At 42.8% G+C, this 71,577-nt stretch overlaps 1 protein-coding gene and 2 pseudogenes across 1 annotated transcript; all 3 read left to right on the top strand.

Moving 5' to 3' along the window:
• The window catches only part of LOC119242917 (peptidyl-prolyl cis-trans isomerase A-like), a 7,024-nt pseudogene extending 2,795 nt beyond the window's left edge, over positions 1-4,229 (top strand).
• A 12,295-nt stretch (positions 4,230-16,524) lies between these two features.
• Positions 16,525-57,564, top strand: HSPA4 (heat shock protein family A (Hsp70) member 4). Its single transcript, XM_037509335.2, has 19 exons — positions 16,525-16,909; positions 29,283-29,340; positions 32,041-32,181; positions 34,551-34,673; positions 38,361-38,460; positions 39,077-39,210; positions 40,255-40,499; positions 45,508-45,584; positions 46,746-46,897; positions 47,394-47,500; positions 47,907-48,040; positions 48,975-49,156; positions 50,042-50,131; positions 51,895-52,047; positions 52,761-52,886; positions 53,431-53,538; positions 55,530-55,649; positions 56,978-57,139; positions 57,323-57,564. Exons 1-19 carry the CDS (start codon positions 16,803-16,805, stop codon positions 57,524-57,526), a joined length of 2,523 nt encoding a protein of 840 aa, XP_037365232.1. The 5' UTR covers positions 16,525-16,802; the 3' UTR covers positions 57,527-57,564.
• Positions 29,347-32,015, top strand: LOC119243476 (U1 small nuclear ribonucleoprotein C-like; annotated as a pseudogene).
• Positions 57,565-71,577: the final 14,013 nt, after the last annotated feature.

Here is a 71,577-nt window from a genome sequence, read left to right as displayed (position 1 = left end):
TTAAAAAAAAAGGCAAAGTTCAACATGTGTAAGTGCAGTACTCTAAAGAAAAAGAATTCAGGATGACATAGTAAAGAGTCATATATGATTGGTAGTTAGAGCAGAAGTTGTCTTGTGACTTTTGACAAAATTTTGTTCTTATTAAAAAAATGGAATTTTACTATCAGTTCTGTTGTTTGGCTTCATTGTTCTTTTTTTTTTTTTTAAAGATTATTTATTTAGGGCCTCCCCGGTGGTGCAGTGGTTGAGCGCTGGGCTGTGAAGCTGCCCGCAGCCTCTGCAGTGCTGTTTCCATCCTGGGCCACCGGGTGAGGGTCCCACATGGCGTGCAGACCTCTCCTGCCACCTGCTGCTCCCTTCAGCAGTGTATTTCGTCAGTCTGTCTGTTCTGCTCCATGCTCTGGCTCTGGTGAATTCTCTCACCCTCCCGTGCTTCTGACTGTACCCAGTGCTTGTATAAATAAATAAATAAATCTTAAAAAAAAATATTTATTTATACAAGAACCAGGGTACAGGCCAGATGCGCGGGAGGGTGAGAGGATTCACCAGAGCGGGGAGTAGAACAGGCAGACTGATGAAATACATTGCTGAGGGAAGCAGCGGGTGAGACAGGAGAGGTCTGCTGTGCCATGTGGTTCAGCTTCCTGGCTGGGGATTGAACTCATGCTGCAGTGGCTGGCGATAGCTTGATAGCACTGACACTTTACCCCTGCGCCACCAGGGAGGCCCTATTTCTTTCTTTATATTTTACATTCAATGGATTACATGGCTATTCCACAACTTAGCCAACCAGTAGCCTATTGTTGAACAATTACCGTATTGTTCAACAATTATTGAATTGTTGAACAAACTTAACATAAAGAAAGTATAAACATCTTTGAGCACTCATCCAAGTGATTATATTATAATAAATATGTATACCAAACTGTACATACCACTAATGTTCTTTTACCATTCACCACTATCAAATTAACTCTCTCTACCCCTTTTTACCAGCCCCTTTCCCCTTCCTCTCTGGTAACATAGGGAACACACACCACACACACACACACACACACACACACACTGCAATAATCACTGCTTTTTCAGTGACAAGACAGGCCAACATAGCTGTTTCCTGTGGAAGCCCATGGGATTGAAGGACCCTCAGCTTTTGCCCAGGGTGCCCAGGCTAAAATTTAGACATGAAGATTTTGTAAACCTTAATGGGTAGAAGTTGAAAATATTAACTCTTGAAAACTGCAAGTAGCTTCAGTCTGGCAAGCACAAACATTTTAGTAGTCTTTAATCAGATTATTCCTTTATTCTGGGAAAACCTCTCCCAAGTGTCTTCTAATTATGTAAGAGGTCTCAAAGAACTGGGGGAGGGATCACTATAAAAGCCATTCATACAGGGAGAGTTGTATGTCTCTGCATTGGGTTGTTTTTGGTCAGAATGATTTCATGTTTGTTTCCTGCCCTGAACCTGGCCTGTTTATGAGCACCTGTGGTTAGAGAACTGAACTTGAGCACAGCCCCCCACTCTTTGTGGCTAGGCATATTATGCAGTCTCACAGACTTCCTGCTTATAAAAGCCCCACACTTAATGCTATACTGTTGTAACTTGCAATTCTTAATAACTTAAGAACAAGCCCCACAATTTAATTATGTTGCTAGCCCTGTAGCAGAAGTTGGTGAAAGTGTTTTCACAATAAACTATGAGTCTGTATGCAATATGAACTAGCCCCACCAGGGTCAGAAAGGGGAGAGGATTGATCCTCCTATTTTTCTTAGAATTCAGAATCAGTGTTTTCTCTAAAGGCTGGTGGCTATTGTAAAAAGAAAAGTTTTATATCAGTGCTGTAAAATTGGACACTAGTGCAAAATCAAATGTGATTCTCTCTTCCTTTATCTTTGCTTACCATAAAAAAGAACTCTTCTCCTTCCAGGAAGATAAAAGAAGTTAACTAACTTGGTTAAATAAGGGACAGATTTGCAGGAGACCCTGTGTTGTATAAAGAGGAGTGACTAGGCCTACCTGCTAGCACAAGGGATTAAGTCTCAGTACTCTGAGGCTATTAGCAGCCCCAGCCAGGGAGCAACCCACAGCGTGCAGCAGACCTCTCCTGTCTAACCCGCTGCTCCCCTCAGCAGTGTATTTCAGTATATCCTCCTGTTTTGCTCCTCACTCTCTCTGGTGAATCCTCTCTCACACACACACCTCTGGCTTACACCCCAGTTCTTGTATGCATAAATAAATAAATCTTAAAAAAAAAAACTTATCTGCAGTAGAGAAAGAAATTGATATGCTTAGAGGAGTCAGAGATGAGACAGAGAGAAAAGACCTGCTTACACTTGTTTCTTTGGATTATCCCTATAGAAAAATCTCTTTTATATTTTATAATTAAGGTGGTTCAAGGGTTTGTTGTTTCTTGCCTTCCAAAGCTCCTTGACTTTGTCACCAGAAGTGGAGTTTGTCTCCATTTCACAAGTGAAAGGACTGACACTCAGATGTGTTAAATGAGCTTACCAAGGCCCACAGCCCTGAGATTCTTCCATTTCATACCTTCCTTCCCTTCAGCCAGTTTTGTTTACTTTGAGATAATATAAAACCACTTTCCAGGCCTCCTTGCTGGCACAGGCGGTTGAGCGCAGCGCTGTGAAGCTTTCAGTAGCCTCTGCAGCGCGGGTTAAATCCCCGCTGGCCGTGAAGATGCCCACATGGCGAGGCAGACCTCTCCTGTCTCGCCCGCTGCTCCCCTCAGCAGTGTGTTTCAGTCAGTTTGCCAGTTCTGTTCCCCACTCTGTCTCTGGTGAATCCTCTCACCTTCCCACTCATCTGGCCTGTACTCTGGTTCTTGTATAAATAAATAAATCTTAAAAAAAAAAAAAAAAACTTCCCTTGTATCATTTAGGATTCAATTACAAGAAAGACAGAACAAAACTTTGGCTAAAGAATTTATTGGAAGTTTTTTGGCAAGCTCATAGTCTAGAAGAAGGAATTATACATGTAGTTTTGAGAAGGTCTTGAACTAGAAAAGTCCAGAGTGTAGTACTCGCAACTTCCATGCTACCTTCTTAGGCTAGTGCCAGCACAAGATCAGGTTGTATCCCCGGCAGTACCTATGAGCCCCACCTCAATAGTAAAGTTACCTGCTAAGAGTTTGCTTGACTTCTTATTGTGCCAGTTCCTCTAAATCCAGAGTGAACTCCCACAGTTAGCAGTCCACTGGAGTAAGGAAAGCCAGAGGAATACCTCAAAGAATGAATCCTGAGCAGAAAATGATCCAAAAAAGATGCACATTGTAGTCTGTAATAGGATCTTTTTATAAGATCTTTCCATGTAAATTTTTCACATCTAGTTCCAGTGAGAGAGTTAAGAGCCTTTTGCAAAGGCCTACAAGTAGCCAGACATTTAGAAATACCATATAGCAAAGGCAAAGGAAACTACTTGAAGCAAAAGTCCTGGTGTCAGTGTTCTTTCTTTCTCCCTTTTCTTGTGAGGATGTTAACCTCCTGTGCTCTAAGTGCAAACATTTTAATCGTCAAAGCAAATATATGACTGTTTTATTAAGGTTCATGTGAAAGTTGGAATGAAGCTCTAATATTTCTTCCAGACATATCCTCATTTATCAAATTTTTCTGGCTGTCCACCCCCTCCACTGCAACTTCCCTGTCATGTGGGGCCTGACTTTATTCCCGTTTGTGTCCGTCTTTACTGCCAGACCTCCCGCATCACGGTCATGCAGCCCTGGTGTACCCCAGGGTGTTCTTCCATAACAGTGTTGACTGGGAGCCTTTGGGCTGGGTTTTCTTGGAACTGTTTGCAGACAAAGTTGCAAAGACAGCAGAAGGCTTTTGTGCTCTGAGCACTGGGAAGAAAGGGCTTGCTTGTAAACATTCCTGCTTTCACAGAATTATCCAAGGATTTATGTGTCAGGGTGGTGGCTTCACATGCCATCGTGGCACTGGTGGCAAGTCCATCTATGGGGGAAAATTTGATGAAGAGAACTTCGTCCTGAGGCATACAGGTCCTGGAATCTTTTCCATGGTAAATGCTGGACCCAAAACACATGGTCCCAGTTTTTCACCTGCACTGCCAAGACTTAGTAGCTGGATGGCAAGCTTATGGTCTCTAGCAACATGAGGAAGGTGTGACTATTGTGTAAGCTGTGGAGCACTTTGTGTCCAGGAATGGCAAGACAAGCAAGAAGATAAGAATATCGCGTGTTGACTGTGGACAAATCTAATACATTTGATTTGTGTTTTATCTTAACCACCAGACTGCTCCTTCTGCAGCTCAGAATGCACCCCTTTACCCCCATCTGCTTGAAGCATCCTATAATCTTTATGCTCCTATAGTTTTTTTGCTCCATATTTCCTTTCCCCTTCTAGCTGGATTGCAGAGTTAAGTTTATGATTATGAAGTCAATAATAAGCAACAACAACAGTAAGATTCAGTTTATGTGGTATATAAAACAAAAATAAAAGTAATTATGCTTTGTTTTATGAATTAGAATGGCAAGATATCCTCTTCACAGAAAGCAAATATAGCCTGAGAGCACTTCAAGATTGGGAAGCTTGCCTTTCTTGTGAGAAGGATTTTTTTTTAAATTTTATTTATTCATGCATACAAGAACTGGGGTACAGGCCAGAGGCACGGGGGGGTGAGAGGATTCACCAGAGACAGAGTGGGGAACAGAACAGGCAGATTGACTGAAATACACTGTTGAGGGGAGCAGCGGGCAAGGCAGTAGAGGTCTGCTGCGCCATGTGGGGTTCTCCCTGGCTGGTGGGGAATCGAACCAGCGCTGCAGAGGCTGCGGGCAACCTCACAGTACAGCACTCAACCGCTGCACCACCAGGGGAGGCCCCTCCCTTTTCATATAGGTAAAAATTTTAAATTGTCTAGAATATACATAATATTTATTTATCATTCAATAAATAGCCCTTATATAAAAACGGTCTTATATATAAGGGGTAGAACTATTTTTTTAAAGATTGATTTATTTATGTGTACAAGAACTGGGGTATAGGCCAGAAGCTTGGGGTGGTGAAAGGATTCACCAGAGACAGAGCGGGGAGCAAAACAGGTGGACTACTGAAGTACAATGCTGAGCAGCAGGCAAGACAGGAGAGGTCTGCTGGGCCATGTGGGCAGCTCACTGGCTAGGGATTGAACTCGTGCTGCAGAAGCTGTGGACAGCTTCAAGGTGCTTTGCTTAACCCCTTGCACCACCAGGGAGGCCTGGTAGAACTATTAGATGCCAGAACAGGGGAGCTCTAGGCACCAAGACCCAGATTCAGTGATATGTTACCCTTTGCCAAGACAAATAAATCCTACTTATCTCTTAGCAGTGGCCTCAGCCCCTGCGATTTCTCTTATAGCTGGGAATAAGAACATTGGAAAGTTGGAATACATCCTTATGATTCCACAGCCTGTCAAAGACAAAAACCAAACAATTAAGGAAATTGCTTTATTTTAAATAGCTGCAGTAGGAAGAGCATGACAAGACTGAAGATCGCAGTCTTAGCAGAGTGGTTTCATCAGTTTTGTCGGTGGAGTAGACGAGTTATAGGTGGGGTGATTTTACATAATTGTTTTTGAAATCAGAGGGATAGACAGTTCAGATAATCATTTATGAGACCGGATAGGAATTGGGAGACAGTGTGTATGGCTTTCTCACAGGTCAACAAGGAGGTTGACTACGAGTCTTATCTAAGTCACACTAGGAAGAGTAGTTCTTTGCCGTAAGCTAGTACCTACAAAGGTGGAGGGGGGATTTCCTAACCATCTCAGTTTTCCATGAACCATCTCAATTTTCCAGGTAAAGTTAACGCTGTCAAGATAGAGAAGAGAAAAGAAGATTCCCCAGTACTTGCAAGAGACACATTTCTGAGAAAAGCGCCACGTGTTTGTCATATGCTTATCTGGCCATCTCTGGTTCAATCACTGTGGCCCAGAAGGGGGAGGTGCTGCGAATGACTCAGCCTGGGGTAAGTCCACTGCTACTGTCAGAATGGTGAAGAGATGGCACACTGGGCAGATAAAGAAAATAGCTCTACAGTGGGCAGACTTTCATTTACTTCCAGTTGAACTAAATTTGAGAACTTTTCCTTGAAGCAGAAGACACACACCTTTGTTCATAATTAAATAGCAGTGCTGTGCTGATGATACTGGAAAATTGCCAGGAACCTTCATTGTAGACCTCTCCAGTTCAAGGAGTCACATGTGATAGCCCATGTTTCCTTCCTCAAAAAAATTGTCCCTCCCTCTCTTTATTCTGAATGCTAGAAGTTTGAAATGAAAAATGTTAAAAGCCTTTAGATTTCAAGTTACTCATTATGTTTTGTACAATTTTTTTCAAGGTACTTGCTGCTTTCCCGTTTTAAATCGAGGACACATTCAGCTTAAGGGGAACTAGAAGTCACAGAAGTCTCTGTTCCCATTACTCAAGAGCTGTGAAACCTCCAGGTAAATGAGTCAATATGACCAGAAAATGGCCCACTGTAATATGGGTCCAGGGAAATTTGGCTCCTTGCACTAGCTAGTAACCCAACATGCAAATGTAGACTGGAAACCTTAGTGTCTAAGGAAATTATTAAGGGTTTGGAAACTCCTCCCATTTCCATTTTACCAGCCCGATTGCAGATAGGCAGACAGCACAAAGATTCCATCCTGTGAAGGATCAGGATTCCAATTTGCAGTTAGTTGCATTTACTGTAATCACAGTTTATTTAAACAGGTTGCTATTGGTAAAATCTTGGTGGTTCCCTCCTCAACCCCTCTAAAATTGTAACCTAGATAGCTCCTAGGTGACAGGGGTGACTTCAAATCACAGAAATTTACACTCTTAGTTCTACAGTTAGAAGTCCAACACCCATCTCCCTAGACTAAGGTAAAAGTAGCAGCAGGGCAGTGTCCCCTCCAGAGGCTTTGGGGAAAAATCTGTTCTTGTCTCTTTAATCTGGTGCCTGCTGACGTTCTTTGTCTTGTGACCACATCACTCCAATTTCTGCCTCTGTCTTGTGAGTGTGTGTGCACACATGTGTGCGTGTGTAGGGTGATGGAAGGAGAGTAATGAGAAGGGAGAGGAGGGAGTAAGGGGGTAGAGGAAAAAAGGGGAGAGTAAAGCAGAGAAGAGAGCAGAGGAGAAGAGGAATATGGAATCAAATGGGAACGTTTAGTGTGTCTGGGGCCTTCTTGGGCCCCTGGACCTCATCTCATTCGGGATTAAGGTAAACATGCCAAAGAATTTCCTGACTACTTTCAATTTCCCGAGCTCTGTTCACTAGCCCTGGCTGCTGAGCTCAGTGAGGATACTCAGCTGGAATCTTTAGGGTCATTTCTCTTTCTTCAAATAGCACAAAATAGCCTCACATTGAATATGAGTATAAATAGTATAAATAGTCTTATTAAAGACTGTTCAGTCATTCAAGGGTGAGTGATGAATACCTACATTTCTATTCTCTGCATTTCAATCCTACATAAAATTCTTTCTGTGCCATTTCTTTCGCAACCTCTCCAGTGGAACTCCTTTTGGTCACCTTTTCCAGGCTTGTCTTTTTCTTGTCTATAAGAGGAACTCTGAAGTTATGAGAGAGAACTCTGAACTCAAGTCCTCTCCTCTCTGCTTTTAGCCTGCTGCTGCTGCTGCTGCTTGCTTTGGCCATTCAAGTGAATTCCTGTGCCACTGCCAGGAAAATATATTAGTCACTCTCCTCTGAACTCATGTGTCAAATTGTAATCGTCTGTGATATATTTAGATTTTGAACTCACAGTGCATTTGAACATTAACGACATGTCAACAAGAAAATAAATGGTCCTCCTCTGGTTGTGAAGCAATGAACGGGCAGAATGCCACAAGAACTTGTTCATAGTAACACTGATTCTTTATTAAATTACAAATACATATGCCCAAGATTCCTCTTTAATCAGGAAAACTGAAAAATGAATTATCGTCAGAGGCCACAGAACCTCTTAAAATGACTCTTTTTGAGCTTTAGAGCTGGAAGCAATGAACGTTCTGATCAATGAAATATATATAGTTGAAGGGAAACTGGCACAGATTACATTGAGTCCTGATGAACTTAATAGTTAAAATGAAAGATTGGGGGAAAAAAAAGTTTTGTGATTTGTAGAAAAGAAATGGATAGCTGCTCCTAAGCAGAATAATTCCCTAGGGGCGATGCTCGATACTGAGAAAAGGGACAAGTTAGAGCAGAGCTGGGCTGAACAGGTCAGAGTCACATTTCTGCTCTCTGTAGACCAGACCAACAGGCAGGACTTTGGGGTGGAGCTGGAATGTCAGCTGCCGGGAGTGGAAGAAGGCTGAGCCTGGGCTGGTGGAGGAGAGGGAGGAGTTGGCGGATAAGAACTTCATGAGTCAGACCAGGAAAATTTTCGGTGGTCAAGGGGCCCAGGGGAAAGGGCCCCTTCCATTTTCATGACCATATCAGTTTGTGTGGCCTGGAAAAGCTGCGTAAAGGTCACCCAGCATTTTGAGATTTTAAAGAGGGAATGGGCTGATACTGCTAATGATAGTGCAAATCATGTGCATAAGTGTGATCAGCCCGAATAAGGACAAAAGTGGGGCTTTAGGAAAGGACCTCAGAGTGAGATCATAGTGTGACTATGTGAGTGTTAAATAGAGTGAGAAAGAACTTCAGGATTCTAGTCAGTTTGGAGTTAGAAGTGACTTGTCATGGTATTATTTATGTCATCAGAGCATTATGATTAGAAAAATGCTGTGGGGGTGCTCTATTACTCCTTAACTGTATTTCTGATATTTGCACTTGTAATTATGATTAATCCAAATTTTTACATATAAAGCTTTCTATAAAATTTCTCAGGGCCTTTAAAAAAGTAAGATGGTAAGATGAACCAGTTAATACCTTACGAACACAGTCTGAGAAAGGCTGTTTTAACCTAATGATTAAAAAGACAAAGCTAGGGGCCTCCCCGGTGGCGCAGCAGTTGAGCACTGGGTTGCGAAGCTGCCCGCAGCCTCTGCAGTGCCGGTTCAATCCCCGGCTACTCCCCAGCCACCACCTCTCCTGCCGCCCGCTGCTCCCCTCAGCAGTGTACTTCGGTCCTTCTGCCTGCTCTGCACCCCACTCTGGCTCTGGTGAGTTCTCTCACCCTCCTGCGCTTCTGACTGTACGCAGTGTTTGTATAAATAAATACATAAATAAATCTTAAAAAAAAAAAAGACAAAGCTAAACTCAACCATCATATGTAACAAAAATACTGAAAATATTCCAAAATGTCAACAGTGAGTGACTCGAGTTGAATTATTCCGCTTTACTGTCTTCGTTTCCTAAATTTCCTCTAATGAGCCTTGGCGAGGAACAAGAGATAAAAGTGGTGTAGGGGCCTCCCTGGTGGCGCAAGGGGTTAAGCACCACTCTATGAAGCAATCCGCAGCCTCTGCAGTACGAGTTCGATCCCCTGGCTGGCCAGAGAGCAACCCACATGGCGCAACATACCTCTCCTGACTCGCCCGCAGCTCCCCTCAGCAGTGTACTTCACTCAATCTGCCTGTTCTGTTCCCAACTCTCTCTGGTGAATCCTCTCACCTCCTGCATCTCTGGCCTGTACCCCAGCTCCTGTATGCATAAATAAATAAATCTTTTTTTTTTTAAAGATTTATTTATTTATACAAGCACTGGGTACAGTCAGAAGCACGGGAGGGTGAGAGAATTCATCAGAGCCAGGGGGGAACAGAACAGGCAGACTGATGAAATACACTGCTGAGTGCTGAGGGGAGCAGCGAGCGCATCAGGAGAGGTCTGTCGCACCATGTGGAACCCTTGCCTGTGGTCGGGGATCAAACTGGCGCTGCAGAGACTGTGGGCAGCTTCGCAGCCCAGCGCTCAACCACTGCGGCACCAGGGGAGGCCCGATATATAAATCTTAAAAAAAAAAAAAAAAAGAAAGTGGTGTAGTCATAGGAGATCAGGGTTGAAGTTGGAGTTTTAAAAGCTGTGTGATCTTTTTTTTTTTTTTTTAAAGAGGCATGTTTATTTATTTGTTTGTTTGTTTGTTTTGTTTATACATGCACTGGGTAGCGCGGGAGGGTGAGAGAATTCACCAGAGCCAGAGCGGGGAGCAGAGCAGGCAGAAGGACCGAAGCACACTGCTGAGGGGAGCAGCGGGCGGCAGGAGAGGTCTGCACGCCATGTGGGACCCTCCTCTGGTGGCCGGGGAGCAGCCGGGGATCGAACCGGGGCCGCAGAGGCCGCGGGCAGCTTCGCAACCCAGCGCTCAACCGCTGCGCCACTGGGGAGGCCCAAAAAGCTGTGTGATCTTGAACACGTTATTTAACTTCATCAGGTCTCAGTTTTCTCATCTATAAAGCTGGAAAATAACACCTATGTGTAGGGTATGCTAGGAAGTTAAATGAATTATGGTATTCAAATCACTTAGCACAATGACTGGCATGTACCGTAGAACCTAGAGATGAGGTTATCTATCAATATTATTATTTTTATTTTTAAAGATTTATTTATTTTATGCATACAAGAACTGGGGTACAGGCCAGAGGTGGGGGAGGTTGAGGACTCACCAGAGAAAGAGTGGGGAGCAGAACAGGTAGAATGACTAAAAAACACCACTGAGGGGAGCAGCGGGCGAGTCAGGAGAGGTCTGCTGTGCCATGTGGGTAGCTCCCTGACCGGTTTGAACATATGCTGCAGTGGCTGGGGATGGCTTCATAGTGCTGTGCTCAACTCCTTGCACTACCAGGGAGGCCCTATCAACATTATTGATTTTTTAGAGTTTTGGAGTTTAAGGAAAGAGTATTGGTTTAACGAAAGGCACTGCTCCACTTACTGTGATATCAGGGAGGCCAGAAAAGTACTATTATCTGAACTTTCTTGTGAAGCAAAGAATTGCAGAAGCAGCTCCAGTGTAGGGCAGGACTCCACAGGACACCTGGTGGGGAAGATTATGAGTCTCCAACTGAGAACCCTTTGTCTCTGGTGGGTGGTGTATGTGTTACAGCTACACCTCTGTTAAGGGGAGAGATACTATCTTCCCTGCCCCCACTTACAGGCTGCTGCTTTGGACTAGCTGCTGGGAACTACGGGCAGAGCTGTGTGGCCAGGTGAAGCTATAAAGATTTATTTATTCATGCATACAAGAACTGGGGTACAGGCCAGAGGTGTGGGGGTGGGTCGGTGGGTGATTCACCAGAGACAGAGTGGGGAACAGAACAGGTATCCATTTTATTTTAAAGCATGCAAGTTTGGTGATTCCTGGACGCTGCTTGCTTGAGCACTAACATATGAACACTGTAAGTTCAAAAAAAAAGACATTCTGGTTGCTTAGAAGTAAATTAAAAAAAAAAATACTTATTTTTGTGTAGAAGAACTTGGGTGGAGGCCAGAGGTCAGGGGTGGGGTGGTGAGAGAATTCACCAGAGACAGAGTGGGGAGCAGAACAGATGGATCTACTAAAATACAATGCTAAGGAGAGCAGCAGTGAGACAGGAGAGGTCTGCTGTGCCATGTGGGTCAGCTCCCTGGCTGGGGATGGAACTCAGATTTTCATGGTGGGCCATTGATGTGGTAGCGCTGAGACTTAGCCCTTAGGCCACCAGGGGAGGGCCATAGAAGTAAGTTTAATCATTGTAGCAAGGAAAAGTATTTAACAACTCCCATCTTCTAAAATATTAAAGTTACTCCACTGAAGGAAAGGAACTGGCACTTCCACAATTATGATTCTTGAAAACTTGTCATTTTAGAGTCTTCAGCATTCCTAAATAACTTTTTTCTGACTTTTTTTATTTAAATATCCCAAAATAGCCTTTTAAGCTGTAAGTTTGATGATCCAGGAAACTATTTATAGTAGGATGAGTAGTTGTACTTTGAAAGGAGAAATCATTAAAAAGAATGATAGGATGAATGGTATTTTTAATTGAAAGCAGTGCCAAGGCAAAAAAGGCAGTTAGGTATTTGGAATATAAAAAGATATGGATGTAATTTTTGTCAATTTAGTTAAAGGTGGGGAGACTTCCCACAAGAAACAAGACGGAGATACTGTGTAATACAGATGATGTCATTTTTTCTGTAGATTAGACACATCAGCTAAGGACAGCCTGGACTGTTTGTCCAGTGCTTAATAACCCAGGCAGACAGCTGGAGATAGGATACTTTGTCATAGTTAAGGCAGATACTGGCCTTGTTATTATCAGTGTTCCCTTCAATAGAAAAATAAGAGATAGAGGAAGGTAGGTTGAGGTCAACCTGATTTCTCTTACATAAACTTTTTTTTTTTGTGATTAGATAATTTATCATTTTAACCATTTTTATGTGTACCAATTAATGGCATTAAGTACATCCCCACTGTTGTACAACTATCACCTCTATCCATCTCCAGTAATTTTTCATCATCTCAAACTGAATCTCTACCTATTAAACAATAACTTTCCATTCTTCCCTACCCAAAAATTCCTGGCATCCACTATTCTTCTTTCTGTCTTGAGTTTGTCCATTCTAGTTGCCACATGCAAATGAAATCACACAAAACTTCTTTTGTGTCTGGGTTCTTTCATTTAGAATAATGTTGTCAAGAGTATCCATGTTGTAGCATATGGTGGAATTCTGTTCCTTTTTAAGGATGCAATAATAATCCCTAGTTATATGTGCATATCCTATTTTAAAAATCCACTCCTGTGTCCCCTCAAAAAACTCTACTTTAAAATAAAGCAAGGGTCTCCCTGGTGGTGCAAGGGGTTAAGATGTAACCTCTGAAGCTATCCGCAGCCACTGCAGCACAAGTTCGAGCCCAGTCCAGGGGGCTACCCACATGGTGCAGCAGACCTCTCTCGTCTCCCCCGCTGCTCCCCTCAGCAGTGTATTTCTGTCAATCTGCCTGTTCTGTTCCCCACTCTGTCTCTGGTGAATCCTCTCACTCCTCACACCTGTAGCCTGTACCCTAGTTCTTGTATGCATAAATATTACTCAGCAATCAAAAAAGATAAAAAGATAATTTGCAGCAACATGAATGGAGCTGGAAGGGATCATGCTCAGTGAAATAAGCCAGAAAGAAAAAGAAAAATAGCAGATGGTCTCACTCACAGCAGGAATTTAGAAAACCTAAATAAGGGACAAGGAAAAAGACTAATTATAATAAAGTAAAAATTAAATAAATAAATCTTCAAAAAATAATAAAATAAAGCAATAGTATTTATTTGAGAACAGGGAACACAGTTTCAGGTCACAGCCCAATTTGTAGCTTGCTAGGATGGTTCTTTGTTAAAAGGTTTTTAAAAAGGACAAAAGTGGCAGGGAAAGATAGAATTGCAAAAGCTGTTTTCCAAGAATTAAGATTCTTCAGACTTCATTGGCTTTTAGTCAAGCTGGCCTTGCTTACTGTGGAGAGAAGAAAAAGAAAATAAAATTATCTTTTCACCGCTTTGGGTGAAGGCCATGCCTGCTGGAAACTGGTTCTTGTCAGGCAGTAGTCTTAAAAAGTTAAAAATCCAGTAAGGGTTTCGAGCACAAAACAGAGCTGTTTACTCTGTTCTGAACATCCTTTTTTCACACATGCATCAATGGACATTTGGGTTGTTTCTACCTATTGGCTAATGTGGTTAGTGCTGCAGTGAACTTGGGCGTCCACATTGATCTCTGCTCTCTGGGTTTTTTTTTTTTATATAGAGGCATGTTTTTATTTATTTATTTGTTTGTTTGTTTGTTTATACATGCACTGGGTACAGTCAGAAGCGCGGGAGGGTGAGAGAATTCACCAGAGCCAGAGCAGGGAGCAGAGCAGGCAGAAGGACCGAAGTACACTGCTGAGGGGAGCAGCGGGCGGCAGGAGAGGTCTCCGCGCCATGTGGGACCCTCCTCTGGTGGCCGGGGAGCAGCGGGGGATCGAACCGGCTCCGCAGAGGCTGTGGGCAGCTTCGCAACCCAGAGCTCAACCGCTGCGCCACAGGGGAGGCCCCCTGCTCTCTGTTTTTTAAAGCCATTTCTTTGCTCTGCTTTCCTCTTGACAGCATGCTCTCCCCACCTTCTCCAGCAGTACTCCAGCACTCCCTGAGTCCTAGGGCAAGTTAGGGTTAAGGAGGCAGCTACAGGGACAATGCAGGTAGGGATTTCTGGCAGTTACAGAGCCTTCTGAGATAAGGACAGAGAAATCCTGGAGGGCAAATGAGAGCAGTAAATTTTAAGAGACCTTGGATAGGAAAAGTAAAGGAGAAACTCTAAGAGCTGGGAAATTGGGCACATCTGCCCTGAGGAATATGGCCACTGGGAGAGAGAGCCAATCACAAAGTTGGATGAGATTTCAGAATGGAGAAAAAAGTTTAAATATCCCCTAGAAACCCGCCCATAAAGGCTTCTTTTTCCCTCCCAGATACAGTGCACCCGGGAGTCCTTGCTTTCTTTAAATAAACTGTTCTTTACTTTCTTGAATAAAGTTTGCTTCTCTGTACTTACTTTTTTAAAAAGTCTGTGGCTTCCTTTCTAGGGCTTTGTAGGACAAGAACCTGTGGTGGTTCAAGGGCTAAATTCCTGGTTTTCACAGCTAGACCAGGTGAAAAAAGCAGCAGCCCCAGTAGCTGCAGGAGTGGTTAACAGTGCACACCCACTCCATCACTACTAGTCCTTGCAGACAAGGACAGGTTTAGTTAAGCCAGAGTGAGAACTGTGTGGTAATTTGAGTTTAAAGACAAAAAATGTGGGCTTAAGACATTGTTCCCAGATGGAAGTAGTAATAGGAAAAGTAGATTTGGGACAATGTACTTTCTTCTTTGCTTATTCACTTTATTAAGTGCTCTGATTTAATTATTCTAGCCCTGAGTTTGATATATTGATTCCTCTTCTTTAAGTTCCCATGTAGGAAAGCTCTCTCGCTGGTTTTTCCAGCTAGGAAGGACTCTATCATTTTACTGAGTGGTCCTAGTTCCCACCATTCTGTGCATAGAATACCTGCCACTCTACTGGAATCTCGTTAACTTGTCTAGCTCTTGAAGTGGTGGATTCAGGTTTTGTGGGGTTGAAGTTTATATACTGTTGGGGGCCCTTATTAAAGAAAAAAAAACCCACAAAGCAAATACATTGAACAAGAAATCACAACAAATTACCTAAGACTTGGATTTATAGTCCCCTTTTTTCTGAGATCGCTTTGTCACTTTGAGCAGATACTTATGAGGAATTGCTTCCTGAGAGCAAGTTTGCTATTCCTTCCCACCTGAAAAACTCGGTTATTCTCATTAAGAACTCCCCATTCCTTTTTTTTTTTTTTCCCAAAGATTTATTTATTTATTTATACAAGCACTGGGTACAGTTAGAAGCGCCAGAGTGTGAGAGAGTTCACCAGAGCCAGAGCGGGGAGCAAAACAGGCCGACTGACCTAAGTACACTGCTGAGGGGAGCAGGGGGCGAGACAGGAGAGGTCTGTGCGCCATGCGGGACCCTCGCCAGCTGCCAGGGATTGAACCGGCGCTGCAGAGGCTGTGGGCAGCTTCGCAGCCCAGTGCTCAACCGATGCACCACCAGGGGAGCTCCCCCCCACTTTTTAAAAAGATGTACTTATTTATACATACAAGAGCTGGGGTACAGGCCAGAGGTGCAGGGGGTGAGAGGATTCACCAGAGACAGAGTGGGGAACAAACAGGCAGATTGACTGAAATATACTGCTGAGGGGAGCAGCGGGCAAGACAGGAGAGGTCTGCTACGCTATGTGGGTTGCTTCCTGGCCAGCCGCGGATCGAACTTGTGCTGCAGTGTCTGTGACTTTCTTCACATTGCTGTGCTTAACCCCTTGCACCACCAGGGAGGCCTTAGAACTCCCTATTCTTAATGAAGCTTAAGATTCGTTAGCTTCATAAAAGGGATCTAGGTAGCATGTAGGCTATGTCTCTTGCATCCAGCTCAGAACGGTTCCTTGATATATATCGAAAGCTGAAAGGCTTAGGTCATGCAGGCACCTCACTCTGATCTAAGGATAACTTTAGAGAACAACGAGCAAGGTGAAACGAAAATACAAGGCGTTGGGAATGAGAGGGAATGCCTCCTCTCGGCTGCAGAGGGCGCTGTCTTTGACTTTGACAGAGTCCGACCTCGGGCCTTGTTCAGGGCCGCCTTCCAATGGCGGCCATCTCGTTTGCCGTTTAACCTACCACGAAGGGAACCAGAGAGGGTCCCTTGAACTTTGGCGATGAGCTCCCATTGGGGCGGCGAGCAAAAGATGGGGCGCAGGAGGTCCCACCACCGGAAGTTTCTTTGAGATAAAGAAACAAGGAGGAAGGAGACCAAAGCCGCTTCCTAAGTGTTTCGCCTAAAGCCGACTCCCCTATTTTCCTCAGGAAGGGGAAACGCTCCGCTGCTCTTAACGGGAAGCCTCGGCGGCGGGTTCTGCGCGCAGTCGCAATCGGCCAGCTCGCCTCCCATCCAGCTTCGAGCGGCCATGACAGTTCCCAGGTTCCCGAGCCTGGACGTGACGTAAGCACGTCCCGGGGGCGAGATCTCAAAAGGAGCCGCCGCCGGGCTGAGGTCTCGCGAGGACATCCACGTCCGTCGCAGTTCTCGCGCTGCACCTTGAATCTCGTCGCAACGAGATCCTTCGAGATCTTCTCCGCCCCCGCTACCGGCGTCCCCTTTGCGGCCGCTGAGCCGGAGCCGGCCTGAGCTGAGTCGTCCGCTGCGGTTTTCCTTCCGAGGACCCGGGCGCTCGCGTAGACACCCGCGGCCCCCTACAAGCCCAGGCCCCGCGGCCCACGCGGCCTGCTCTCCGCGCGCTATCCCCGCCGGGGTCCGTGTCCTGTCTCGCCGGCCGGACCCGGGCTCGAGCCCGAGCTGTAGCCGGCGCCATGTCGGTGGTGGGCATAGACCTGGGCTTTCAGAGCTGCTACGTCGCTGTGGCCCGCGCCGGCGGCATCGAGACCATCGCCAATGAGTACAGCGACCGCTGCACGCCGTGAGTGTGGGCCTGGCCGGCCGCGTGCACAGGGGGTTGGGAGGTGGCGCCTCCCGGCTCTGCGACCCTTGCGGCTTGGGGAACGCGGGCCGGGAGTCACCTCGGTTCCGAACCGAGGGCCCAGTGGGCGGGGGAGCTCCTCTGGGTGCCATGTGTCTACTGCCACGACCCGCCGTGTGGGGTGTGCGCCAGGGGCGAGGCTCAGCGGAGGCTGTGAGCGGATTCTCAGACCCGCGGAGGGCACGGGCAGGAGCCTGGAGGGAGGGCAGGCCTGCATGTGAGATGGATCAGGGTACTCTTCAGAGGGCAAAGACTTGACCCAGTGGTGCTGGAGCCAACACTGACTTCTGAACTTTGCACACAGCAGGCGTTTAATAAAAGTTAGTTGAATCGATGGGTTTCTGGCGGCTGCCGGCGGCAGGTTGGTAGTGGAGCCCGAGTCCCACGTGAGTGGGGGCGGGGCGGCGCCCGGAAGAGAGGGAGCCCGAAGACCCGAGGCTGCGGCTCGGAACGGACCGTGGGATGCCGCGGACACGTTTCAGCAAAACATTTCATGCAAACGATGCCCTCTTGCTACCTCTGCAGTCACCTTGGCTTTTCATGTCGTTGCAGTATATTGAACTGCGTTGGGTGATTTTGTGCTATCGTTTGTGCACATCCATTCCTTACCAGGGTTCCACTTTCACTGTAATACCTTCCAACCTGGGTGTTGGCCGCAATTGTTAATGAATGACTCAGGAACTCACTTGACTTCCTATAGTAAGTTAATGGTACCGGTATAGGCACAGCTCTAAAAAAGCATGACTCAACCAGGGCCTTTCCTTGGTTAGAGTGTACTTTTTGAATATCTGGAGATACCTTTTCATCCATTGTCTTGCTCTCGGAAAACAGGTTTTAAGTTTTCTATTATTTGCGTGGCTGTTAGTGTGGCTGTTGGAGGACTTAAGATTTATCGCCCGTTTTCATTGTGAACTTCTGTCAAGATGCTTCCAGCCAGCTAGCCAAATTAGAGTGCTACGAGCCTGATCTTTGCTATCTCTAAAGCTTACAACCTTTCCCTTCATCTTGTCAAATTCTGCTCATTACTTCAGACCCAGTTCCGGTGCTTCCCCTGAGCCCAAAGCTGTAATTTCTTAAACCTGTTTTCGATTTTGTTTGAAGCTTTCAGTCTCTTTTTTGAGATTAAACGCACATGCTGTACAGTTTTAAGCACTAAAGTTTTTAAGTATTTAAGCGTAAATTTTATTTAGATATTGTTTTCCTTTTTGGATCTAGCTACCTTCATCTGTAAAAGTAGTGTTACTTAAGGAATTTACTTTGAAATATTTATTTTATTTATGCGTACAAGAACTGGGTGTAGCCCAGAAGTTGGGGGTGGAGAGGATTCACCAGAGACAGAGTGGGGAACAGAACAGGTGGATCTACTGAAATACACTGCTGAGGGGAGCAGCAGGCGAGACAGGAGAGGTCTGCCGTGCCATGTGGGTCAGCTCCCTGGCCGGGGATTGAACTCGTGCTGCAGTGGCTGGTGATAGCTTGATAGTGCTGAGACTTAACCCCTTGGGCCACCAGGGAGGCCCTTTTTAAGGAATTTTAAAAGGTTGGAGTATCATGCTGAGCATGTAACTTGGTCTTTTTCTGCCTTGAATTGAAAATACTTTAGCTCCAAAGAGGAGAGAACCAAATATTGAATGACCAGTGTTCCTGTCCTATTATTTATTTTTTGAAAAAGATTTATTTTTGGGCCTCCCCGGTGGCGCAGCGGGTTGAGCACCATGCTGCAAAGCTGTCCACAGCCTTTGCAGCACGGGTTCAATTCCTGGCTGGCCAGGGAGATAACCCACATGGTGCCCTCAGCAGTGTCCTCTGTCTTGTTCTTCTCCCAGCTCTGTCTCTGGTGAATCCTATTATTCCCCCCCCCCCGCCCCCCACTTCTGGCCTACACCCAGTTCTTGTATAAATAAATAAATCTTAAAAAAAAAATTATTTTGGGCCTCCCCTGGTGGCGCAGTGGTTGAGCGCTGGGCTGCAAGGCTGCTCGCAGCCTCTGCAGCGCCGGTTCATTCCCAGCCGCTGGTGAGGGTCCCACCCAAAAAAAAAAAAAAGATTTATATTATATATATAGATATATATATATGTGTATATATATATATATGCATACAAAAACTGGGGTATAGGCCAGAGGTGTTGGGGGTGGTGGTGAGAAGATTCACCAGAGAGAGTGGGGAGCAGAACAGGTGGATCCACTGAAATACACTGCTGAGGGGAACAGTGGGCAAGACAGGAGAGGTCTGCTGTGCCACCTGGGTTAGCTCCCTGGCCGGGGATGGAACTCATACTGCAGTGACTAGTGATATTTTGATAGTGCTGAGACTTTAACCCCAGTGCTACCAGGGAGGTCTTGTCCTATCTTTTAGACCATTATGCTTCTATAACATATTTCTTTTAGGCAAAGAGCAGCAACAACATTTTCACTGTGAATTTCATTATTTGCAACTGAGTTGTTTCTGAAAATAATTTTCTCAAATTAAAGTTCAATTTGCCTCAAAGAGGAAGTGATGGATAACCAGCTACATGATGTAACTGTGACAAGAAAATACTACTTAAATACTTTAAATGATTTCTTCTATTTTTCCTCTATAGTTTCTATTATATACTCCTCAAGAACTTAAAGAAGTGCTGTACATTCAAGTAACTCTGGTACTAGGATTTTGATTAACTTAGATTTATTTCTGTGTTGGAGTTGTGGCTAAGTAGAACATAGGTGTGGAAAAATTGATTTTTTTTTTTTTTGGTAGTGGTTCTGGGAGAATAAATTTAGATTTCAGGTACATATAGATTGTGTGATCTATGTTTTAGTGTGAGAGTGGAAATGAAGTATAGGTTCTCATGGGTTGGATAAGAACTAGAAAGTTGGAAGTACCTAATTTAAAATTGTGTAATAGACTTTGGATTCACTTTTTGTGGAGCCTGTTGAGACACCCTGGCCTTTTCCCTAAATTTAGCCTGCCTTCATTTTAGCAGGTAATTGACTGCTTCCAATATATCAGTTTTGAACTAAGCACTGGAGGTACTCTGATGAACAAATAAACAAGGTCATGCTTCATGGACATGACTAGTAGAAAAAATCAGATGCCTAACAAAAATATTTAATTATTGGATGTGAAAAAGGCCAAGTTGGGAAAGTGCAGAATATGGGGGAACCTAACTTAAATTCGTTGTGGGGTGGAGATGGTAGCTACTGTCGAAGAAGTGCCATTTAATTTGGTACCTGGGGCCTCCCCGGTGGCGCAGTGGTAGAGCGCTGGGTTGCGAAGCTGCCCGCGGCCTCTGCAGCGCCGGTTCAATCCCCGGCTGCTCCCCGGCCACCGGAGGAGGGTCCCACATGGTGCGCAGACCTCTCCTGCCGCCCGCTGCTCCCCTCAGCAGTGTACTTCGGTCCTTCTGCCTGCTCTGCTCCCCGCTCTGGCTCTGGTGAATTCTCTCACCCTCCCGCGCTTCTGACTGTACCCAGTGCATGTATAAACAAAAAACAAACAAACAAGCAAACAAATAAATAAAGAAAAACATGCCTCTATTAAAAAAAAAAAAATAATTTGGTACCTGGAGGCTGACTAGTAGTGTACTAGGCCCCTGGTGAATCTCAGGAGGAGCTGGTGGAGGGAGAAGGAATAGTAGCAAATGAGGAAGACCTGGAGGCAAGAGACCTTGGCACACTTGGCGGACTGAGAGGGCCATAGCTAATCTTGAGTCTCTTAATAGTATGAAATTAGTCTGGACAGGAGTTAGGCAGAGTGGACTAGAGTATAGTCAGGGTTTTGTAAATTAAGAATTTTTATCTAGGTATGGTGGTTAACGATGTTTACCTTTGTGCAGTAGGTAGTGATCCACTTTATATTTTAAAATGAGATTGCCTTTTTTGTGGAGAATGGCGTTACTTGAGAAGGACTAGAGAAGTAGGGTTATATACTAAAGAGGTTATTGAAATATTCAGCCTCTGTGGGAGTTGCTGTTGCCCTGCCCTAGTCTGGTGGCGTGGGAGAGAAGTGTGTGGGTGGCTTTTAGATTAATTCTGGAGCTTTAAATTACGACTGTGTGTTGACAATTTTTGAACATAGACTTTGGTTGGAATAAGATGGATAGTCTATATTTAGTTGGATCGTTAACAGAGAAGGTGCAGCTTTAAAGCTTCTTTGGCTTAAAAATGCTATTCACCAGACGAATACAAGAGGTGAACTTTATCTCAATGAATGTAATTTGGGGGGAAAATGCTATTGGACTGCTAAACATTGCAAAAGTTAACTAGGCCATGCTTTCCAAAAGGAACAAATTATAGGTAGAAATTAGTTACTTCTGAAAATAATTTTGTGTATGAATTGTTTATATTATCATTTTCATGGCCTTCCTAATAAGCCAATGTATTAGGAATCTGAAGAGATGACATTGTCTATTAATTAAACTGCCCTCACAAGAGCAGAAGCTGGAAGTATGTGTAGTTTCTGGTTTGCTGGAAGATTAACATCTGATACCTTGTGCAAAAAAAAAAAAAAAGATTCTTCTATGAAGTGTCTTTATATGTGTAGCTCTAAGGAGAGCAGGAGGATGAGTTGGATCTTTTGGATTCAAAGTAAAGTTGGTTTGTCTGCTAAAACTTCAGCTTCAGACTGCTTACACTGTTCCCCCTGATAAGTCTGACTGCAGAAGTTGTGAAAAGTTTTCTTCTTAAGTACTAACATTCAACCTTGTATTGAAAATTGGTACAGGGCCTCCCTAGTGGCATAGCAAGTTGAGCGCTAGGCTGTGAAGCTGTCCACAGCCTCTGCAGTGCAGTTTGATTCCTGGCCGGCCAGGGAGATACCCACATGGCGTGGCAGACCTCGCCTGTCTTGCCCACTATTCCCTTCAGCAGTGTATTTCAGGCATTCTGCCTGTTCTGCTCTCCCCTCTCTCTGGTGAATTCTCTCACCCTCCTGCACCTCTGACCTGTACCCCAGTTCTTGTATAAGTAAATCTTAAAAAATTAAAAATTGGTAGAAATAATTTTTTTTTAAGATTTATTTTTATTCATTTATGTATACAAGAACTGGGTGGGGTGGGGGGGGGTGAAAGGATTCACCAGAGACTGAGTGGGAAGCAGAACAGACGGATCTACTGAAATACACTGCTGAGGGGAGCAGTGGGCAAGACAGGAGAGGTCTGCTCTGCCATATGGGTCAGCTCCCTGCCTGAGGATCAAACCCATGAGGCAGTGGCTGGCTATAACTTGGTAGTGCTGAGATTTAACCCCTGTGCTATCAGGGAGGGCCTGGTAGAAATAATCTTAAGGGAATATTATGTCAAATTCTAAATTGGGTTTCTTAAATTGAAATTTTTGTTTGATTTAATAAAATATTTGTTTGCTGTAACAATAAAAATACTAAAGTGCAAAAATAAGGTTGTTTCTTCCCTCTTATTATTTGCTGTTTGTTCTATATCTTAGCATAACTTCCCCTAGACTTCTACAACTGTGGGGAGTTTACATAACATAGGGTGGTGTGTGTGTTTAAGCTAATAGAATCATACTGTGTATTGTAACTGTTATTTGACCTACGTTTTAGACATCTCCTTAAATATGTAATATTCCATATTATGACTGAAACATTTTCTTCAGATGCAGGTTATTTCTAACTTTTGCTATTGTAAATTGTTCAACAAGTAGTCTTTTTTTTTAATTTATTTATTTTATACAAGAATTGGTGTACAGGTCAGAGATGCGGGGGGTAAGAGGACCCACGAGAGACGGAGCGGGGAACAGAACAGACAGACGGACCTAAGGAAGTACACTGCTGAGGGGAGCAGCGGGCAAGGCAGGAGAGGTCTGTCCTGTCATATGGGTTTCTCCCTGGCCGGTTGGGAATTGAACTCATGCTGCAGTAACTGTGGATTGCTTCATAGGTTGTGACTTAACCCCTGCACCACCAAGGAGGCCCTCAACAAGTAGTCTTTTCTATTTTTGTTTACTGGTATTTTTTGTTGTTAGGTAGATTTCCAGATGTGATAGTGCTAGGGCAAAGGTTATGCATGCTTTGATTTCTAGTACTTATTGCTAGCTTATTTTACAAAAATTTAAGGGATTAATTTTTATCAGGAACAGAAGTGATTTATCTACTTCACCGAAACTTGTGAGGATTATAATGAGTTAAAACTATGAACTCTGTAGAATTATTCCTGGCATGTAGTAAATACTTCTTAGCGCCCAAATATTTTCTACCACTGCTATTAATACTTTTGGTATGTAATGCTTTATTAATGGATTAGATATTGGGACAGTAAAATAAAATCAATAGAAGTTTGTTTTTATGACTTATCAAATATGTAGTTTTTATTGTAATGTGTAAGTTTTAGTTAACTCAGGAATTTGCTGTGCTTTAGGAACTCCATATGTCATAAGAATGAGTTTTTTGGTCTTTTTGATAGCAACTTTGTAGGATACTTGATAGTTTGGGGGTAAGGCTGTAACCAGAGGATACTTTTATTTTAATCTTTTTTAAAAAATTTTTTTTATTTATACAAGAACCGGGGTACAGGCCAGATGCGTGGGAGGGTGAGAGAACTCACCAGAGCCAGAGTGGAGAGAACAGGCAGAGTGACGAAGTACACTGCTGAGGGGAGCAGTGGGCGACAAGAGAGGTCTGCGCGCCATGTGGGACCCTCGCCTGGCGGCCAGGGATCAAACCGGTGCTGCAGAGGCCATGGGCAGCTTCGCAACCCAGTGCTTAACCGCTGCGCCACCAGGGAGGCCCAAAGCTCATTTTCCTAAGAAGAAGATGAATTAGAGTTGCAGGTGTCCTAATATTCTGAGAGTACTTATGTACACATTTAAAAACATGAAACTAACTTTTAGATATTGGTGCCCATTGCTGCTGTTCATATCCTACTAGAAAGTGTCTGAGTATTTGGTATTACACTAGAAAGGGAGGAGAATATTACTCTCTCGTTTAAAAAGATTATTTCTAGGATTTAGAAATTGGAACACAGGAATCTTTATTTGAATGAACTTCTTGTAATGTCAAATTGTAATTTGTAAATGGACAAAAAATGTCAGTCAAGCAGCAAGTGTCTGAGTACTTACATTTTTACCAGCATTCACTTGGAATATTCAGTAATTAGAAGGTAGAGATTCATCAGTACGTTTATGGACAAAATTATTAAACACATGTAATATACTCAGTTCAGAGGAGAGGTTATATCAGTGGGGAATGGAGTAATGAGGAAATGCTGGAGTGTGACGAGCAAATAGGATTTGAATAGGAAAGGACTGGGACAGTCTGAGGGAAGGTATAGAAGTAGGAATAAATGCAGGTTTTGGTAGGCATTACAAAGATGTGCATATGAATTGTCTGAAAGTCTTGATTTTGAATCCTGAATTCTAGTATTTATTACATTTTTGGGCATATTAGTCAGTTCTTCATTTAAAAACTTAGGTCAGGGCCTCCCTGGTGGAGCAAGGGGTTAAGATGCAACCTATGAAGATATCTGCAGCCACTGCAGCATGAGTTTGATCCTCAGTCAGGATGGCTGAGGCACATGGCACAACAGACCTCTCCTGACTTGCCCACTGCTCCCCTCAGCAGTATATTTCAGTAGATCTGCCTCTTCTGTTTCCCACTCTGTCTCTGGTGAATCCTCTTACCACCACCCCCCCCAACCCCAATACCTCTGGCCTGTACTCTGGTTCTTGTATGCATAAATAAATAAATCTTAAAAAAAAAAAAACAAAAAACCTTGGGTCAGTAAAATAGTCCTTTTCCAGTGTATTTGGGACTCAATATGGAATGTTAGCACACTGCCTGTTATATGAAATTTCAGTGATTAAAGCTGTGGTATAGGGAGCTTGACTTACTTGACTGAAATACAGGTTTTTTCCTATAGAGATTGGATAGAGTGTGCAAATTTTGGGAGTTCATGCAGAGTGAGAAGTAGTACATACACTTCTTTTAAATATCTTGTTTTGCTTATTCCATGTCAGAACCCATAATTCAGCCACTGAGTTTCTGTTGAGGATAAACAAACTGAATGGGATTTGTAGCTTCTGCTTATTTTAGGATTTAGTATTTTTGGAGCAGTTACCTAATGGCTGCCTATGGAGTGGATGGATGTGGAACTACAGATAATTTTTATCTTCTTTATATTTTTCTGTTTTCTAATTTTCTAGAAGGAGCTTACATTAGAAAACACTGAGCTAGGGTCCTAATAGTCAACTTCATCTTTCTGGACTTCCTTCACATTTAAGTAATAGGTTTCTTTGTGTAAACTTTTAGTTCACACAAAGGCAATCTTAACTCTGTATACCCCATGTAGGCCTTTTAGCCTAAGCCAAACGATTGACAAACGTATGTCTTTCTAAAACCCCCCAGATTTGAATTTCTAATGTGTATCCCCTGATGCTTCAGTCCCAATTGAGTCAACATTTTATCGTTCATTATTGTTCCTGCAGCCTTATTTTCAAACCTTCATCTCAATTACTCTTTTTTTTTTAAAAAAAGATTTATTTATTTATACAAGCACTGGGTACAGTCAGAAGCACTAGAGCCAGAGCAGAGAGCAGAGAGCAGAACAGGCAGAGTGAATTACACTGCTGAGGGGAGCAGCTGGTGGCAGGAGAGGTCTGCGTGCCATGTGGGACCCTCACCGGGCGGCCAGGGATCAAACTTGTGCTGCAGAGGCTGTGGGCAGCTTCGCAGCCCAGCGCTCAACCGCTGCGCCACCGGGGAGGCCCTCAATTACTAACTTTAAAGAATAAAAAATATCTATATTCCCAGCATCCCTGTTGCCATATTACAGGAAATCATCACTGTAATGTCTATATAGTTTTTACATTCTAAAAAAAATTCTTAATAAATAGCCACCTTTTGTAGTATAGAGAGAATTCTTAAACTGTTTGCACCTTGCCATCAGTTTGATTGATTTAAACACATGTGCAGAAGAGCTCAGTCTCTCGAATCAGTATGGGTCTGTCCAAATCCTTCTTCTGTTTTTCTAGTTGTGTCACCTCTCTCTGGCTTAGCCTCTCTGAAATTCAATTTGCTCATCTCTAAACTAAGGAAAATTACAGCACCTACCTCATAGCTGGTATAAAGATGTAATTTATTGATAGACTTCAAAGGGTTTGTGTCAGAGACTGACACATCATGAATAATATCATATTAGCTATTACCGCTCCATTGAGGCCCTGGTCTGAGTTTCATACAAAAATGTACTGACCAGTAATGCTATGTAAGTTCTGCTTCAGCTTCTCAAACTCTCTCTAAAATCTAGTCAACCATCTTTAAAGTCATCTACATATGAAGAATTAAAACTACTTTCATTTAAAAATGACAGTCGAGGGGCTCCCTTGTGGTGCAGGGATTAAAGACACAGTGCTGTTGGGCTGTTACCAGCCATTGTCTCATGAGTTCGATCCCCAGCCAGGAGGTGACCCATATGGTGCAGCAGACCTTTCCTGCCTTACCTGCTGCTCCCCTCAGCAGTGTATTTCAGTAGATTTGCCTGTTCTGCTCCCCTTTATGTCTCTGGTGAATCCTCTCACTTCCTCCACACTCTTGGCCTACATCCCAGTTCTTGTATGCATAAATAAATAAATCTTTAAAAAAGGCAATTGAATGGTAGTCATTACATCAGCTGGCACAACTTGAAAGCAGTTTCTTGAAAGGTGGGGGGAGTATGAGCTGTGATAGGTGAGACATTTAAATGGTACTTAGGATTTTTTTTAGAATTTTTTTATTTTATTGAAAATACTTATAGAAAGGTTGAGCTTGACAGGTATGCTTCTTTGTTTTTAAATAAAGATTTATTTTTATTTATGCATGCAAGAACTGGGGTTTTGGCCAGAAGGGTGTGTGTGGGGTGGGGTTGAGAGCATTCACTAGAGAGAGTTGGGGGCAGAACAGGCGGATCTACTGAAATCCACTGCTGAGGGGAGCAGTGGGAGAGACAGGAGAGGTCTGCTGTGCCTTATGGGTTAGCTCCCTGGCTGGGGGTTGAACTCAGCACTGACTTTATCCCTTGCGCCATCAGGGAGGCCCAACACATATGATTCTTGATGGGATAATCTCAGCAACATTTTAGGTCCACAGAGCTGAAGATTCAGAGGAAATCTTCTGAAATCCCAGGTTGTGCCATTCTAATACAGGGCACAGCTGCCTGCAGTGCTCTAGGAGATTGGGTCATGGGAGTGCTTAACTATTGTTTGGAAAGGGCCCCTGAGGCACATAGAGACCCAGCATTCTGCCAGTAGCATTGGCTTTCCAAGTTTATTTAAGTAATGTCAGCCTACTCAGTTAATTGGTCGTCTAATGTAGTCAGACTTGAACCAAGGCAATATTCCTTTTTTATAATATTCAAAAGGGCAGGTTTATTATAAAATGGGAAGTCAAGGATGTCCATACAGACACAAGTGGGCAGTAAGAGCTATCCCTGAAAAAGACAGTCTTGTTAAGAGTCTTGGGAGCAGAGCTTCCATTGCTGCTTTACAAAGGGAGAAGGTTGGTGAAGAGAAACACCTCCATAGTCACAGGTCGGCAGGAGAGCTTCTGTCCAGTCTTTCATTCTTATTCATGCTGTTATATTGGAATAGCTAGAGTGTCCAGGGAGGATAGAGAGGTTAAAAGCTAGAGTGTAAAGTGTGGAGAAATGATTCCTCTACTGTAAGTTGGGGATGAGTTAGGGTGCTTATGAGGATTAAATGAGATAGCATACTTAAGCAGTTTACACAGTCATTATTAAAGTAGGAGGAAGAGAAGACTTTATTGGCTTGAGGGAGAAATGGACTCTGGGAAGAACTTTGTCTTTTAGGGTTTCTTCAGTGATGTGACTGAATTTAATCTTATTTTATTAATTTATTTTTAAAGATTTATTTATGTACCCCAAGAGCTGGGGTACAGGCCAGAGATGCGGCGGGTGAGAGGATTCACCAGAGTGGGGAACAGAACAGGCAGACTGACTGAAATACACTGCTGAGGGGAGCAGCGGGCGAGACAAGAGGGGTCTGCCTTACTGAGTGGGTAACTCCCTGGCTGGGGATGGAACTCATGCTGCAGAGGCTGCGGATTGCTTCATAGTGTGTTGCTTAACCCCTTGCGCCACCAGAGAGGCCCTGATCTTATTATTATTTTTTTTTGCTGATCTTATTTTAATGAAAGTAGCTACTAGAAAGTGAGGTGACAAGTATGTGAGAGTAAAGGGAACGCTGGGCAGGGTTCTACAGGGATTAATTAGAATAAAAACTGGGGAGACATAGGTGTCAATAGCAAAGGCCTCAACTATAATATAGCTTACTTTCTAAACTTCAGGAGTATTTTAAAGTAGTTACACCTTTAAACAGGTTTCAGTTTTGTTTTCTAAAATAAGCAAGTAGATCAAACTAGCAGGTATGTATTGGTGATTTGGAAGAAAGTGTTGAGAGGGGATGAAGTTTTTGTCAGAAATTCTAAGTTCAGGAAGGGAGTTCTAAAAGGAATTACTTAATTTCTTACAATAGGGCAAGAGTTTTTGGAGTTTGTAGACTTGTCTTGCAGTCAGGAGTTGCTTTAAAAACATTTCATTGATTTGAGGATACATTATTTTATATGGGGATTTTGAACACTAGGAATTTTCGAGGATGGTGGAGACTGGCTAGTTCATCTTTTTGTAGTATTCTAATCAGATGGTCATCACATTAACCTTGGACTTCAACAACTAAATGACAGGACTCCCTACATTCTAAGAGGCTGTACACATGCTGTGGACAGTTTAACTCAATGGAAAACTCAACTCATACCAGATACTGTGGGCTATAAAATATGAGGTTTTTTTTTTTAAAGATTTATTTATTTATTTATTTATACAAGCACTGGGTATAGTCAGAGGTGTGGGAGGGTGAGAGAATTCACCAGGGCGGAGAGCAGAACAGGTAGAGTGACGAAGTACACTGCTGAGGGGAGCAGTGGGCGGCAGGCGAGGTCTGCGCACCATGTGGGACCCTCACCCGGTGGCCGGGGATCAAACCGGCGCTGCAGAGACTGCGGGCAGCTTCGCAACCCAGCGCTCAACCGCTGTGCCACGGGGGAGGCCCTAAAATATGAGTTTTTTAACTAGGATTCAGAAATCTTGCTTGCTGTGGTTTTGGTTGTAACATTGCAATAAAGATAGATGCTTTAAAATAAATTTTGTTTTTAAAATAAGTTTAAGGGGATTCAATGGACTATGGTAGAGGGTTATTCTAATGTGGTAACATACATCTGAAGAGGTGTGAACCTGTACCTCCAAATCAGATACAGTCTTGTAAACCATTGTTACCTCAATAAAAAATAAAAAAAAATAAATTTGATGCTTAAATGTTTGTTTTGTCTTCTAGGGCTTGCATTTCTTTTGGTCCTAAGAATCGTTCAATTGGAGCAGCAGCTAAAAGCCAGGTAGCATTTTGTTTTTTTCCTAAAATGATTATTTCTCAGGTTTATTTCTATTCCATTCAGCAACTGTTTGAGTGCCGATTATGGTAAGCCCTGGGTGTACAGCTGAGAGATCTGATCCTTAATCATGCGTTTGAGTAACAAAGAACTTAAATAATATAATCTGTTTGAATCAGACTACTAGGATATATTTTACCTAGCAAGATACTATTTAAACAAGATGATATTTACTTGTTCTGGTTGACTCCCCGGGGTGGCCAGCAGCCTGCAGAGCAACATGCCCAAGTTTTATTGTGACTAATGCAGTACATACCTCACCCATTACTCCATCTGTGAGAAAGATGTCCTGCAGCGGTAGGAAACACAAAGAGAACATAAAAGACTACTGTCAGAAATGGATGGAAGAGCATGCTCATTGACAAAACAATTGTAGCATTTCAACAAGGAAAGATTCCTCCTACTCCATTTTCTGCTCTTCTTCCTGTGGGGGCCAGTGGTTCCATCTTCTCCCAGTCTGCTGGGTCCTCCACACTCATATGATGCCAGCACCCCTATGGGGCTCCCACTCATGATGCCAGTGATGGGCCCTCTTTCTCCTGGGATGATGCCAGTAGGACCTGCTCCTGGAATGAATTGACATTTATGGGAGGCCATATAGCATTGATGCCTAGACACCCTGATGATGATACCTCTTGCCCGACCCATGATGGTGCCCACCTGGCCAGGAGTGACTTGACCAGACAGAGAAGGAGAGGAGAGAACTTTTTCTGTCAGTTTCTGTCAGTTCTGTTGTTCTGCTTTGCCAATACTAGATAATGGTGCTGTGACTCTGGGAGTTTTCTAACAGCGTGGCAGAGAATACTTGCTCCCCCTTCCTATCAGAGAGGGAATAGTTTTGGAGGGGACTAAGTAAGATTAAAAAGAAGAAAATGCTAAGTTCATTTGTATCATGAAATGTGAAATAAAATGGTCAACCCTTTCAGTTGGGAAAAAACAACACAAAACTTACTTGTTCCTTGATATTTTAAATGCTCCTTAAAGTCTGTCTTTTGACCTTGTGCTCATACTTAGAATCAATACTGTCTCTAGATTTGATCTTGGTAATCAGTTTATAAAGTCATTATTAAAGTAGGAGGAAGAGAAGACTCCTGCCTTAAGAGAGAAATGGTCTTTGGGAAGAACTTTGTCTTTTAGAATTTCTTCAGTGGTGTGTCTGAATTTAATGTTATTTTAACTTGAGAGAAAGTGACTACTAGAAAGTGTGCTTAAGGAATGAAGTACAGAAAGGAATGCAGCACATAAACTGGTCACTAGTTTATTTGCAAGTCAGAAACCTGGCATGTTTGCTGGTTTCTGAGTGACCAGAATATCAGAACCTCAGCAGTTCTTTTACCTTGAGTGTAAAATGAAGGACTTGGCATATTTAATCTTTTTAAACTTCAGCCTGGAGCGACATGTCGAATGAATAACTCTTTCTAGGTGGAGCAAGGTCTAAAACTTACAAGCCTAGAAAATGATGGTTGGCTAACTGATTTTTACTAAATTGGGTGTTTTGTAATCTCATTTTCAATAAGCTCAAGATATTTTAGGAAGCAGTAGATAGCAAGTATAGAACTATTGCGAAATAGCTTTCCTTTAAAGCTCCTATAAATTCTTCCTGATTTTAAACTTTTTCGTTGTGAATAGTTACTGTATTAAACTGACTGCCTGGTTCTAGTTGATGTAGCTATAGTGATACTGAGTTTCTTCTTGGCAGCCTTACTTTGGAGGCCTTATTGTTTCACAAAAGGACTTTTGTGCGGACCTTTTGACATAGCTTATGCAGAGGCGCTCAGCAGTTTTTCCTGTAGAGGCTTGTTACGCTTCACTCTTGTGTTTGGAAAGAGGAGCCTATAAATTTTAAACATGTTTATTCTTGAGTTTTTTCATGTGTTTGCTAACTTTAAAATATATGTATATATTAGTTTATTCCAGAGAAATTAGAAAATACAGAAATCAAAGTTACCCATACTACCATTATCTAAAATCCACTGCTAGTTTCTTAATATATAACCTTTGTATTGTTTTCAAGCATATAAATCTTCTTGTTTCCCCCAAGAAAAAGAAAATGAGATCATGCCATTAATATATACCTCCTGTATCCAACATCCCAAAACAGTCTCACTCACTGAATGGATATGTCACAATTTATTTATCCCTTTCCCTGGTACTGATGGAGCAGACTATTTCCAGTCTGCTATTGGCATAAATACTACTCTGTCGGTATCTTTTTGCATTCATCTTTGTGTGCTTAGTGTCTTTTTTTTTTTTTTTTGTCTGTGTATTTCACTAGAGTTTCTGAATTGACAAACAGTAATTTTTTTTAAAGTAAAAACTCATTTTCTATATATGTTAAAAGTTTTAAGAAAATAACTTTAATAATTGTAATGAATAATCTGTATTCTTGAAGAAGCAGAACAAGCTGGACTCTGGTTCCAGTTCCTGCTTTTTTGTGACCTATTCAGACCTCTTACTCCTCATTGCACATGCAAGCAGGAATGATTCTGGCTAAGTTTAGTGCTGAAGAAAACTACTTCAGAAGGAAACTTTTAACTGAGGGTTAAAATGATGCAAATTTAATCTGAGGTGTTTGAATTTTTTTTTTCTTTAATGTTGTGGAGTTTTAATTTTTTCATTCCTTAACTCTCATATTCTTTCTCTTAGATAATTTCCAATGCAAAGAACACAGTCCAGGGATTTAAAAGATTCCATGGCCGGGCATTCTCTGATCCATTTGTGGAGGCAGAAAAATCCAGCCTTGCATATGATATTGTACAGTTGCCCACTGGATTGACCGGAATAAAGGTAAGGTTCTCAAGATAAGCCTTGTGATTAAAATACAGCATTTTGCTTTTTCAGGTTAATGTATATCAGTACCATCCTGATTTCAAGTTATGAAAATGCTTACAAATACTTGGGAAAAACCTTTGCTAGTTAAAAAACATTGGTCATTTTGGGGAGTGCGCTGGATTTTGAGTGGAACCATAAGTGGCACTGTAATGTGAATTGAATGCATGGGTAGTGGTGGTTTGAGGTTAACATTTCCATTGTTGCTTGTTTTATTTATTTATTTATTTTAAAGATTTATTTATTTATACAAGCACTGGGCACAGTCAGAAGCGAGGGAGGGTGAGGGAATTCACCAAAGCCGAGCAGGAAACAGAACAGACTGACGAAGTACACTGCTGAGGGGAGCAGTGGGCACGGCAGGAGAGGTCTGCGCGCCATGTGGGACCCTCGCCTGCTGCCAGGGATCGAACCGGTGCTGCAGAGGCCGCAGGCAGCTTCGCAGCCCAGCGCTCAACCGCTGCGCCACCAGGGGAGGCCCCATTGTTGCTTGTTTTATATGCTGATGTGTAGTGGTCTTTCTGGTGTGATTTTAAGGCAACGACTTCTGGAAGTGCTGGCATAGAAATCAACACTTTACTAGCCAGCTATATGGTTATCATTTTGACAATAGTAGAATTTAGATTGGAAAGGAAGGACTTAAAATTAGGAGAAAGGAAGTTTAATCTTTGATAGCTGGGACATCTAAAAGAGTCTTTGTGAAGCATATAGTGAAATGAGAATGGGTAGAGTGGACATAACTACCTCATACCTACCTGGAGGTGGGGTCCGGAAGAGTGCTTGAGCTTTCCAGGCAAATTAGTTTAGAGAGAGGAGATTTGGTGATTGAGTCACCACAGTTGGAGAAATGAAGGTCATGGGGACAGGCTCAAGATTGAACACATGGTAAGGGTTGTGGGGAAAAGGTAAGTTCATTGTAGTTGTGCCACTGTAGGTGATAATTCAATTGGATTTAGAAGTTAAGAATTAGGACAGCTGGGGCTTCCCCTGGTGGTGCAGTGGTTGAGCACTGGGCTGCGAAGCTGCCAGCAGCCTCTGCAGTGCTGGTTAGATCCCCGGTCACCGGTGAGGGTCCCACATGGTGGGCAGACCTCTTCTGCCATGCCTGCTGCTCCCCTCAGCAGTGTATTTCGTCAGTCTGCCTGTTCTGTTCCCCACTCTGGCTCTGGTGAATTCTCTCACCCTCCCATGCTTCTGACTGTACCCAGTGCTTGTATAAATAAATAAATCTTTAAAAAAAAAGTATAAAAAAAAAGAATTGGGACAGCTGAAGAATGATCACTGGGTTTACTTAGGACATCTGTGGTATTAATCTCAGAAGTTTGTATGACCTAGTAATGGATAAATCTGGATAGCAGGGAGGGGGAAAGGAAAAAAAATGAGGTGAAGGAATGGGGGGATATTTCGGGTTAAGAAAGAAATGGGATGGGTTTTGGCAGATTTAGTCATGCATTTCACTTCAAAGGAAAAGCCAACTAGGGAGAAGACACAGGGAATACGGGGAACACATGGAACCAAGTACAAGGTGGCAGAATTGAGAGTTGTTAAACGCATGCAGGGAGGATGCGGCAACTAGAAAGGGAGGAGTGTTTTCCCATGTTTATCATGAACTGTAGTGAGTAACTGTTAAATTCTAAACCAGAATGAAATGTAGTTGGATGGGGAGTGAGGAAGTTAAGAGATGGTGGCATTCAAGTTGAGTTGGAGCAACTAAGAGTGTTATTATCTGGTCTGGATTATAATTGGGGAGTGTGGGCATGTGGGATGGCACTTTAAGCAGTCTTTCAACATCTGAAATTTGTAAATCTTGTCAAAAATACAGACTTTATTCATCACGTATTTTTGAATTCAGTAAATATTTTATTGTGCCAGTTCTGTCCTAGGTGTTGGGGCTATAACTGAAAAAATCTGAAGGAAAAAAAAAAACAATTTTGTTAGATTGAGTCCTAATTGGGGAGATGATAGTAATGTCAACAAAGGCAACAAAATAAAACACACAATATGTTAAATAAATAGTAAGACAGTTTCCATCTCTAGTCCCTTTTTTGAAGAGGTCAGGTGAGTCATGGTGAGCTATATGAATTGGCTTTGATCCAGATAATTGTTTAAACTTTGTTGGTGGTCACACATACTGTTTACATAATGGTCCTTATCTCCAAATACTGTGTGTGACAAGCTTGTTAAAAAGCTGAAAGTGACCTTTAAGTTATATTTACTACCAAAATTAGCTGTCTTTTTTTGATCTCTTGAGATGTGAGCCATTTGTTCATGTTTGTGTTTAGGACTTGAACTCTAAGAATTCTGTATCTTTGTTGTTTTAATTGTAGGTGAAATATATGGAGGAAGAGCGAAATTTTACTACAGAGCAAGTGACTGCCATGCTTTTGTCCAAACTGAAGGAGACTGCAGAAAGTGTTCTGAAGAAGCCTGTTGTAGACTGTGTTGTTTCGGTGAGTTCAATCCCTCCAGATGACTTGCATGAAGAAAAAGAAGCTCTTAATTGCAAATAAATTTGCTTTTTGCTTCATGTTGTAATGATTATTCATGTTGTAATGAGAATTTAGCAAACTGGTCTTCATTTTCTTGAACAGTTTATCCTGCTCCCTGGTTTTTTGCTCAGGCCTCCTTTGTTATTCTGTTTAAAGACTTAATTCAAAACTTGCTTCTTGAATTCCTTTCTGTACCTAGCATAATGCTTAGCATACAGTAGTTATTTGTTAGTTGAAACGCAGCTAACTTGTGAATTGTTGAATTAGTTGAGTACTGTCTGTTGCAAATGCTTTTTTTCCATTTTTATCTTTGTATCTTTCTTGTTTCTGTCTTAACACCCAAGGAAGGCAGCAATAAACTTTATGTTGTCTTTTCTTTATTCTTAATTGGATGGAAGCCTGTTTATTTGTAGCTTTTTTATGTTGGAGTTCTTTGGGATTGCTGAATTTTGGGTGGCTATATTGGCTTTGCTAATGACTCTCTTCTTCAGTTGTTGTCTACATTTTAGCTCTGTGGTCTCTTTTGTACTAATGTTGGTGTATTGATTGCAAAACAAGGACTATTAGGTGTTTTTTTTAAACCCCCGGGTCTGTTACCTGGTAGTTTCCTTTGTTCTGGTCCTGGCTACATAGAAAATAGAACTGACATATATCAGTAATAACTGAATTGTGGCTGTTCTGTTCTGCATTCTGGGCATGCAAAGAATGAAAATACTGTTTTTCTCAAAGAACTCAGATACACTATAGTCATGGTATTTATTACATAGTTTCTGTCTTTTCCCAAATCTCTAATGGTCTCAGATTTTCCCTATCCCGTGCCTTTAATTTTTTTCCCCATTTATTTATGCCTACAAGAACTGGGGTGTGGATCAGAGGTGCTGGGATGGGGTGAGAAGATTCACCAGAGACAGAGTGGAGAGGGGAGCAGGGCAGGCAGATCTATGGAAATGACCATTGCTCATCCCAGCAGTGTAAGACAGGAGAGGTCTTCAGCACCATGTGGGTTAGCTCCCTGGCCAGGGATTGAACTCAGGCCATCAAACTCAGGCCACACTGGTGAAAGCCCTGAGACCTAACCTCCCAGGGAGGCCCATAAAGTTTATTTTTTATTTTACTTATTTATTTATTTATTTATTTATTTATTCATTCATTAATTCATGCATTTATTTATTTATTTATCCACGCATTTATGTATGTATGTATGTATGCCCCTCGCCGGTGGCCGGGGATCAAACTGGCACTGCAGAGGCTGCGGGCAGCCTCGTAACCCAGCGCTCAACCGCTGTACCACCAGGGGAGGCCCAAGTTTATTTATTATTATTATTTAAAAAAAAAAAAAAGACTATTTATTTATTTATTTTTAAGATTTATTTATTTATTTATACAAGCACTGGGTACAGTCAGAAGGGCGGGAGGGTGAGAGAATTCACCAGAGCCAGAGCAGGGAGCAGAGCAGGCAGAAGGACCGAAGTACACTGCTGAGGGGAGCAACTGGTGGCAGGAGAGGTCTGCGCGCCGGGGTTCGAACTGGTGCTGCAGAGGCTGCGGGCAGCTTCGCAACCCAGCGCTCAACCGCTGCGCCACCGGGGAGGCCCCCAAGTTTATTTTTTAAAGAACGTTAGTAATAAGAACATCCCCCCCCCCACCCCCATGTTAAAATATTACTTAATTGTGTAAAAGGGTGTATGGGAAACTTCACCTTCTGTCACTTAAGTAGTTTTTCCTTCTCAGAGGTTACCAGTTTTACCTCTTTGTTATAGATCTTTCCAGAGGTTACTGTGTACTCAAGCAAGTATGTATATAGATTCTTCTTTATTTCATTATTCTTTTAATAAGTTGTAGACAGTTTATTTTGCAGTTGCTCCATAACAGGAAGAAATACTTCATTCTTTTAATGGTTGTAGAGTTCCAGTTTTCGTATGCTTCATTATCTGTTAAACCAGTCTGTTTTTGTTGTTTACACACTAAATTCCTAGAAATGCAATTACGAATACAAATGTGTATGTTATTTTAACAACTATTGTTTAATTGCCCTTTAAAGAATTTATATGAATTTATTCTTCCACTGGCACAGTATATTAATTTTAATAGGTAATAGTTTCAAAGTGTATGTGATTTTAATGTTTTACTAGATGATGTTAAACATTTTAAGATTTTTTTTCTTTTCTTTTTTTTTTAATTTTCGCCTTGGGAATCCAATTCATTTCTTGAGGAAATTAATTAACTCTTTTTTTTTTTTTTAAAGATTTCTTTCTTTTTTTTTTTTTAATTTTTTAGAGGCATGTCTTATTTATTTATTTATTTATTTATTATTTGTTTGTTTGTTTGGTTTATACATGCACTGGGTACAGTCAGAAGCGCGGGAGGGTGAGTGAATTCACCAGAGCAGGGAGCAGAGCAGGCAGAAGGACCGAAGTACACTGCTGAGGGGAGCAGCGGGCGGCAGGAGAGGTCTGCTCACCATGTGGGACCCTCCTCCGGTGGCCGGGGAGCAGCCGGGGATCGGCTGCAGGCAGCTTCGCAACCCAGCGCTCAACCGCTGCGCCACCGGGGAGGCCCCCTAAAGATTTCTTTATATATATGGGTCAGAGGTATGTGTGGGGTGAGAGGAGTCACCCAGAGTGGGGACCAGAACAGGCAGATTGACTGAAATACACTGCTGAGGGGAGCAGTGGGCAAGTCAGGAGAGGTCTGCTGCACCATGTGCGTAGCTCTCTGGCCCGGATCGAACCCAAGCTGCAGTGGCAGCGGACAGCCACTGTGTTTTAACTTACCCTTGTGCCACCAGGGAGGCCCGGACATTTCAAGATTTAAGAACCCCTTTGTCTTTCTCTTTCTGTGAGTGCCTATCCTTTGCTCATGTTGAGTTTTATGGACTTCATTTTGATTTGTAATTCTTTATTTATTAGATTTCCTCTGTGCCCTTTTATGATGTGAGTTGCAAATATTTCCCCCCATTTGATCATCAGAATTTTTTTGTAGTCAAATGTATTAATCCCTTATTCCTCTTTTTCTTTCTATATTTAGAAAATTTTTCCTGCATTGATGGTAAAGTTTCCATCTCCATTTTGGTATTCAATGATTTTTTTTTTTTTTTTTAAAGATTTATTTATTTATGGATACAAGCACTGCTGGGGTACAGGCCAGAGGTTTGGAGGTGAGAGGGTTCACCAGAGACAGAGTGGGGAACAGAACAGGCAGATCTACTGAAATACACTGCTGAGGGGAGTAGCGGGCGAGACAGGAGAGGTCTGCTGCGCCATGTGGGCAGCTCCCTGGCTGGGGATTGGACTTGTGCTGCAGTGGCTGCAGATAGCTTCATAGATTGCGTCTTAACCCCTTGCTCCACCAGGGAGGCTCAATTCAATGACTTAAAAAAAAAAACCCAACATATTAAATCTTTGATTTGAAATATATTTTGGTATAAAGTGTGTAGGAAGGGCACAACTTTCTTTTATCCTGTGTGGCTAGCCATTTGTTCCAGCAGTACTTACTAACTATCCTAACTTTTCTCTGCTAGTTCGAAAGTCTTCTGTTATCACATACAGAATGTTTTTATAGGTATTTGAGGATGTTTCTGAGTTTTATTGTGTTTTGCTTTTTAAGTATGGAATTTCTGTAATAACATTAAACTTCCAAATACTTTAGGTTCCTTGTTTCTATACTGATGCAGAGAGACGATCGGTTATGGATGCAACACAGATAGCTGGACTCAATTGCCTCCGATTAATGAATGAAACTACTGCAGGTGAGAGAGACATTAAACGAAGTTTTTGACTTGCTCAATCTTGACGGTTGTGAAATCCGTAAACTCTACAGTTTCTTGTTTTCTGTTTTTTCCACCCCATTGAATCATTTACCTAGGTGTAATAGAATTCTTCTGATCAGTACTTCTTCATAACTATGTTACTTTGTTATATAATCACATTATGGTTTGTGTATTGGGAACTGCCTTTTGTCTGACTTGTAGACTGGTAGAGTCAGAGAAACGGGCTGTAAAGTAACATCCCAGGGACTAGGATATGTGGGAATGTTGAGCTGGCACAGGGGTGGAAGATGTCTGGGAAAACATTATTTGTATAGTAGGGCAAGTGTTTTGGAAAAATTTGCCAAACTCATTGCAATTGGAAGTTTGCAGTGTTCAGGAAACCTAAGTGAATGTCAGCATTTAACTCTTGGGAGTTAATGTGCTTCATGAATAAATTATGCAAAGCTCATAAAGAATTTGATTCTTTCGAAAATACAGCACAGGATGCAGCTCCATTTACTACACACAAAATTGTTTTTCACAACTTAAATGAGCTTGAAGTTTACTATTTAAATGATAATAGCAATGTTGGAATTCTTTTTTTTTTTAAATGCAGTTGCTCTTGCATATGGAATTTATAAGCAAGATCTTCCTGCCTTAGAAGAGAAACCAAGAAATGTAGTTTTTGTGGACATGGGGCATTCTGCTTATCAAGTTTCTGTGTGTGCGTTTAATAGAGGAAAACTTAAGGTAAGTATTTTTTCCAAAAGACTTTATTGCAAGTGTATGGTAATTAGAAATTTATGAGAGGCAATTAAATAATTGGCTAAAGAATTTTGGTCACTATTGGAAACTTGCTATGAGTCATCTAAACTAGAAACTAGGTATGTAGGGGTGGAGTAGAATTTGAAAGCCCAAAATAATTGTAGTAAATGTTGGCATAGTGTGCAGCCAAGATCATAGACCTTGAGGAAAAAGCTCTTAAAGAGCACTGAACCTTATTTTCTATTTCTGTAAAATGGAGAAATTATACTTACCTATCAGTTTTATTCGGAGTAGTGTTTTTGTTTGCCCATATTGGTTTAATTCATGTGTTGTAGAACAGAGGGAAAGGACAAGTTCCTTTGTATAGAAATATTTGGGGACAGCATCATATCATGGGAACCATAGGAGGGGGTGGGGAGGCAATACTTTTCCTTGGGAACAGCAGTTCTGATCCCAGGAATGGGTTTTGACACAAGACTGGGCAGTTAGGAGAATCCCCATCCAACCCTTCTAATCTGGAGATCTGGAAGATATAGAACCCAAACTATTCTACATTGACATCTATATTGAATAGGAAACAAATTATTTTGTGAGTTCATGCTTTAGTATCATTTGTAGTAATGAGCTGCATATAGCTAGGCCTTGTTTTGTGACAGTGATAAGCCTATAACTGTATGTCAGCGACATGTTTTAGTGTATTTGGCCTTTAGTGTATTTGACTGTGTAATTGCTGTTTGGAGTCAGATTAATATAGTGGAGAGGGCTAAATTTTGGAATGGAGGAGATGAGATTTTGAATTTTTCTTCTACTTGTTAACTCTGTGACCTGCAAATTAATATTATCTGTTTAGGCCTGTAGCATCATCTGTAAATTGGAGATTACAGTTGTATTTGTGCAGTTGTTGTAACACTGATTATTAAATGACACATGCACATTGTCTTGTTTCAAACCCTTTTATTATAATTTGCCACTGAAATATGATAGCATTTTAAATTGGTTAATTTTTGAATTATCTTCTTTTCCCCTAAGGTTTTGGCCACTGCATTCGACACAACATTGGGAGGCAGAAAATTTGATGAAGTGTTAGTAAATCACTTCTGTGAAGAATTTGGGAAGAAATACAAGCTAGACATAAAGTCCAAAATCCGTGCATTGTTACGACTATCTCAGGAGTGTGAGAAACTCAAGAAACTGATGAGTGCAAATGCTTCAGACCTTCCCATGAATATCGAGTGTTTTATGAATGATGTTGATGTATCTGGAACTATGAACAGGTAACTGTCTTAATATTTTAATGTTACATTAAATTGTGATCCCCCCCCACTTATATTAGCCATAACTAGCTAATTAGTGAAGTCATCATTTTTGTTATGTAAAACTGCAGTTCTCCAGTTAAAAATTAGGGACCATTCAGGATCCTGCTTTTTTTTTTTAAATATTTATTCATTTATGCGTACAAGAATTGGGATATAGGCCAGAGGTTTTGGGGGGGCGGTGAGAAGATTCACCAGAGTGGGAAACAGAACAGGCAGATTGACTGAAACACACTGCTTCTTTTTGCACAAAATCTGATGCCATGCAAGGATTATAACTATTGGTGGTTTGTCTGTACCCATTTGTATTTGGGGTTTGTGGCGAGATAACGGTGTTACCTATTTTTGCATAAATAGGTAACTCTAGGTGTTAGGAGTTTTCGGTTTTGATATGATAGTTACTCTATATGCTTACTTGCTCAGATGTGAACAGATTATAAAAATTCAGTTTTTTCTAGAATATGTAAATAACTCCTATAATTTAGTAATAAAATGACAACCCAATTAAAAAATCAGCAAAAAATCTGAAAAGACAGTTCTCCAAAGTAGATACAGAAATCAGAAAGGACATAAGAAGCTGCTTAACATCATTAACTGTTGGGGAAATGCAAATCAAAACTACAATGGGATCACTTCACATCCACCAGGATTGCTGTAATCAAAAATACAGATCCCTGGTGGCGCAAGGGGTTAAGCACTGGACTATGAAGCAATCCGCAGTGACTGCAGCACGAGTTCGATCCCCTGCTAGGGAGCTGACCCATATGGCGCAGCAGACCTCTTCTGACTTGCCCGCTACTCCCCTCAGCAGTGTACTGCTGTCAGTCTGCCTGTTCTGTTCCTCACTCTGTCTCTGGTGAATCCTCTCACCCCCCCCCCCACCCCCCACATCTCTCACCTGTACCCAAGCTCTTGTATGCATAAATAAATAAAATCTTTAAAAAAAAAATACAGATAAGTGTTGTCAAGGTTATAGGGAAGTCCTTCTACACAGCTGTGGCAACCTAAAACCCTGCATCCATTTTAAAAACAGTCTGGCAGTTCCTCAGAAGTTTAAACATTGAGTTACTGTGTGAGTTAGCAATTACACACACACACTATATATATATATATATATATATATAGTGTGTGTGTGTGTGTGTGTATCTCCAAGAGAAATGAAAATTGCTTGTCTACACAAAAATTCATGCATGAATGTTTGTAATAGCATTACTCATAATAGCCCCAAAATGGAAACAATCCAATTGTCCACCAGTGGGCAAAATGGATAAACAAAATGTGGTGTGTCCATACAGTGGGATCTTATTTGGCGGTTTAAAAGTGTTACCATTACATGTTGTAATGTGAATGAACCTTGAAAATTTTATGCAAGATGAAATATACTAGTCAGGACTACATACTGTATAGTACAAAATGAAATATACCACTCAGAAAGGACTACATCTTGTGTAATTCTATTTATATGAAATATCCAGAATGAGTGGTTATGTAGGGCTGGAGAGTAGATTAGGTTTAGGAGATAACCGTGTAGGGTGATGAAAATATTTTAAAAATCATTAGGGTAATGGTTGTCAACTCTGAATATACTGAAAGCCATTGAGTTCTATACTTTAACTGACTGAAATCTATGGTATGTGAATTATATTTCAGTAAAACTTTAAAAAAAAAACCAAAACCTCTGCCATTTTGTAGAATTCTCTGTGCACTTCTCATTATGAACATTTTCAAATACACAGCAAAATTGTAAGAATTTTATAGTGAATGCCCTTACTCCGCCACTTAGGTTTTACTGATATTAGTTACTGTACTTGCTTTTATCATTTATCCATCCTATTTACTTAACAGTTTTACTTTTTGATGCATCTCAAAGTAAATTGCACACATCTCTCTCTTCATGTCGTCCAAAATACTGATGTGTGCATATTAAGCTCTGTTCAATGTTTTATAGTTTTTCCTTTTTTGACTTTTTTTAAAGATTTATTTATTTATGCATACAAGAGCTGGGGTACGGGCTAGAGGTGGGGGGTATGTGTGAGAGGATTCACCAGAGACAGAGTGTGGAGCAGAACAGGCAGACTGACCGAAATACACTGCTGAGGGGAGCAGCAGGCAAGACCTGAGAGGTCTGCCACACCATGTGGGTATCTCCGCAGCTGGCCGGGATTGAACCCGCACTAAAGAGGCTGCAGACAGCTTCACAGTGCACACTCAACCGCCTGTGCCAACAGGGAGGCCCCCCTTTTTGACATTTTTAAATATTTTTTATTAAAAAAATATTTATTTATTTATACAAGCAGTGGGTACAGTCAGAAGCGCGGGAGGGTGAGAGAATTCACCAGAACCAGAGCGGAGAGCAGAGCAGGCAGACTGACGAAGTACACTGCTGAGGGGAGCAGCGGGCATTGCAGGAGAGGTCTGCACAACATGTGGAACCCTCTCTGCAGCCGGGGATTGAACTGGCGCTGCAGAGGCTGCGGGCAGCTTCGCAGCCCAGCTCTCAACCGCTGTGCCACCAGGGGAGGTCCTTTTAAATACTTTCTTAAGTGTTCATTTTAAGTTTTAAGTGTGTCATTTGCTGAATTTTGACAAACGCATATATCTTTGTAAGCAGTATCCTTTTCATGAAATAGACCATTATCATAGAAAAGTTTCCTTAAGCCTTCATCTGTACAGGCAGCCACAGTTGTGATTATTTTTTTCTTCAGTTTTTCATTCATTCATTCATTCATTTGTTCATTCATTCGTTCATTCATTCGTTCATTCATTCATACAAGCACTGGGTACAGTCAGAAGCGCAGGAGGGTGAGAGAATTCACCAGAGCCAGAGCGGGGAGCAGAGCAGGCAGAAGGACCGAAGTACACTGCTGAGGGGAGCAGCGGGCTGCAGGAGGGGTCTGCATGCCATTTGGGACCCTCGCCGGTGCCTTGGGATCGAACCAGTGCTGCAGAGGCTGCAGGCAGCTTCGCAGCCCAGCGCTCAAGCACTGTGCCACCAGGGGAGGCCCTTTTTCTTCAGTTTTGAGGATCATAGTTTAAATTTTCCTGTTCTAGAACTTCTTAGAAATGAAATGATGTGGTATGGGTTTTTTTTTTTGGTGCTATCATAAATCTTGAGATTCATTTAGTTCTTGCATACATCAGTGATTCTCCCATGTGTTGCTGACTGTTGTATGCCATTGTTGGTTTATTATTTTCTGCTGATGCATACTGGCTCTTTTCTGATTTTTGTTTTTAGGAATAAAACTTATTTAAAAATCCTCCCAAAATGTAAAAGTTTCTGTTGCAGTACCTCCTCACCTATGTTGATGTTAGTAGTCATCACCACAAACCACTTTTAGAATATTTTCATTATCTCATAAAGAAACCCCAAAGGAGAGCCTGCCTGGTGGCGCAGGCTGTTGAGCGCTTGTGAAATAGGCAGACCATGCTGTGAAGCTGTCTGCAGCCTCTGCAGTGCCGGTTCTATCCCCACTGGCCTCGGAGCAGCCCACATGGCGAGCAGACCTCTCATGTCTCGCCCGCTGCTCCCCTCAGCAGTGTATTTCGGTTGTCTGCCTGTTCTGTTCCCTGCTCTGTCTCTGGTGAATCCTCTCACCTTTCCGTGCATCTGGCCTGTACCCCAGCTCTTGTATAAATAAAATCTTAAAAAAAGGAAGAAAGAAAGAAAGCCCAAAGGAGCTATTAAAGAAAGCCCAAAGGAGCTATTAACAAGTTAGGGAAAGATATTGGAGGAACTTAATGCATATTTCTAGGAAAAGAATCATTCTGTAAAGACTTCAAGCTGTATGATTCCAACTATATCACGTTCTGGGAAAGGCAAAATTAATAGTAAAAAGATTGACCATTGTTGTGCAAGGGTTCAAGGGAGGTAGGGATGAAGAGGTGGGTCACAGACTTTAGGGCAGTGAAACTATTCCTTATGAAGCTGTTTTGGTAGATACTTACATCACATGTTTGTTAAAACAGAAACCTGGGCCTCCCTGGTAGCACAGGGATTAAAGATAGCACTATCAAGCTGTTGGCCGCCTCTGCAGCATGAGTTTGATCCCTGTCCCCAGTGGGCTAGGGAGCAAGCCACATGGCACAGCAGACCTCTCCTGTTGCGCTGCCTGCTCCCATCAGCAGTGTATTTCAGTGGATCTGCTTGTTCTGCTTCCCACTCTTTGGTGAATCCTCTCACACCTCTGGCCTGTACCCTAGTACTCGTATACATAAATAAATCTAAAAAAAAAAATTAAAAAAAAAAAAGGTAGAAACTTAGTATTTTATGTATTGGCATCTCAGTTGTTAAAAATTATTGTGCTAATGCAAGATGTTATTGGGGGAACAGGGTGGAGGATGAGGGGTATATGAGAATTCTCTGTACTTTGCTATTATTGCTCTTAAAAATGGATCTAAAAGATAAAACAGTTATTAAAGAGAAAAACAAGAAACGGTAGCTATTGCTGTTTTCATGGTACCCTCTCTTTTTTTTCCTTTCAGCCCTCGGCAGTCACTAGTCTCTCTGTCTTTACTTGTTTTGAACATTTCCTAGAAATGGAGTCATAATAGACATGTTCTTTTGTGATTGGCTTCTTTTATCTAGAATGTTTGAGAAATTGATCTGTGTCTAATATATGTCGGCTATTGTAATTTATTCCTTTTTATTGCTAAATACTCTTGATGGACATTTTAGGGCTTTTACCACTTTTTATTGGCTGTTATCAGTAATGCTTCTGTGAAAATTGTAGATTTTTGTGTGACAATATTTTCATTTCTCTAGAGTGGAATTGCTGGGTTATATGGTAACTCTTTAATATTTTGAGGAATTGCACACTTTTCCAAAGTGGGTACACTACTTTACACTCCCATCAGAAATGTGTGAGAGATCCATTTTTCTCTACCTCCTTGCCAATAATTATTTTTATTATGGACATTATTCCTTATAACAGTAGAATGTGATTTAACCTATTTTGTGTTCTTTAAATAGAGGCAAATTTCTGGAAATGTGTGATGATCTCTTACTTAGAGTGGAGCCACCGCTTCGGAGTGTTTTGGAACAAGCCAGTAAGTATTTGTGAGATTGAATTGTTTGTGCATCTGAAATTGTTGGGTTTTTTTTTTTCAGTTCCGCAAATTGTTCTTTATGAACTACTGCAGTGCTTGTATTAAGCCTTTTTTTGGTATCTTCTCCCTGGAGCACTCCCCCACTTGTCATTTTTTGATACTAGTGTCCTGGGAAACCTAGTTCAGGCTCAGATGAATATTAATGTCTCAGTAATTTCATGGTGAGAAGCATTATCTTTAGCACTGCTGCTCTCTGATAGTTTTTGTAGACTTTTCTGTCAATGAATCTTTTTGTTTGCTGAATCAGAAATACAGCAAACTAAAGATAGGATAACCACATTCTTAAATAGCATACTTTAATTTTATCTTGGGGCCAAAAGGTGAAAGTTTGATTTTGGAATATATTGCTAATTTCCTCCCAAATCTTGGACAGTCAGTCACTGTTGTACTGGTTGTTAGCTATTTCAGAATGTTGAGATATAATGTCAGCTTGACATTGGCTCAACTCTCAAATCAATGATTATGGCCAGTGTGGGCATATTGTTTCTACATGGGACCGCACACTTTGATTTTCTCAATAATTGTCAGTATTTTGTGCATAATATGTGACTGGAAAATCAGGTGGAATTGAGGTATTTTATGAGTGACAGCAGAGCTTTGGTTTCTATTTCCTTTCTGATAGGAGGAGACTGTACCTCTGTCGTAATTTTCTGGATAAATTGCTGGAGTAACTAGATGTGCTTCTCAGTAGCTCTTCGTCATTCATGCCATGTCAGGGGTAACCCACTTTTTTGAGACTTTGTTAATTCTCCATGGCTAGCTTATCTAGTGATATTTCAACAATTGTTTGTGTTGGGACCGTTTCAGAGATTGGAGGACCTGTACAATATAGAACAATGAATAGTCCTGGCTCTCCTCTCCTAAATCCCAATATTGTGTACACCACCCTGCCTCCAATATTTTGAGCATGAAAACATACCAACTAGTTTTTAGCTGCCATATACCTGTGCACACATATGTGTTTTTTGAAGGAGTAAAGGAGAGAATGGTGTTTTGTTAAACATCTGTGAGTTACTGTGATAAGATGTTGCTCTTTTATTTCATTATAAAATACTAATCCAAAGACTGTTTAAATCTAAATGTCTAATTGCCTTAAAATAGAGTTAAAGAAAGAAGATATTTATGCAGTGGAGATAGTTGGTGGTGCAACACGAATCCCTGCAGTCAAAGAAAAGATCAGCAAATTTTTTGGTAAAGAACTTAGTACAACACTAAATGCTGATGAAGCTGTTACACGAGGTTGTGCATTGCAGGTAGGTCTCCATACTTCAATAGATAACCGTTTGTAGGTCATTGTAATAAGACAACAGTGGTCTCATGTGTCCAACTAATAGCGAGAGGTTAGTTTAGGTTGATCTCAGTGTGTAAAATTCTCTTAACTTTTCTTTTAAAATGATATCAGAGGTGGCATTCATAAATGAATTTGTACTCTCTAACATGTAATGGAATGAATTTATTAGAAATAACAGGTAGCCTCAAATGTTATTAGAATTTGGCATATTTTCTGTTGTCTATATATGAAGTAGTATTGTACCTTAGTTATAAAGGTTGTGGTTAATGGAAAAGTGAATTGCTGGATTATATATGTAATTTGACAAAAGACAGAAGTTTGTAAAACCTTATTCAGACGCCATTAAATTAATGTAAATATTTAAAAGCCATCGATGATGGTCAGCTGAAATTAGTACAGGTGTCATGTTCATAATGTTTAAAATTGTCAAATGGAATTTTATAAAATTATTATTCTAGTGTGCAATATTATCGCCTGCTTTCAAAGTCAGAGAGTTTTCTATCACTGATGTAGTACCATATCCAATATCTCTGAGATGGAATTCTCCAGCTGAAGAAGGGTCAAGGTAATAACATTTATTATTTCATTTTTATACTCAAATTTAACTTGCTGTTAAGTCTGAGTAAAATATCGCTCCCCCTCCCACCAATTTTAGCATTTATTGTTACAGATCTGTAACATTTTATTAGTGTACATGAAACAATGAATACTTATTTTAGTCTTCAGCAAATTAGTGTTCTCATTTAGTTTCCTGTACTTGAGCCTACTGAAGTAATTGATGCTTTTTATTTGCCTATTGAAATATATTCCCTTTTTTTTTAACTGATTACACATATTTATAATTTTTTTTGGAGACATATAATTTGGAAAAGAGTAGTGCTATACAATAATTGCAAACCTAGACTGTATGGGAATAAGTGAATTATTAGGACTGTCCTGAAATTGTGTACTTTTGTCTTTTTTCCATTCAGTGACTGTGAAGTCTTTCCAAAAAATCATTGTACTCCCTTCTCTAAAGTACTCACATTTTATAGAAAGGAACCTTTCACTCTTGAGGCCTACTATAGCTCTCCTCAGGATTTGCCCTATCCAGATCCTGCTATAGGTAAGTAAAGAGTTGGGACTTAAAAAAAAAATTTATTTTTGAATTTGTTCTTGGGCAAAATGGACTTAGCGGAGCAAGTATAATATTCTGAAATTTGGGTATTTTAGTTTATAAGAAAAACCTGTTCCATCTAATGACCAGGTTCAGAACCAGTAGGATAGTCATTATTTAACTGGATCTTCTGGTCTGTGGGCAGTATTTCTTGGTTAATGCTCATTGTGGATATGTCTTGTGCATAATGCAATGCCAGATACTGTAGGGAGTTGAATTCTCATGTCCTAACATAGAGTTATAAGATGTACACAGAAAATCATTAGGAAATTGTGGTTGACTGGAATCTTTATAGAGAAATTCTGATGATTTAGAAATAGTAGTAGTTCAGAAGAGAGCAACTAGAGTTTTGAGATAATTACAAACTTAGGATATGTGGGTATAGTATCAGGAATATCCTGAATGGCACTTAGAAACTGTGTTTTCCCCAATTGTAATACTGGAAAAAGGGTGATATTTTGTAGTTTGCTGAATTTTGCAAATTAAAAAGCATTAGTAAAACCTTAGTATAAGTAAATCCAGAAATGGCCATTTCTTATAAATGACAAAAGCAGTATGGAATCACTGTTCTTTATCTTTTCCTTTCAGTAGAGGAGTATGTGACTTAAGGGTACATTTTTTTTTAGGTAGTGCATATAAAGATGAATTGGAGTAAGGGATAAGAGAATATGAAGTGTTTGGTGGGTTGGGAGATGTTTTACTACTTAGTTGGGACAAAATCAGAATTTTATGTGAAAGAGAAAGGAGAGGTCTGATGAGTGCTTATTTGAAGTGTCATGTTATGTCATTGGCACATGGACATAACCTGGCAACATGGGCATATATGTATGTTAGGATTCAGCCTCTTGAGTTGTATGTCTTCTTTTGTCTCTCATATTCCTAGCTCAGTTTTCAGTTCAGAAAGTCACTCCTCAGTCTGATGGCTCCAGTTCAAAAGTAAAAGTCAAGGTTCGAGTAAATGTCCATGGCATTTTCAGTGTGTCCAGTGCATCTCTAGTGGAAGTGCACAAATTTGAGGAAAACGAGGAACCGATGGAAACAGATCAGAATTCGAAGGAGGAGGAGGTAACTGGACATTTGAAACCATTTCACAGTATTTTATGATGGCCCAGTGGTGACTTATGTAGAAATTACTTTAGATTGGTGACAATGAAGGATCACTGTGATGAAAGCTGCGGAGAGTTGGTTTGTATGCATCCCCTTCCCCACTGGGTGGCAAAAAGTCTTTATGCAGAAATTAAATAGAGATGCAACAATTTTTATACCAATTTGTTGGAATCATGTGCTGGGTCTTGTCCTCTTTGTGCATCAAAATCAGGCTTTATAAAACTACAAATGTTTGGGTCTCATCCCCAGAGATTTTGTTTGAATTTGGGCAGGGGCAGGGGCAGGGCCAGGCAGTTTTAAAATCCCCTGAGGTCTTTCTGTTATGCTGTAGGCATCAAAAGCCACTGATCCAGGAATTTCTCCATTCTTTCTCATTATTATCAGCCTTTGTTATTTTAATAGAATTCTCAGTGTTCACCATCTCCTTATGCATACAATAGCCATACTTTTGAAAGTTGAAAAAAAATGCTTGAAAAGGTTGAGAAAAATTTACTCATGAGGAGGCATGGTAGTTAAGAAATTCGTGCATTCTTCAGATTATATTGTGTTAAACATTTCCACACTACACTGTCACTATACTTTATGGTTTACAAAGTAATTCCATAGCCATTATTTTTATATACAGAGCAGGTTAAGTGTTAACTTCCATTGAACAGATGTATTAACTGGGATCCATCAGGGAAAATTCCCCATGTCACAGCTGGAAATTTAGTTTAGGTCTTTTGATTGCTGGTGTTCAGCAGGAATTACATACTCTGTGATTTTTACCAATGTATCATAAGGCTGCTTTGTCTTTGACTAGTATTTCCTAGTTTCAGGAGTTTGATGTGACCTGTTTTTCAGAAGATGCAAGTGGACCAGGAGGAGCCACATGTTGAAGAGCACCAGCAGCAGATGCCAGCAGAAAATAAGGCTGAGTCTGAAGAAATGGAGGTATAGGTTGGGTTTTAGAATGTGAATTATAATCTCACCTATGTGGTTTTGACTGACTATGTCTTGGGAGGTTGGGATATTGGGGATTCTTTATTTGAACAGTTTTTAAGCAAGATTTATTTATAGTGTGTTTGGAAAGTATGTTTGGCAAGGTGGTTTTTGAACTGTATTCTAGTTGGTATGCGTGGACATAAAAGCATCCAGAAACCCTAGTTTTTCTAAGCTTGTGATTGGAGTCTGGATTTTTAGTGGCAGTGAATACTTGCTAATGGTCATCCGATCCATAATTTTTTATTGTTGAAAGAATGACACATAATTCAAATTTTATCAGCGCTGTAACACTTGATTTTTTTGTTAAAAGATACTGTTTTAAGCTATAATGTATTTACATGTAGTTTGTAAATTATGTAATAATTATCTCAAGCACTTAATGAATACGTAACATTTTTAAATCCACAGCCTGTTTTTTAATTCTAACTTTCAAGTTTTTGTGTTTAAATTTAAGTTATGATATAATGTATAATCTCACCTTTGATTTTTTTTTGTATTGTGGCATTTTAAAAGTCTGTAGAGCCCTAAGATAACTTAATTGAATTTGTTGTCCATTTTCATGATAGTCAACAAATTTTAATTACTTTCCTTGAGCTTTGCAAGTAATTGTAAAAACGAAAATAATGATGAGAGGAAATCATACTCACAAATACTTCTACTACAGGTCTTTTTTTTTTAAAGATTTATTTATTTATTTATACATACAAGCACTGGGTACAGTCAGAAGCGCGGGAGGGTGAGAGAATTCACCAGAGCCAGAGCGGGGAGCAGAGCAGGCAGAAGGACTGAAGTACACTGCTGAGGGGAACAGCGGGCGGCAGGAGGGGTCTGCGCGCCATGTGGGACCCTCCTCCGGCGGCCGTGGCCGGGGAGCAGCTGGGATCGAACTGGCGCTGCAGAGGCTGCGGGCAGCTTCGCAACCCAGCGCTCAACCGCTGCGCCACCGGAGAGGCCCAAGTCTTTTCTTTTTTTAAAGATTTATTTTATTTCTTTTTGCCTACCAGAACTGGGATCTAGGCCAGAGGTGTGGGGGAGGCAGGGTGAAAGGATTCATCATCAGAGACAGTGGGGAACAGAACAGATGAATCTGCTGAAATACATTGCTGAGGGTAGCAGCGGGTAGTCAGGAGAGGTCTGCTGTGCCATACGGGTTAGCTCCTGACCAGGGATCGAACTTAAGCTACAGTGGCTTGTGATAGCTTTATAGCGCTGACGCTTTAACCCCTGCACCACCAGTGAGGCCTCCATGCATAAAGTTTCATACTCATTTTTCACTCACATGATACACGTCTATGTTTAGGAAAGAATGGGGAAATAATTAGAGATTTAAAGGTGATTATATGTTTGTGGGATGATGGACGATTTTTCTTTTAACACACATGCACACACACTGGGTTCAGTGTGGAGATACAACCAATCTCCACAACATTTTATCTTGCCAAACTGAAACACTGTACCCATTAAATAACAACTCCCTCTTACCCCCACTTCTCCTCCTCCCATAGCCCCAGGAAGCCCCCTTCCTTCCTTTCTGTGGATTTGACTACTCACATAATATTTGTATTTTTAACTTTCCAGATATTTTAGAAATAGCCCTAGGTTATTTAGATCATCAGAATGCTGATTCACTGAAAAAGCAAAATGTGACCCATTTGGAAATTTAGGATATTTTTGTGAGTGTTTGTTTTTTGTGATTTCTGTTACTATTTTAGACTTCTCAAGCTGGATCAAAAGACAAAAAGATGGACCAACCACCACAAGCCAAGAAGGCAAAAGTGAAGACCAGTACTGTAGATCTGCCAATTGAGAATCAGCTATTATGGCAGATAGACAGAGAGATGCTCAACTTGTACATCGAAAATGAGGTTGTTATTTCATGTCTGTTTGAACAATAAGTTAACAAATGTGACGTTAGTGATTATACTCTGTGTCTAACATTTTTAATACATTTTGGTTGTTTGGAGTTTGAGAAAATAATCTTAGATTTGTGGGTGCTGCAAAGGCAAGTGTAACAGATCTTCAGTAATGTCAGAATTCTTTTATGGTGATAAATTGCTAGAAGCACGGTTATGAGATTTTTTTGTCATGTCCTTAGGGGAGGTATAATTCCTGTTTGGGTATGTGAGTATGTTTCTTCACTAGATTACTGGGATATTTGAAGTGATCGACCAATGGAAGTTGATTGGTAGGCAGAATCACATAGCATTAATAGACGCATCATTAAGTTCCTTGCCTGTGACCAGTCAATATGTAACACTTGTTGTAGTGAATTATATAAGGTTTGGGACCCTGGGACACATTAATGTGTGAAGTTTCTTATATATGCACTGGGTCTTAGGATAAGTTTTATAGAACCTTGAGCATTTATATTAATAAGTTTGATTTTTCTTGGCATTTTATAGTAATAATACAGCAGAGTACACAGCACCTTGTGACTTGAGCTAGTAGTTTCTTAAAGTTCTCAGATTCTTTTCCTTTTCTTAGGGCTAATGCTTTCAACTTTCTTTTGGGTGATTTGTCGAACTAAGAGGATTTGGGGAAGAAGGACTCTCCTATAATTAATTTATGCTGTTCTCAGGGCAAGATGATCATGCAAGATAAACTGGAGAAGGAGAGGAATGATGCTAAGAATGCAGTAGAAGAGTATGTGTATGAGATGAGAGATAAGCTTAGTGGTGAATATGAGAAGTTTGTGAATGAAGATGTAAGTATGGGCCATATTGTGTTTTCAGGGAGCATCCTTAAATGGGTTAGAATGGAAGTTTGCATCTGTAGGTATACAGTAAAATGTTTAAAAATATACTTTTGGGGGAAAGTTTTATATCATTTTATTTTGCTTTTTTTTTCCTAGTGTAGTATTTCCTGAAAGGTAGTCTTTGTCGTAGCACCTTTTTTGTGTGTACGTCACTTCTGAAAAATTTACCTGGTACTTTTTAGAAAAATCTGTTCACTCTTACATGATGGTTAACTCATTCATTTTTAAGCAGCTTTTAATTTTGAAAATTTCAGACATCATATTCAAATAGCCTCTACTGCAGAGAGAATAGTAAAATAAAACCCCTTAGTTTAGTAAGCAAGACATTTTGCTAGTCCTGTTTGCTCACTCTTTCCACAAATCCGTGTCCCCCTGCCTCTCCTCCCCATATTTTATAATTACAAATCTCAGTAATTATAGCCTGTACTTGTGACTTCACTGGTGAATCAGCTGATGTTTGATTGACCTAAATAAATATTTTCTTCCTTTTTAGGATCGTAACAGTTTTACCTTGAAACTTGAAGATACTGAAAATTGGTTGTATGAAGATGGAGAAGATGAACCAAAGCAAGTTTATGTTGATAAACTGGCCGAATTAAAAGTAAGTTAACTCTTGAGAGCAGAAGTGTCCTGAACCCATGCTGTGGTTTCCAAGAAGAATATTTCAAAATGAGCAGTAATTTGCATATGATATAATGAAGGCAGGTTGAAAGTGATGCAATAACTAAACCCTTAAATAACTGTACCCTTAAATAACTATACCCTTAAACACACACGTTTCATTATGTTTCAGAACCTCATAGTGTTATAGGACAGGGAGAGGGGCAGCCCAAAACCCCGCAAACCTGCCTATTCTAAATGGGTTCTGCCATCCGCCACATCAACACAAAACATATGAGACTTTAATGGGAAGGAACTTTAATAAAACTAGGAAACAATACAGGTAAGGCAAAGAGTCTAGTTTCTAAGTGAAGCACCCAAAGTTACCCGTCCCCTCGTGGGTAAAAGTCCATCCATATGGGAATGGCCCATAGCAAGGCCCCAAGGCCTGCCATGAGTCTAAAGCACCTTCCAGTGGGGACCCACAGCAAAGGGTCAGAAACAATCAGACAAGCCCAGAAGGAAAAGAGCAAAATCAACATCAAGATAAAAGCTGCCATTGTCACCTCCCCACGGGTCTCACCCACATCTGTGTCACCCAGTCCACGACCAAAAGACAAGCGCAGTTTCTTCACGTGTCTCTAGGCTCCATGCGCCTCCTCCAGGTCTCCTGGCTCCATCCTGCTTCCTTCCTCAGTCTCTTCTCCAGCTTCTCCTCTTCCTGCTCAGCTCCACCCTCCCTTGGGTGGGGCAGGGAACCTCCCCCTTTCCTGGGGACCACCCTGTTGCAATAGCAACAAAATAATTTTTCTGAAAACTGAATTTAAACTTAAAATGTTTCATTGAAATGGAACTTGAGTATATCAGTGTGTGAAGAGATAGACTAGAAAGCTGTGTCCCTGTCCCGAGGGCAACTGCAGTGCTATTATGTATTTAGCTTTGATTCTCAATAAGGTAAATTATGTAATCTATTAAGCCTTAGGGTTATATGTATGAAGAATCATCCGAAATTGAGGCCTTTTGTTTGTTAAAGGATATAAATGCACAAGAAGAACTTTTCTCATTTTTCTCTGTTTCTTTGTCACATGGGGCCATTGTGAATGACACCTGGAATGCACTTGCTCAAGGACAGTGCCTGCAATTTATTACCTTTGTGGCAAGAGTAGCAAGAATCTCCAGTGCAGATCCTTACCACTGAGTTTTTTGTTTCACTTTTATTATAGGAGATACCAGATGTGAAAGTAGAATAATCGTTTCACCTGTTGTCAACCTGTGGCCCAATATTTTATCTGCTCCTCCCCTCCCAGTTGTTTGAAGCAAGTCCTTCATGTTATATTTAATCCAAAAATATTTACAAGAAAATGTAACCTTAAACAGTACCATTATCATGCCTAACAATATTCCTTAATATCAGCATTAACATCAGCAGTTCTCAAGTTCCAGTTTCACATATTATTTTTTGTTTCACGCCGGATCCAAATACGGTCTCTACATTTTGTTGCTGTGTCTCTTAAATCTGTGTAGTTCTTCCATCAGTTCTCTCCCCCCTCTTTGCCCTCCCCAGTTAGTAGGTGAAAAACCTGGATCATTATTCTTGTGGGATTTCCTTCCAGTCTGGGTTTTGCTGATTTTCATCTCTGTGGTTTCTTAAAATTAACTGGTTAATTGATGGTTAGATCTTAGATAAAAGGTTTTGCCAGATTCAGTTGCAAAAGTTTATTCAGGCCACCGCATTTCCTATTTTGTGTTGTGTATGTAAGTTTTGGTTGTCTTCCCACTGTGTTTTCAGAATGAGGGCTCAAGTGACATATTGAAGTGGTTCCATATGGAATATATTTTCATGAGCTTTGGAACAATATTTGATTTCTTATATATAGCACATGGAGAGTAAATGTATTTGATTCCATAATCAATCTCAGTAAAATAGTAAAAACAATACTACTCTGGTAAGTTGAAGCTGACACATGAATACTTTGTGTTTCTTCTTTGAAGAATCTAGGTCAACCTATTAAGATACGATTTCAGGAATCTGAAGAAAGACCAAAATTATTTGAAGAACTAGGGAAACAAATCCAGCAGTATATGAAAGTAATCAACTCTTTCAAAAACAAGGTATCTTCTTTCCCTACCCCTCCCTCTTCCCTACTCTTATTTTGGTAAAGTTTTGAAGCATTTGCATACCAGTTTTTATGTCTTGTTTAATATTTTTATTCTAAAGATTTACTTATTTATACATACAAGAACTGGGGTACAGGACAGAGGTGCCAGGAGGGTGAGAGGATTCACCAGAGACAGAGTGGGGAGCAGAACAGGCGGATTGACTGAAATATACTGCTGAGGGGAAGCAGCGGGCGAGACAGGAGAGGTCTATTTTGCCATTTGGGTAGCTCCCTGGCTGCCTGGGGATCGAACTTGTGCTGCAGAGGCTGCAGATGGCTTCACAGTGCTGTACTTCTTAACCCCTTGCGCCACCAGGGATGCCCTTTAATATTTTTAAATTAAAAAATATTTACTATTTTCTTTTTGGGTGTTAGTGTAGTGTATGGTGTTTCATAGAATCTCATTAAGAATCCTGGCTTTTGCTACTTCTCTTTAGTAGGTGGACTCTGGAATTGAACTGTTATTACACATTTTCTTTTTCTTGTTGTGAAATTATTTTTTCCCACCTAACCTGCTCTATCTTGGTCTTTAAAAAATTTTTTTTTGAGTTTATTAGAGCAAAAATTGAGTTCAGTGGGCAGTGTCAAAACTGGAAATGGCAAGGAGCCAATGTGCTATCCTGGTCTTTCTGAGAACATACCCAGCAAATAATTTGGTTATGCAGGTGTAGGACTGAATCAACCGTAAACTGCTTACCAAATTTTTGATCACTGTATGATGTATACCCCATAAATACATTATTTCATTTGATCCGTATTAAGTAAGTGGTAGTATCAGCTTATATACAACATCTTAGCTCTTTAAACTTAACTTTCCTTAAGTAATAACCAGGCTCTTTTAAGTATTGTCAGTGGAAGAGCTTGTCTCTTTTCTACAAAAAAGTTTTGCTTCTGAGGCTCCTCCTTTAAAAAGTTGTAGATATTTTTGTTTCGGTTCTTAACTAGCATGCTTAAATCCAAGCTATCAGATATGTTGACATGTAATTTTTTGCATTACGAAATTTCTTAAGATTTTATTTGAAGTATGGCCACTATTTATACTGTGAAGCCTTTTACTTGCCACCTTATGGATGTTTTTTGGCCTTTAAATGTATTTCCTGAGTGTTATAAAAATTGGGGTTGTTTCCTTTCTTGAATTTTTAAGAAATTGAATGTTTCTGTTGTGACATTAACTGTACTTTATTTTTGGAAAGAGGTAACTTTTTGGAAGACTCAGAAGCATAGACAGTATTTGGGAGGGAGAGTATCCTCTTTTGATATTTGGTCTACTATCGGTGGCAGGAGGACCAGTATGAGCATTTGGATGCTGCTGACATGGGGAAGGTGGAAAAAAGCACGAATGAGGCCATGGATTGGATGAATAACAAGCTGAATCTGCAGAACAAGCAGAGTCTGACCATGGATCCAGTTGTCAAGGCAAAAGAGATTGAAGCTAAAATAAAGGTAATTTGTGGCTTTAGGTATTTAAATCTTTCTCATCAGCCTTGTTATTTATTATTAACAGTCTCTAAAGTACACATAGGAGGGAGTTTGGGGATTAGATGCAAGAGACTAGATTAGTGTTTGGCATGTTTTGTAAAAATTTATTGTTTTTATAAGAAACCACAATTTTTCCTACCATCCTAGGAGCTGACCAGTTTCTGTAGCCCTATAATTTCAAAGCCCAAACCCAAAGTGGAACCTCCAAAAGAGGAGCAAAAAAATGCAGAGCAGAATGGACCAGTGGATGGACAAGGAGACAGCCCAGGCCCCCAGGCTGCTGAGCAGGGTACAGACCCAGCTGTGCCTTCGGATTCAGACAAGAAGCTTCCTGAAATGGACATTGATTGATTCCAACAGTTGTTTATATTAAAACAAACTATTATAAAGCTTTAAGTTGTCAACTTTGTTCTAAATATCAACTAGAGCAATCAAATACTGGAGATTTCTTAGTCGGTTTTTAGGGGACTTTGGGGGAGGGGATATAGGTAATGTATGGAGCATTTTGACTTCTAAATAGTTAGATACAGAAATTTAAGTGCATTGTATCTTTTTCATAATGGTACTATTTAGAAGCCCAGTTAGTCTTACTGAGCTTATGCTTCACACCTTTACGTTTAATCATGCTTCTACAAAGATGAGTTTGTTTTGGAAAGTTGAGCTATAGCAGACGCTATAACTAGTGATCAAGCAGATTTTTGTTAAGATATATATGGCAGGAATTCTAATTGTGTTTCAAAGATCTGTTGTGGAGATTGCCACAGAGACTCCCTGCTGGTGTGGGGATGGGTGTGGGGATGGGTGTGGGGTCTCCTGTTTCTGAGGGCTAGAGCATGGCATGGCATGGATTAACATAGTAGAACCACCAAGGAATGCTCTGAGCTTCTTCACATTTTACTTCACTACACTTCCACCCCAATCTATCTGCTCCTCTTCCCCCAGTAAAGGAGGTCTCATTACAAATGCCATGTGCTGCTCTTGGGAAAATAGACCCCTTCACCTGGAGCAAGATGTTCATTGAGGATTTTAGACCTGGAGGCTCTTCCTAAGAAAGTGTGTTCCTGAAAGTATATTCACTAATACCCCAAGCATCAAAGTCTAAATAATTTTCTTTTTGGAAAGGTAGAATTGGGTAGATAAATTTTTGGGTGTGTAGGCATGGTAAATTTAACTGAGGAATTGATTCTTGTTAACTATGGTATAAAGATTGGTATCCTGGCCTGCCTATTCAGGTGAGAGATGTTCTTGTGTATATTTGAGATTTAAAAGCTTGAAGTCCTAGGACAAGAATTAAAAGTTCTCATTCACAATCATGTGTTAAGTGTTAATATCTGTCATGAATCTGCCAATTTGTATGTGTTAAACAGTTGACAGATTATACTCAAAATTAAGATACACTGGATTGTACTGGATGAGTTTGAACTTAGTGTTAAAGAAATTGGTGCCTGACATTATAGCAACACCTCATTTTTCCTGTGCAGCCAGGTCAGCAGCACCAAAGCATTCCCCTTGACTGTTGTTTGGGGCAGTGTTACAGGAGGGAGGCGTTTTGGAAAACCTGTATTAGAAACCAGTGCTGGGACCTGCCTTAGAAACTGTTAAAAGCTTTGCTGATTACATTTTGGATCTTTGTAATGATTGTTATTCTGTATAACGGAGTGCCTCTCTGTTAATTTTGGCCTATGTCGTTAGAAATAAGATTATATCTTGCATATTTAGAATAAGTTTCTGTCTATCCCTACACTAAAAAAATGTTTGAGTGCTACGAGCTCTAAAGAGTGCTATCGAAAAACAATTGCTTAGAGAGGAGGAAGATGGAAGCATATTTATGTTGGTGTGTAAGCATGCATGGACACCTTGCAGCACCCAGATTTGGCCCTGTTTCTAGAGCATCCTATAGCCATGGTCTATCTGTTAGGCTTCAAAGTTCCAGCGGGCCTGCTGTGGGGCCAGGGGCTACTTTGGAGTGCTGGCTGTAGGATCAAGCCAATTCTTATGCAATGGACTCTCTTCTTAATGGCCATTTCTTTTAAAAACATTTTCTGTGTCGGGGAGGGTGTGGGTGTTGGGATGGGAGTGACTTTGAATTTTAAAGTTTAAATTAGAAATAGGGGGTGTGGTCTGCTTACTCTCTGCTTAAACAGGCTTTAAGACCAATTGGATTTATATGGAGGCCAGACCAGAGAGGGTGTGTTAATCGACTTTTGTGCAGACAAGCATTTATCCAGGTTGTTATCCAAATTGGTTTGTTAAAGCTCCAGGTCACATTCTTACACTAAGAAAAACATTCAGTAAACATGAGACAAGTTTAGGAAAAATTAATAAAAGAATCCTGTCTTACACTCAAAGAAATGGTTTTCTTAATTTCATGAGTGTGTGTGTGTGTGTGTGTGTGTGTGTGAGAGAGAGAGAGAGAGAGAGAGAGAACTTCCCAAATAGCCCTCTTAGCTAGATTCTAGTTCACCTTTGTTGGAGCTGTAAAGTTTAAATAGCACCACCTAAAGAACAATCAAGGCGCAGCACACTTGGTGGCAAGAGGCTGTCATTTTTCTGTACTCATTCTCTCATCTTGAGTTGACCTCATTTTCTTTTCTTTTTTTTTTTTAAGATTTTTTATGCATACAAGAGCTGGGGTACAGGCCAGAGATGTGGGGGGTGAGAGAATTCACCAGAGACAGGGTGGGGAACAGAATAGGCAGACTGACTGAAATACACTAGTGAGGGGAGCAACGGGCAAGACAGGAGAGGTCTGCTGTGCAATGTGGGTTTCTCTGGTGGGCCGGGGATTGAACTTGTGCTGCAGAGGCTGTGGATTGCTTCATAGTGCGGTGCTTAACCCCTTGTGCCACCAGGGAGGCCCCTGACCCCATTTTCTGATGTAGTAATTCTCACACCTGTGACTGGACCTTTGAGGATTTTGACAAGAGCAGAAAGTGGGTTATGGCTCCATAAAGACCAGGATTGATGCCTGCTCATTTAAAGAACAGGGATGGTCCAGAGTGTTTTAGTAACAGTGGCCATCCATGGATATGCAGGTTGTGTGTGTTTGTCTGCTAGAGTGTGTGTGCGATGAAGAGTGTTGAATGGGGATGAAGTCATCAGAAGAGACCCGAACTCGACAAGGCATGGGGCCTAGATGGTGGGCTGTCAGGCCTTATTCTTGCTACTTAACAGTCTGGTGCTTTCATGCTAGGGGCTTACCTGCGATGGCCTACCAACAGGTTCTGTGCCAACCACCTTCAAGAAACTTTTCCTAGGTCTCTATCCTTTGTGGTGGGCGGGGGAGTTGTAAACATCTGAAAGTGAGCCTGGGACCAGTCTGATCAGCCAGAGGATGACTTTTTAAGAATGGGTCACCTGGAAAGTAACAGCCCTGTTTACCAGTGTCCCTGCATATCACTAGGGAAGAGAGTGTTGGAGGCAAAAACTCCTTTAAGTTGGGGCTACTTCAACTTAACAGGAAGAACTGCCTTCCAGGGCTCCCAAAGGGTTGGTGAGGATTCAGGCAGAGGCATTAGATGGAGTCCTTATTAGGCTTTGAGGGCTTCTGGTGTGGAACACTGGAGACTGTCAAAATCTTATAGCTTGAGAGTGAGTGTGTGTTTGGGGGACACTGATGGGATATGTGCAGAATGTGTTAGGCCTGGGGAAGGTGAAATCCACATTTGAGGGGAAGAGCCAAATGAAGGGGGTATCCTGGTATCCAGAAGATTCAAAAATGACTTCAACAAGAAACTGCTGTTAGAAATTGGAGTACTTAAAAGTTGGAGTAATTAGGGGGCCCGATGATTATATTGTGTTGGTGTTAGATAATACTCTGTACACTTGATCTATTCTAATTAGTAGCTTAACATTTTCCACATGAGAAAGGCAAAATCTATAAGTTCCCATGTTCAGGAAGAACAAAACATGTTTGCATAAAAACCAAATAGATGGGTGTTTCAAAATGAAACATTTTCATTTCAAAGTGAATGCTTCCTGGGAGGGATTGTCGGTGATTTCTGTTTGTAAATTTTTGCTTCTTTGTATTTTAGGGTTTTCATAATAAGCATTTTGGAATTCTATGTTAAAAGTTTTAGAAGTATTTTTAAAAGAAGGGCCCCAGGGTTTCAAACCAGGAATAAAGGAAGAGAGACACATGAAGCTTCAACTCTAGGAGTAGGTGGGCATGTTGGTTGGAGTCTGGCTAAGATAGGATTTGTTACAAGATGGAGTTGAACATGAAAGGAAGCTTCTGGGAGGGGGGTGTATTTTGGGCATAGTGATTGTGTTTAGATGTGCTGGGAAGAGGAACTGGAAGCTTTGGAAAAAATGGGGAGCTGCAGAGAGAAATGATCCTGTACTAGGTATCTTGAGAAGCGAGGTGGTGCTGCCCTGCAGGGGGGTTGCTGTGGGTTGTATTAGAAGTGAGAGAATTGGGCTTCTGAGGTTGCAGGTAGAGAGGCTTGGCTGCTTGAAATGAGGAACCAGCTTGGGGAGGAAGGAAGCTAAGCTGCATACTGGGCTCACTGCCCTGTGGGCTAATGGGGATGGTTTCCATGAGTTACCTGGAGACCATGGCAGTCTTGGACTTGCCAGTGCATTTGTTCCCCCTTGTCTCGGGCTGGAGCAGCCCCGGATGTGGTCCTCAATCCCTTGTCCGTGTCCTAAGTATGGAAATGAAGGAGGTGATCTCCTGGGCAACAGACTAGGAGACAAAATAGAGAAATGGATGTGTTAAGCTAAGAGCTACAGCAGGAGAGAGGAGGGGAGTATATTTTTGGGGCATCGGGGAGAAAAATGGTTTCTAGATTTGTCGAATATCCATGGGCAAGCACCACGCTAATCCTGATCTTGTCAATCCAGTTTTGGCATGTGGTACAGACAGGAAGGGAGAATGGACAGAATATGTACTTCTGACCCCTCAGTGGGATTTGCCAGGCTCAAGCACAAGCAGAAGAATGTAAGAATATGGAGACTGTACTTTTGGAGCCTTTTTCATTAGTTGTGTCTGGGTTGGTATTCCCTTCCAATGTTGGGTGGAATTTTGTTACATTTGGAGTCCTGGATCAGTGGCAGGAGAGCATTTTTCTTTTTCTTTTTTTTTTTAAAGATTTATTTTTTATTTATACAATAGCTGGGGAACAGGCCAGAGGCGCGGGAGGATGAGAGGATTCACCAGAGACACAGTAGGTAGCAGAACAGGCAGAATGCCCGAAATACACAGCTGAGGGGTGTAGTGGGGGAGACAGGAGAGGTCTGCCATGCCATGTGGGAATCTCCCTGGCCGGCCGGGAATCGAACCCGTGCTGCAGAGGCTGCGGACAGCTTCACAGTGCTGTGCTCAATTCACTGTGCCACTGGAAGGCCCAGGAGAGCATTTTTGTTATTGCAAGTTAGCAGGCCTTGTTTTTCTACATGTGTTTTAAAACATAATGGTCTTCCATACAGTTAAGACTCTGCTAATGCTGGAGGAAATACTTGGAAAAACCTTTTCAATGGCTCAGCTTCTAAAATGTAAATCCCAGTGAAGCATTTTTGAGGCTATGTTGCTTCACTTGATGTGGAAAAGGATGGCCCAAATGATAGGGTGCCTTTCAGTGCCAGTGGAATGGCCATGTGGACCAGGAGAGCCAGTGCGCCCATGCAGGAAGGAAGCCCCGGCTTGGCAAGGCTTAAAGTGATTATCCCTACATGACTGCCTCTCACCCCCCCCCCCCACAGAGGCCTTTGCTCTGTCACTGGCCCTGCCCTGTTCACATCCTACAGCTGAAGCAGGGATTCTGCTGAGATCACAGTGCTTCCAGCGTGAAGCACAGGCTGTACAAGGCACTCAGTGCATACTTGAACACACAGTGCAATACCTTCAATGAAGAGCTACCCCCGCCTCCCCAATATTAGAACTAGAAATCCAGTTATCCAACCCTTCACTTTAGGAATGAGGAAAGGGCTCAGCAGGTAAAGCTCATAGAACTGGAATTGTGACTCCAGCTGTTTTGAAAAATGTTGATCTCATGGAAGGTTGTGTGGCTAGAATATGAGGCTTTTGCCCTCGGAAAAAACCATTCTGGGGCCTCCCTGGTGGCACAGGTGGTTGAGCGCTGCTCTGTGAGGCTGTCCACAGCCTCTGCAGTGCTGGTTCGATCCTGGCCAGCAGGGGAGAATCTCACATGGCCCAGCAGACCTCTCCTGTCTCGCCCTCTGCTCCCCTCAGCAGCGTATTTCAGTCAGTCTCCCTGTTCTGTTCCCTACTCTGGTGAATCTTCTCACCCTTCCGCGCATCTGGCCTATACTCTGGTTCTTGTATAAATAAATAAATCTTTCTTTAAAAAAAAAAACTGTTCTGAATATAGCATTCTTGGAGGCACACCTGCTCCCCGAGAATTGAATGGGCCTCCTTAGGCCTTCCCTGCTCTGGCTTTGGGAGCTGCAGCGGGAGAGCTGCCACGTGAGGGCAGCATGGCCCTTCCTTTACGTTGAGTCAGAATCGGCAGACTTCAGTCCATGAGGAGTCCTGGAGTTTGGAGAATACGCACAGCCATCTCTTCCCCTTCTGGGGCGCTTAAAGCAAAACAGCTGTCTTTAACAGGCCTCCATCTAGAATGCAGGGGTTCTTTCATTGGCTTTTGCTAGTAACCCCTTAGGTCCTTAGCTCTTGACTCACTTGTTCTAAAAGAATATTGGACTGACCTAGCCCAGTGCTTCTCCAGCTCGGCTGGGGATCTTGCTAAAAGGGAGATTCAGATCCGGTAGGTCAGAGTGGGCCTCGAGAGACTATAGTTCTCATAAGCTTCCAAGTGACGCTCATCATGGCCCTAATTTTCATTTGGAAAAAACCACCTGTAGCACCCTCAGCTCACAGTTCCCTGCCTGTGAAACTGGGATCACACAGTCCTGTCCGTGACACAAGATGACTGTGGAGGAAATGTGAGACAGGAAGGATAAAGGTATTGTGAGCACCAGACACCTAAGTTGCCTTTTGAAGTCCCACTAGCTGGGTGAAAGGACAGCGGACCCCGGCAGAAGCAGGCCCCAGGCTGCAGAGGAAGCGCCTTCTTCTTAACCTGCCAAGGCCCAGGTTCCTTAAGAAACAACTTGGAGCAACAGCCAGCCAGGTGCCGGCCCCTAGGAGCCAGCTGGGGTGCACTGACTTTCTCCTGGGAGTGTGGCCACCAGGCCTGGGAGGGAGAGAGACTTCTGGCCCTGGACTACACAAAATTAATTCTAAGTAGCACCATTTCTTTAAATTAATTCCTCCTGACTCAGCATAGCCACCTCAGCCCAGGAGGAGGCTGGGGAGGCGTGTGTGTGTGTATGTGTGTGTGTGTGTGTGTGTGCGCGCGCTCAAGTGTGACTGGAATCTCAGGAAGCAGCTGTGTCACCCTGAACCTGGACCCACACTCCCAGCGTCCACCCTATCCGTGCTGGTGGTAGAGCGCACAGCTCTGAGGGGTGCGGAAGACAAGTTTTCCCGCCGGGTGACAACATCCCCACGGCCTTCCCCCGCCCCCAGTCATTTAGAGGAGATTGTCTCCAGCCGTGCTCACCCCGGGCCAGGTCTGCCTTGGCCAGGGCGTGTTCCCGGATCCTGCACTGCCGCGTCAGGAGCATGGGCGCAAGACCAGGAAGACTCGCGGGGGCCGCTCTGGGGCTCGCCTCTGTGGTCAGGCAGCGGCTCCGCTGCGCCTCTGCAGCCTCCCCCCTCCTCCTCCCCTCGCCCCCAGGTTTTGAGGTCAGAGGTCAGAGGTCAGCAGTGGGGCCGAGGATTTGCATTTATAACAAGTTTCAGGTGGCGCCGGCGCTGGCGTCCTGGGCCGAGACCCCGGGCGGAGGCGGAGGCGCAGGAACGCGCGCAGCTGAGGGGAAGGTGCGCGCCGGGGCCCGGCCGGGGCCGGCGGGAGGGGCTGCGCGCGGCCGGGCGCGAAGGCGCGAGGACGCTGCTGCGCTCCTGGGAAAATGTGGAGTCAAGTTTGGAAATTCTTGGACACGACTCAGCCGGCAGGACTGTGGACAGACGTCCCGAGTTCCCCGCCCGGGGTGGCGGGAGTTAGCCCTGACCGGCGTCACTGCCCCGGCCTTGTCTCTGGCGCGCCGGCTGCTTCCTGGCCTCCCGACAGGTGAGTCTGGGCCTATTCCGTGTGGCTTTCTCCACGGCGCGCAGGGCGCTCCTGAAGTTGGCTGAGTTGAGTTTCTCTAATTGGGCCCACAGTCTGGCTTCAGGAGCACACACCCCTTTTTACCCCCTCCTCAAAGCGGAGGAGACTTCTGCGGCTTGGGGGTCCTCAGGGTGGGAGGGGAAGGCCACCTCGGTGTCCCCTCTGACACCTGTCACCCAATTGCCATTAAACCAGACTGCTCTGCAGCCTCATCCACACAGCTTTTAAAGACACTAAAAACAAGCCCTGCATGGGAACAAACTCATCAAGCAGCACTCTCTGTTAATGAAATTGCTTTCTGTTAATTTGAGTTTACAAAATAAATGACTCCCAACAATCTGGCATCGTTGTGACGGAGCCCACCTCCCAGGAACGGCTGCCCGAGGTGGCCACAGGAGGGTCACGGTAACTGTGGGGGGACATGGTGGTTGCAGAAGGTGGGGAGCTTAGACTATTTGTTGGCTTGTTTGGTGCTTCCACTAACATTCTCCTAGCAGCCGCGGGGCTCTGCCCTGGCACTGGGATGCAGATATCAACAGGGCTCACAGCTGTCTTCATGTAGCTAGCGGGGCCTACAAATAAACAGATAATTAGCAATCAACGCACAGGGTCAGGCGGGCTATGGAGCAGCCTGAGGGGTGAATCAGGAGCTGAAGAGTAGAGGATGAGTGTGTGTGTTGGGGGCTGGGGGAGAGCAGCAGAAGCAAGTAAAGGGAATTCAGTCAGTTGGCTGAAAGTGGGATAGCTTGAGGCCAGGCTGTGGGACTGACAGACTGCTGCCAGGGGGAGCCTGAGCAGAGTGCCCAGAGGGAGGGGGCCCAGGGCCCATGGGTGGAGTCACATAAAATACCCCTCCCCCTTCTGTGCAGCCCTTATTTTATATAGGGTTTGGGGTTGTTTTTTTTTTTATTTTTTTTAATTTTTTTTTTATAGAGGCATGTTTTATTTTTATTTGTTTGTTTGTTTTGTTTTTGTTTATACATGCACTGGGTACAGTCAGAAGCGCAGGAGGGTGAGAGAATTCACCAGAGCCAGTGCGGGGAGCAGAGCAGGCAGAAGGACCGAAGTACACTGCTGAGGGGAGCAGCGGGCGGCAGGAGAGGTCTGCGCGCCATGTGGGACCCTCCTCCGGTGGCCGGGGAGCAGCCGGGGATCGAACCGGCGCCGCAGAGTCCGCAGGCAGCTTCGCAACCCAGCGCTCAACCGCTGCGCCACTGGGGAGGCCCGGGTTTGGGGTTTTTTGAAGTTGAAGATAAGCGCCATCAGAGTGGGTGTGGTGGTGAGTGAGATCAGATATAGGACTGTAGGGACACTGGAGAGAATCTGTAAAGTGAAAATTGGCACCTGGTGGATGGGAGGGAGGAAGGATGCTTCCTCACTGTAGGGTAAGTGAAAAAGTATCAGGTTGTTCTGCCCTCCCACCATGAGGATTGATGATGGATCCTTGCAGTCCTGAATGTATGCCTAATGGCGGACACCTGGAGTAGGACGTGGGCATGCGTAATTGGGTACACCTGGGCTCAGGCTGGGCTTATAAGGGCGGCATCATGGGGATGCCAGGGGAGCAGAAAAGCAGAACGAGAGTGAAAGAGCAAAAGAGAAGCAGAGACTACCAGAGAATGCCGGAGAGCCCAAATAGAGTGAAGACTTGCTGGGGACTGGGAGGCCTGCCAGCCTGCCTTGTACCTGGTAAATCCCAATAAAAGCCTGAAAAGCCACTGAGGGCTCCAGGACTCTCTCCTCCTTTACCCCATCTGCTCGGATCATAGAAAACCTGCACTGTCCCTTCCTGCCCCCTATACTCACCCAATACCCCAGAGCTCAGGAGCACATGGGGGCAGCTGGCCCCCAAATCTACAATGCTTCAGCCCCAGGTTTCTTTGCTGGGGAGAGGGGAGTGCTGCTGACTGAACAGGCATTTCATAGGTATCGAACATTTGAGGGCACTGCTTGTGGCTACAAGCTGGCTCCCCTTTGGGGCCTGTGCTGACACCTTTGCAGAACACAGGTAGGTAAGTCACCTTTGCAGAACACAGCAGGTAGCCTTTGCAGAACACAGCAGGTAGCCTTTGCAGAACACAGCAGGTAAGTCACCTGGGCAAGCAGCAGGGGTGGCGCCCGGGGCGGGGTGGGGGGCCAGGTAGAGCTCTTAGGGAGGGACTTCTAGGGCCTGGAACCAGGTATCTTTTTCCTCCCCCCTGACCCCCCACTCCAAAATAAAAGAGCTCCCACACTACTGCAGTGCCAGGCACAGATGCATACTAAGAACGCGTGTCCACAAAGCACTAATGTCTTCAGTGGTACAGCTGATGCTACATCTTGATACCAAATAAATACACATCCCCCCACATGTGAGAGTCCTCACAGACCCAGCTTGGGTCTTCTCCAGTGTCTTGGAATTGTACCTGATTTTATCACCAGTTTTCATCCAAATCCACTGGGAAGTGGGATGATTCTATTTTTGTTTCTTGACCAGGAACCGCTTGATCCTGAAAGTCCTGTGAGAAGACATGGCGAAGAGGCAAGTGCAATGGCAGAGAGAGGGAGTGAGTGCCCAGGTATCTTTCACACTAAGATGGGCGGTGCTTTGGTTTTCTCCTTCGGGTATGGATAAGCCTTGGTAGATTGAAGCTAGGACAGACGTCTGATTAGCTTTGTAGAGAGATCTGGCTATTTGTAGGGAGGGGGTCAGGGGCCAGGTGGGTAGCAGGGAGGCTGGCTTGGTGCTGTGGGGCACGTGAGGGAGTGGGTGCTGGTGGGCTCAGATTCGAGGGGCTTTATTGCTGGGCGTGTCAGGGGTGTGCCTGGGTTTCCTTCCCTGGGTGTGCTTTGTGCCAGGCATGGTGAATCTGGTTCTCTGCTCTGCATCTATCTGGAGTTGCAAAATAATTATCAGACACCAATCCGAAATGAGTCCTTGGCTTTGGAAATGTGGGACAAAATGGCAACACTGAATTTCAGATGTAGATCTCGCTGCACCGAACATTTATGAGTGGCCATAAAAAAGAAGGTTGGAATTGTATCTGCAGTTCCCAACCGCAAGCCATAATTACACACATTCAAACATCTGTTTTAAGATCATAGCAAAAAGTGTTGGGTAATTGGCTTCCTTTTGTCCTGGACCCATCCGTTAGGCCCCATCAACTTTATTATAAATTCTCAGGGATTTATTAATAAACAACATTTGGGGAGTCTGACGCTGTCACACTGCAGTCAGGGAGCTGAAAGTATCTGAGCTTCAGCCTGTCTCTCAATGCTTTCCTGGCAGTCAGAGCATATAATCGGAGACTGTTCTGTGAGGACCCCTGGGGCAGGAAGTGGGGTCAGAGAAGTTAGAACCTGGAAAGGAAGAAGTGAGAGGGGGATTGTGCTAGGGCTGGTCCTTGGGAGATTTGGGCACAGAGATGTCCAGAGGGACCTGGGGACTAAGGAAGACTCTGGAACCACTCAGGCTTGCTGTCAGTCCCAGGTTCTGCACATATGTGCTGGGCGACCATGGGCAAGGTTTTCTGTGGTTGTGTCTTGATCTGTAAAATGGAGATGATTTCATGGTCCTGTCTGCTGGGGAGATATATGAGGATACATCACTTTGGGCATAGAGAGCACCCACCAGTGGAGTGCTAGTACCAGGGAGGGGGTGGGGAGGGCTGAACCAGACAGCTGAAGAGCAGCTGTCCAACTACAGGAGCACTCCCAGGTGTTGGGTTTGGGCTCAGAACAAACAGCTTTCCTGGTGTCTGCATATGGCTTCCTTCCTTAAAATGGGTATGGGTTTGGGCAAGAGACGGGAAGGCTGGTGGTTGCATGCTGCTGTCTGGGCTGGGAGAGTGCACAGTGTCCCTTTTTGACATGGTCCCTCCAGGCTCATCGGGGCCTTCATTCTAACCCTTGTGCTGGTAGGTTGTACCTTCACTCCCCTCAACTCCTTCAGGAGCAGGGTTGCTGAGAAAGACCCAGTGCAGGTGGTGGAAGGGATTTGCCGGAGGGGGGTCATGCCCTTGAGCTGGGGTTGGGGTTCTAGCTGAGCTTCCTCTCTCCATATGTGTGTGGGGCAGTCCCAGGGTTCAGGGATAATGGACCCAACAGCTCTGCAGGCCTGCCCTCTAGGGTGTGAGGGGTTTTGTGGGAACGGGCATTGCCTGGCAAGGGACCTCTGTTTTGGGTCCATTGGCCTTGCCACGGCTCACCTGAATGAGCCGCCTGAAAGAGCTGAAGCCGGACGCTTCCTCTGGGGGCACGTGTGCCCCATGGATGCTCCTCGCCTGGACCAGACACAAGCTCAGCTTTCCTCGTGGTGACTGACTGCTCCAGTCTGGCTTCCTGGTGTGTGTGTATGGGGTGACCCTGACTCCAGTCAGCCCCAGAGTACCCTGGGGCAACAGATTTCTAGTAACAAACATGACTGACCTGAACCAGAAGTCGGCCTCCTATGACCTGTCATTAGCCATTCTGAACCCAGAGATTCATGAAATGGGAAGCCCACCCTGGCTGTCTTTTGTAAAGAGGTAAGGCAGAAATACCACAGACTCTGGGGTCAGATAGGGTTCAGATCCATTTCGTCTGTTGTATAACCTTGGGAACATGACCTTTCTTCTCTGGACCTCTACCTACTGGTCTGCGAAATGGGTATAAGAACCCTGCCTGCCTCCTAGGGTGGTCACAAGGGTTAGAGGAAGCATGTTCACTAAGTGTCTGGCTCAGCAAATGTGAGTTTCTTTTTCTTTTTTTCTTTTTTTTAAAGATTTATTTATGCACACAAGCGCTGGGGTACAGACCAGAGATGCGGGGAAGGGGGGGTGAGAGGATTCACCAGAGACAGAGTGGGGAACAGAACAGGGAGACTGACTGAAATACACTGCTGCGGGGAGCATTGGGTGAGACAGGAGAGGTCTGCTGTGCCATGTGGGCTGCTCCCTAGCCTGCCGGAATTGAACTTATGCTGCAGAGGCTGCTGATTGCTTCATAGTGTGGTTTTTAACCCCTTGAGCCACCAGGGAGGCCACAAATGTGAGTTTCTTTTTGCTAATATGATCATTCGCATTCCAGGGAGCCAGTTTTCTCTGAGCTCTGCTCCTCCATCCCGACATCCCCCTGGCCCAGTGCTCTAAGTGGATGTGGTGGTGAGGACATCTGTGGAAAGATGGACAAGGAGTTAGATCCTGTTAGAGGGGGGCACAGTGGTGAGGGTGAGCTGAGGCCAAGAAATTCGCCCCTATTTTCCCCAGCCTTAGCATAGATCCTTATTTTTCTCATCCCCACTTGAAACCACCAAAGAAAATCTTGGATCTCATGGCACAAAACTGTCATTAGCGTTCAGGTACCTGCTGGGCTGGGAAGGAAATGATAGTTTGTTGCCCCAAATAGGAACTGAATGCAGGCAAGGCTGGCTGGGCAGGGAACGAGTGCCAGCTTGTCTGCCAACTGGATTCAGAGCTGCCCTCACTGGTGGTTGGGGCTCTGGCCTCAAGAACTGAGCCTGCATTTCCTGTCCCTCACCTTGGGGCGAACTGTGTGCTGCCCCTTGGTGTGCAGCTGCCCTGGGAGCCCCCAGCATCTTCCTGTTAGACTCCCCCTGCGGAGTACACAGGAACTCCGTTTTCCATCAACACTGAAGTTTTATCTTTATGTGATCTCCCCAAAGGCCCCAGAAAGAGTCCACACCCTGTTGGCAGAGGAAGAACCTGGCAGAGGAGGAATCAGAGACTCAGAGACTGTGTTCCCACCCACTTTCCACCAGAACTAATGGCACCATGTCATTGCTGGCTCAGGCTTTGCTGAAATGGGACTTTGGTGCACTTTGAATCCCCTCTGAGGAGATGGGGGTCTGACCTCCCCCCATGCCACCTCACCTCCCATGACCCTCTCTTTCACCCAGCTCTAGCCTCCCCATTCCCCTGCCCTACTTTCATCCCTGAACCAGCCTACACTTGGTTTTGCATCAGGAACTTTGTGTTAGAGATTCTACAGCCTGTCAGGCTGCTTCTCAGGTGCTTTCTTAACTCCATGGCACCTTGGTCACTACCTTTAGGTCTCTGTTCACCTTGGAGAGGTCCTACGTGATTTTCAATCTTCATATAAAAAAGGCTTCCACCAGTTGCTCTTTCCCATCACCATGTTTGTTTCCTATACGGGTCATATCACAAAAGGTGCAGAGAGAGGGGGTGGAAATAGCTTAGAACCAGACATACCTGTGATTGTTGCTCTTTTCTCACATTTACTGGCTGTGTGACCCTAGACAAGGCCTCTTAGTGCCTCATGTATAAAATG

The sequence above is a fragment of the Talpa occidentalis genome, unplaced genomic scaffold, assembly GCF_014898055.3.
Source record: "Talpa occidentalis isolate TD23 unplaced genomic scaffold, MPIMG_talOcc4v2.1 talOcc4.13, whole genome shotgun sequence".
Taxonomy (NCBI): Eukaryota; Metazoa; Chordata; class Mammalia; order Eulipotyphla; family Talpidae; genus Talpa; species Talpa occidentalis.
This window is presented reverse-complemented; position numbering and strand designations above follow the sequence as displayed.

Bases quoted from the DNA above. Each gene is read 5' to 3' on its own strand.
- HSPA4 (XM_037509335.2), top strand. From the start codon at position 16,803: ATGTCGGTGGTGGGCATAGACCTGGGCTTTCAGAGCTGCTACGTCGCT. The intron at 52,887-53,430 runs GTAAGTATGGGC...CTTCCTTTTTAG, and splicing joins AGAAGTTTGTGAATGAAGAT to GATCGTAACAGTTTTACCTT. The intron at 53,539-55,529 runs GTAAGTTAACTC...TCTTCTTTGAAG, and splicing joins ATAAACTGGCCGAATTAAAA to AATCTAGGTCAACCTATTAA.